Source organism: Electrophorus electricus, chromosome 9 (assembly GCF_041902795.1).
Source record: "Electrophorus electricus isolate QZ-2024a chromosome 9, ASM4190279v1, whole genome shotgun sequence".
NCBI lineage: Eukaryota > Metazoa > Chordata > Actinopteri > Gymnotiformes > Gymnotidae > Electrophorus > Electrophorus electricus.
Window position 1 is genome coordinate 21,963,112 of NC_137505.1, and position 72,089 is coordinate 22,035,200.

General features: G+C 39.3%; 4 protein-coding genes across 44 annotated transcripts in view; 1 reads left to right on the forward strand and 3 right to left on the reverse strand.

Annotated features, from left to right (window-relative positions):
* The window catches only part of plbd2 (phospholipase B domain containing 2), a 10,880-nt gene extending 10,572 nt beyond the window's left edge, over positions 1–308 (forward strand). For both annotated transcript variants that reach the window (XM_027023302.3, XM_027023303.3), the window contains one exon: positions 1–308. This exon is cut by the window's left edge and continues 950 nt beyond it. The gene's annotated coding sequence lies outside the window, so the exon portion shown is untranslated.
* Positions 309–2,587: 2,279 nt separating this feature from the next.
* Positions 2,588–9,825, reverse strand: cldn10l2 (claudin 10-like 2). The gene is made up of 5 exons (XM_027023292.3): positions 9,484–9,825; positions 3,772–3,933; positions 3,610–3,691; positions 3,109–3,216; positions 2,588–2,886 (listed from the first exon to the last, which is right to left on the reverse strand). Exons 1-5 carry the CDS (start codon positions 9,713–9,715, stop codon positions 2,727–2,729), a joined length of 744 nt encoding a protein of 247 aa, XP_026879093.2. The 5' UTR covers positions 9,716–9,825; the 3' UTR covers positions 2,588–2,726.
* Positions 9,826–20,471: 10,646 nt separating this feature from the next.
* On the reverse strand, positions 20,472–58,111 carry LOC113585667 (claudin-10-like). 29 transcript variants are annotated; one of them, XM_081720733.1, is made up of 17 exons: positions 57,998–58,111; positions 57,668–57,874; positions 56,041–56,216; positions 54,215–54,325; positions 53,188–53,330; positions 52,273–52,594; positions 51,106–51,499; positions 50,824–50,893; positions 35,356–35,517; positions 34,967–35,048; positions 34,775–34,879; positions 34,607–34,695; positions 29,664–29,810; positions 27,951–28,112; positions 27,763–27,850; positions 21,220–21,327; positions 20,472–21,054 (listed from the first exon to the last, which is right to left on the reverse strand). In XM_081720733.1, the coding sequence occupies exons 9-17, from the start codon at positions 35,489–35,491 to the stop codon at positions 20,865–20,867; spliced, it is 1,107 nt and encodes a 368-aa protein (XP_081576859.1). In that variant the 5' UTR covers positions 35,492–35,517; positions 50,824–50,893; positions 51,106–51,499; positions 52,273–52,594; positions 53,188–53,330; positions 54,215–54,325; positions 56,041–56,216; positions 57,668–57,874; positions 57,998–58,111; the 3' UTR covers positions 20,472–20,864. The 29 variants fall into 29 exon arrangements, 19 of the variants coding, with proteins under 19 accessions (XP_081576859.1, XP_081576861.1, XP_081576860.1 ...); XM_081720735.1 differs by lacking the exon at positions 51,106–51,499 and having other exon boundaries at positions 56,041–56,145; XM_081720734.1 differs by lacking the exon at positions 51,106–51,499 and having other exon boundaries at positions 54,230–54,325.
* A 4,744-nt stretch (positions 58,112–62,855) lies between these two features.
* ints6 (integrator complex subunit 6) overlaps positions 62,856–72,089 on the reverse strand; it is a 20,019-nt gene continuing 10,785 nt past the window's right edge. For 8 of the 12 annotated variants that reach the window (XM_081720618.1, XM_081720617.1, XM_027023294.3 and 5 more), the window contains 10 exons: positions 69,596–69,728; positions 69,324–69,418; positions 69,129–69,239; positions 68,608–68,826; positions 68,341–68,467; positions 68,032–68,174; positions 67,369–67,543; positions 66,887–67,177; positions 65,422–65,515; positions 62,856–64,365 (listed from right to left, as the gene is read on the reverse strand). In XM_081720618.1, the coding sequence (XP_081576744.1) occupies positions 64,272–64,365; positions 65,422–65,515; positions 66,887–67,177; positions 67,369–67,543; positions 68,032–68,174; positions 68,341–68,467; positions 68,608–68,826; positions 69,129–69,239; positions 69,324–69,418; positions 69,596–69,728 (1,482 nt within the window). In that variant the 3' untranslated portion in view covers positions 62,856–64,271. Of the gene's footprint in view, positions 64,366–65,421; positions 65,516–66,886; positions 67,178–67,368; positions 67,544–68,031; positions 68,175–68,340; positions 68,468–68,607; positions 68,882–69,128; positions 69,240–69,323; positions 69,419–69,595; positions 69,729–72,089 lie in introns of those variants that run through there. The other 4 variants (XR_014125263.1, XM_081720622.1, XM_027023296.3 and 1 more) reach the window with 4 other exon arrangements.

The window sequence follows — 72,089 nt, forward strand, 5'->3', positions numbered from 1 at the left end:
CACACCTGAATTTGGGCAATTCATGGCAAATCTTCTCAAGCTCCTCCAGATTGGCTGGCGAGCACCTGTCAGCTGCAATCATCAGGTCACTCCACAGATGTTCAGTGGAGTTTAAGTCTTTGCTTTGGCCTCGTCACTCTGGCACATCCAGAGACTTGCCCCAAAGTCACTCCAGTGCCGCTTTGGCTGTCCGGTGCTGTTTTTGGGTCATTCGGTTCGTTGTCATGTTGAATGGTAAACCATGCCTAGTCTGTTTGAGTGCGCTGTTATTAATTTAACTGTAAAATAAATAATAATTTAATATTTTATTCTGTTTTTTCAAATTTCCCATTTCACAAATATAATGCTGTCTTTTTTAGTTTAGAAAAAAATAAACATATTCAATGAAATTGGCTTTAAAACATACACTAGAATGTGAACTATTTTCATTGTGGGCCATACCAAAAATATATCTGGGTTTTGAATGAAAACTGTACTGCATCTGGCATCTTTACAGCATGACATTAAACTGCAATTTTTCTACAACAAATTTGTCAGCAACACAATCTGAACATGCAGAATAGACAATTCAGATTTTTAAAGTGTTCTTCCCCCAATTTTACAGATGTAATTCAAACCGGAATTAGCTGGGGATGCAGTTCCTGGCAATCTGCCTGCCATAAAGTGTCCCCTTAACTTTAAATGATGATCCAGTTCAACAGCATTTTGGACATATATACTTATTTTAGTCAAATAGATGCAAATAACCAGTTTATATTTCCTGCACGAGCTTCATGGATGTAACACCATAAATGGTATACGGTAATGTATACACATGCTGGTTATAAAATCCTGGAATAAAATAAACATAAGTTACAGTGTGCACATTGCCAGTACTTATCAGTGCATCTTTTATTCTTTCAATCTGCATTAAAAATGCATTATGATAGGCTGCAGTAGGCACACAAAACTCACAAACCACACACACTTGGAACACAGGACATAACACTGTCCATGCCTAAACTGCAGTATATGTTGCTTGCATAGCTGATGAAGGACCTCTGTCCAAAACATCCTGTTTCTCTGGAAACTCAATTCCTTGCATTGCAGTCAGTTTTGAAAGCTTTTCCAATGCACACGTTTAGCCACACAGCACATTTAAGTCTTATGTTTATGCATTTGAAAACACCTGCACATATTTTATTTCTTTACCTCACATTTTAATTTAAGCCGCATCATTAACTCTGCCATCAACATTATCAGACTCTTCATCCACCAAGTTTTCATGAACTGTATTGAAAAAAAAATAAATCGCCTGAAATTCGATAAAACTCAAATATTTCCACAATATTTTTACACTAGGAGGGGGTAGAAGTGTCAGAATAAAGCCAAAATGTGAAAAGTGATGCTTTCTGAGTAAATGAAAACACATTAAACCGTAAGCCTGAAATAAATCTCATTTTGCTTATTTTAATGCTGCCCCTAATCAGAGCATCCTACAGCATCTAAGGTTTTCCCCAAGCAGTCTAGAACTGGGGCTGTGCTGGCTCTAAATGTATCATATGTATATCCGTTTGAAAATAATCAGTTTGCTTTATTAACGTATTTAATTTATTTCATTTTTCTAATTATAAATTATAGTATACACACATTTTTAAAAATCCAGAGAAATAACAGAAATTGAATCTGGATGCGATGGCCCAGTAATATAAATGAGTAACTTGCTGCTACTACCTTGCTTCTACTTAAGTTATTAATTATATATAACTTGTATACAAATAGTGTAGTACAGAGTTTCCAGAAAAGCAGGAATGTTTCAGTGAGAGGTCCTTCATCAGCTGTTCAAGGAATTTCTAGGAGGACAAACCAGTTTCTATTAGAAAAATGTTTACACATAGCAATACAGTACCGCAATTATCATCAGAATGGTCATTTATATGGTACTGTAGCCTGCAACCACTTTAGATGCGCTACATGTAAATTTAGTCACACAGTCACTAAAATAATTAGATCAGTTGCTATCACCCATTGCTCCTCATTCACTGCATTAATGACTTATCTGCTTGCATTGTCCATTGTTTCTATGGCAACACTGAAGTTAAGAAATTAAGTTAAGAAAAAGAACTGATCTACACTCTCAGAACGTTAGAAGATCATGGGATGAATGAAACAATTTACTATCCACTTTTTCTAATATAAACTGTGGATACAAACTAGACTCCTTCATAAAAAGCTGCCAGGCTTTCTACATCACAGTAACAGTAAGATGACAATCTTACCTCTGACATAGATTTGTTTAAAAAGATCATTGAGCAATTAAACATCACAAAGCACAAGCTTATAAGAAAATACAATAGAAGATAATAGTAAATAATGCGGCTGAACATAAAGTGACAGGTTCTTGAATGAACACAAACATGGAAAATACATTCCACTAGCACGGGGTGGGGGGGTGTGGTTATGTAGGATTATTTCTGGTGCAGCTAATCCAATTATTTAAAGTGTTGTTCAGGTTAAGGCTAAGAGGGTTGAAATGCATAAAAAGATAAAAAATGACTAACAACTGTCATTAGAAATTATGCCTTTATTGTTATTTTTAAATTTACAGTTCAAAAAGGTAAAATCTAATTAAATACAAGTTTGTATGTGCCAACCCACACTTTTTCTATGAGATTTCCATCGGAGATAGAGTGCCCGCCTCCAATTCCAGTCAGAAAATATGAAAAGATAAATAATAAAGGAATAAGTTAAACATATTCATCCTTCTGATAGGCTTGGCTGAAGTGCTTAGACTTTCTTCTTTCCATGTCAGTCAGAAGAGATGGTGGAAGTGTGAGTGCTTGTTTGCTTGGTTCCAGCGTATCAGAAGACGGAACTTCATATGCAGAGGACACTAGTCCCTTTGGGCTGAATAACAAAACAGTCAGAATTTTGTATCTGCCATATATGAACTATATTACTTTATATTAATGTGTTTATTAGGCATAATGTATGTATGTATGGTGTATATATATATATATAAGCTTTGAACTTAGGACTAAAATGTGGTAAACCTAAGACCAGAAATTGATATTGAGATTGATATTGAACCACGCAGCATGCATCTGTATACAGTGTCAAGAGTTATACCTTGACTGGCAGCCCTCCATTCCTGCAAAAATGCTGTATAGGAATCCTCCAACTATGAGAAGTGCAGAGCCACCCCAACCAATAAATAACGCTGATCCTATTTCATACCTGTCAAAACAGAACGCACGTTATAACCGACAGGTTTTTTTTGTTTGTTTTTTTTTAGTTAGGGCTCGTTTTTGGCACTTGTCTCAAATTTTTTAAAAGTTAATTATTATCTGGTTTGTCATATTAAGACCGAAGTGAGCAAGACTTGGTTATGCTCAGGTGAAGTTACATTTCAGTACTCACTTTGATAATGTCACCACAGATACACAGATCAAAGTATATAATAACAGTTGTATGTATACTTGGTTACATTTTTTATTATCACAATAAGCATTTAATAAATGTCTGTTGACTTTCTTAATGCTCTTACCACACTAAACTATATATATATATATATATATATTACATATATATACATACACACACACACACACATTTTTCTTTCTTTCTTACTTTAGTGTTCGATGGTTGGGATCCAGGAACCCTGAAATAACCTTATTTCCATACCAGCTGAAAGCGAACATAGCACAAAAACCTATGGTGCAAAAAAATTACAATCATAAACACTATAAGATTCTCACACAGAATTTCCTAAATCTAAAGTCAGTTATTTACCTGATGCAAAATAAATCATCCCTGCAGTGAAAGTAATTCTTGCATTCATCATTTCAGACCCTCCAAGTTTGGTACACTTCATTCCTACTAAGGCCAGAATGTCTCCAAACAATCCCAGGATTATGGAGGTTATGATTAGAGCTCGACACAAATGGATGTACACTGTTTAAGAGCAGACAACACAAATATGCATGAAAACATATGTAATAAAAAGGTAATCTTGAAGTCACAATCTCTACTTATACTAACAATGGAAATGAGTAACAACATTTTTATTACATGAATGAACCTAAATACAGTTTCTAATGAATCTGGGTTACAGGATGGTTTATGCTGTTTATCTTGTCCACAGACTTGCACAATTAAGCAAAAATTCCCACCACATCACTATATTTTAGATTAGGGAGTGTGAGATGGTTCTCTCTATCTGTAAAACACCGATTTCTTTTTATATATAAGGTTCTTGTCAACAAGAGTATATTATGTTCATGCTGACTGAAGACTCCAGATGAAACTATAGATACAAACTCCAACTCCCAGAACACCAAGGCAAACCATCATATGCCATTGGCCTGTCAGTAAACCTTCCGTGGGTAATCATCGCCTGAATTCTGATTATGTTCACCTTTGGTTCCTTTCCAATACCCTATAAAAACAAACACTCTTGTTATCTTAACCTTTTGCAAAGTGTTGCCCCTGGTTTTTCTGGTACTGAGTGGTCTTCTGTAATGTTTGGATGGGACATGGCAGAGCATGATGAATCCACCAAGTGCTGTAGAGATTACAGGAGAAACATCTGATAATAAAGTGGGAAAGTGTGCCTTCAGGATGTCTGAAAGGGAATGTTCTGTCAAAACGTACTATTGGAGCAGCAGAATTTAAAGTGCAGGTGTAACAAGGAGCAATCACAAGGCAGACGCATTTGCTGAGAAGAGCGAGATTTTTCAAAGGTAAATCCAGAAATGAAGTAATAATAACAGTCCAGGGTCAAAGAGACAACATAGTGAGTATGGGTAAAACAGTAAATAAAAAGGAACCAAAAAAAAAGGGAAGCAGGCTACAACAAAACATGACTAAAATAATCAGAGGCTTGTACCACTCAAAATGAAACAAGAATGATAGATGCTAGGATAACAATGACCAGCCACACAGGATGTTTGTGTGTGTGTGTATATATATATATATATATATACACACACACACACACACACACACACACACACACAGAGAGAGCGAGAGAGAGACTAATGAGGGCTAATGAGAACTAAGGGGAGGCGAAAAAAACTAAAAAACAAACAAAACAAGGAAGTAAAGCAAAATAAAGATACAAGTAACCATGACGACAGGATGGTATGGAAGGGTCAGTTGCGACAGCAGGCAATCAAGAATACACACCAGCCCCAGAAAGCTGCAGAGTTAAGGATCGTCTTGGGCCTCGTCTACTATTGTTCATACTTCACCCTGAGCTTAGGAACAATGCAACATCTCAATAAAAAAAAGCAAGTGAGTGGTATTGGGGATGTGCCTTGTGCAGTTTACAAACAATAGCCTGTTTCCATCAATCAGCACACATCATTGTGGATGCCAGTCCGGTATGCCTGCCATCATGAGACATCAAGAGACATAAGCAGAGTGAGAGGTCATTCAGAACAGTGCATTATGGTAACCGGGTATATGTTGAAAAATTATTTCCAGACAGAAGCACTAGCCATAGCATGGGCATGTGAGGAATTTCACATTTTTCTTAATAATAATAATAATAATAATAATAATTTATTTATATAGTGCCTTTCACAAAGAGTAGAGGTACACTGGCCAAATCAAATAGATATTTGAGGTCATTTGTTCCATCAGCCACTGGGCTTTTAAACAAGTTGTAGATCCATTGGCTAAGGACTTAAGGACTTTTTTTACATCCTCTTCCAATGCTAATATATCTATTGTACAAGTTATATGTATTTAGTTTTATTGATATGTGAGGGTTTTTTGTTGTTGTTGACGGCCAATTGCAAACCAAATTGCCCCTTGGGGATATTAAAGTTAATCTAATCTAAACTAGTAGCAGAGCATGGCATGGCAGAGCTCAGAGGAGAGGCAAGGGTGAGCCAGGTCTGAAAGAAAATTGGCAGCAATTTTGGGGTATGATGTATTAACAACAGTAATTAAGGAGCAGACAACCTTCAAAGCCATATATTCAAATGACGTAACATCATGGAATTTGAGTGTTTTGACTTTGAAAGTAGAGTGATGGACTATTGCCAGACTGCCACCTTTCCTTCTTAAACACATTATAGCAAGAAGGAGTTAACATATTTAAACTGTAGAGTCTCCTCGCTGTTGCAAGGTTTCGATGAGTAGAAGAATTTTTTTACATTTTTTTTTTTTTGACGGTTATGTCAGTAATAAGTGAGCCCTAATTAGTTATGGATTGGGACTTCAGAAGTGCCAGGTTTACGGGTTATGTGGGAACAATTCTCAGGAGCAGTTAATCTTTGGAACAGGCAAAGTAGTACATGTTTAATTCCATGCTCAGAAGTGTCGTTCGACTAATAAACTCCTTTGTATAACCAGAGATAGGGGATTGTAACATCCGAAGTGTAATGAGCCATTGGCCATTGCTTGGATCAGTGCGTATATTGTGGGTGATGAAAAGTATTAGCTGAATGATGCATATTATTGGTGACCATCAGTGACCATCTGTCGCCTGTACTCAATGTGGTGTGTTCTGCATCATTGGCTCTAGTTGCTTCTTGTCAGTGCTTTTTGGCCAATTGCTCATGCTGAATCAGAAAATGGGCATTTGGCTGTGAGTTGGGATTTTTCTGTTTTGCTGTTCAGTCTAAATTTGACTTGAAACAAGATAACACACACATATAGACAACTTTTGAGTTATTTTCTTTTGCACAGGAGCATAACGTACATGTGTATCATTCATCAGCTGTTGTCTGTTTGGTGTGTTTGAGTGTAAACATGCAGCCGACGAGGGCAACGGAAATAACTGCCATCTTGAGGTTGCTCCAGTGGTCACTGTACAATTCCTCTGGCACCCAAAACTTGTGGAATAACTCCTTAATGATCTGCTCTGCTGACCACATTCTGGTCCAGGACCATGTATGCTTTAGGTCACTTGAAATAGTCCATAACCACGAGGACATAGCTGTTTCCAGCATTACTTGAGGGAAAGAGCCCCAGGACATCCGTGGTTATTCTCTCCATTGACGCACCAGGGCAAAGGGACGAGAAAAAAAGAGTGTGCTTCTGCTATGGCAGTCTCAGTACATGTGTAGCTCCACATCTGCATGACAACCTGGCCAATAGAACCTCTGCCTCAAATGCTGAAATGTTTCATGCCACGTGGCAAATGCACTGTGCCCAGCACACTCTTCCTCCAGATGCACAGAACCAGCAGTTGCCATATATGCTGCCCAGTCACCAGCTCATCTCACACATAATATTGCAGCTCATTATGCATGCAGAGGCTGCCCCAGCTAGCACGGCATGCTTTAGCGGTGGGCCCATGCAACATCATGTCTCTTACATCTGTCACATCGGGAGCAATCCTCTCAGCTGTGTCAGCCCACAAGGAAGGGGAAAATGACTACCAATGGTTGGAATGTGTGAAAGACAACCGCACCATCTGCCACTGGGGGTTCTCTCTTAGTCATAACAGCCAACAGCATGAATCAGGAGAAAATCCTTATGTTCTAGGAGCAGGAGCCTGCAGCTGACATGGAGAAAGAACCCGCACAAAGTTCATCAGGCATCTTCAGAGCTGATATGGTATGTTTATTTAACATATTGATTTTTTAAAACCCAAATCTGGTTGATAGATGCCAGTATTGGGGAAGCTACTTTGAAAGCATAGCTTTGCAAGCTACCAATTCACACCAGAAGTAGAACTACAGAAAAGCTACCCTACCCTATTTTGTTTGGTTAAGTAAAACTGCTTAAAGTAGTTCAAACTACTGTTGTAAAAAAAAATAAAAATAAAATAAAACTGACAATGTGATACAAAATCTAATATAAAAAAGCCACATGCCAGAAAAACTGCCACACAATTGAGTTTATCGCAAAAAGTGTCCACTTTTTCAAGGGTCATGGGTGCACTATTAAAAGAAAATTCTTGAAAAATTCTTGAATGGGTACATGTCAATGTGAACATGAATCGTAGAAATAGAATAAAAAAAGTTGCTTACACTACTGAAAAAAATGTTACATGCTTTTTTTGGTATGAATTGTTTTTCTTAAAATACAGTTGTATTCTAGAAAAATGAGAACATTTAAACTTATTAAATGAGAAGATTAAAACTGTGTTAAACTGTTGTTTTCTTGGTGCGATTATATATGGTGTGGGTAGGATTTCTCACAACCAGGTATGTGGGCATTTTACATTATATCTTTAGATACAGTTAGTCTACTATTGAAGAGTAATGCAGGCATAGAACCCTTAATATTTGGTACGGATCCACAGAGCCCCCAACCCACACTCACACCCCCACCTGCACTCACACTACACCCTCACAGTGTTAATAAGCAAACTTACTTGCTTACTTGAACAAAGGCAACCTACACAGACCTTATGCCAGGTTAAAGGCTCTTATTTTTCATTTTCTGAAACCAAATCAATAACCTCTCCCTATACTGCTACAGAAACTTGAATCCAGGCTACCTTAGTTTGCTCACCATACTTTAATTTTACATTTACCTGATGCTTTTATCCAAAGCAACTTACAATTATGACTGAGTACAACTTAAGTAATTGAGCGTTAAGGACCTTGATCAGAGGTCCAACAATGGCAACTTGGCAGTGGTGGGGCTTGAACCAGCAACCTTCCAATTTCAAATCATGTACCTTAACCACTAAGCTTTTAATTCTTCTTTTGATCCTTTCAATTACAAATTTTCATTACAAATTTGTTTGTTAATAAGTGTCCTTTGTTGGTCCTGTTGATCGATAAGTAGATTACCTGGTTGGTTAGTCCCATAGGTTGCTTAAAATAACCTTTTTAAAATTTGTTTCTCTACTCTTTTCTTTAATAGCTTAGCTAGCTACATGTATCCACTGCTAATTGTTTGTGCTAAATTTAGCTTGCTTACATTGTTATTCTTAGGCTTGTTATCCTAGTGATCCTAGTGAACTAGACACTCCTGGTCATTAATAGAATCTTAGTCAGTGATTGTTTTGCATGTTTTTCATGCCTATGCTTATTCAATAAACATACCTTGGTTATTATGTCTGTGAGCCAAGAGTGATATTATAATATTTGGTAGACGAGAAATAATCACATATCGCATTGGCAACTTTCTTGAGTTGAGACTGAAGTTATTAATAAATTAATTCAAATTAATAGAAATTTCCCTGTTAATTAGGGTGGTGCCCCAAAATTTACCAACTGTAACTGACAATTCATTAAAAGTATTAAAATCGCCATATCAGTATTGTTTTTATACAGATTATTTTGTCTGTCCACTGCACTACCGACAACTATTCTATTCGTTGCCTGTTCTGTTTGCCGATTTTGAAAAGTTTCCTTGGATTGTTTAAAAAACATTTTAAAGCCCTGTTTTGGACAACAGTTACCAAAGTTAGCAGTAGTTCATGGGGCACTTTACGCTGTACTGAAATTATCGGGATCCAGTGGTTTATCCATCATCATGTAGAAACGTTTATTTTTTATCAGAATACAATGATTATAAGTTACATGGGCTTACTCTGCAAATCAAGCAATGATGGAAACTCCTTGCAGTCAGTCTTCCCAGTAGAATCAGAGGTGCAGTCTTGCCAGAGGTTGGAAAAGAAGTGGGCAGTGGTGATGACCGTCCTTGCCACTGAAGAGTATGTCCATTGTTCTATTGCTATAGTTGAACAAACCAAGATCCATCCACACACACAGGTGACAAAACAACCTATTTCAGCATACATGATAACAGTCCTGTAATTCATGGCTTTGATGAATCAGACTGCAATTTAATTTTGAGTACCCTAAGCAAATTCTGTTGATGTAATCTGTTGACTGTATGAGGTGAGTGAGTGTGTATGGTTGTCACATAGCCTCACAGTCACAAGGGAGGAGGTGTTATGAAGTTCCACTGTCTCTGGTTTCAAGGTCAATACAACACTCAGTTGTGTTTATAATGGACATGTGTGCTGTGAAATACCAGCATGGCTTGAATTTTGATTTAGTAGCAAAACTCATCCTACTGGTACATTTCCTCCTTTAGGGGTGTCAGTGGGTTCACCACTGGTGAATTTTTCCAGGTTAAATGTTGGATTGAACAGGGTATACAGATTTTGCTATATGCAAATACATGTTTGATTTTTACTGTGCTCCCGAAGACACATTGCCTGCACAGTTTAATTACTCCATCTCTCAACACACCTGAACATGGTCATCAACTGATGCTTAAGCCCTTCAGCAGCTGAAATCAGGCATGATAGGACAGGGAATATTTGAAACTGAACACCTACGAGCCCCCTCACAGCTGTGAGCAGGGTTAAGAAACACTGATACAGGCAAATTCTTGAAGAAATGTCTGCATGCATTCATCCAAGTCATGACTGATAAATTGTGAGTAATAATCCTTTAAATGATTTTAGACTATTTTAGATACATGAATAAATAAAAAATACAAATATAATCTAACATCAACCGCCAGGTCATCACTACTGAGGAAGGTCAAGCCTATAACTGATCCCCATTCACTACTGAAGGAGATCAAGCCTATAGCTGATGCCCATTCCAACATATTGCACCGCCCACAGAGTCCTGCATTTTCAAGCAGCTTTGTGGGAGGAATATTGCTCACAATAAAACTGTTATTTAAAAAAAATATATTATATACTCTTGTGAAAATAGAATGACAAGCCAGTACAAATGTAGCACAAAAGAATGACCCTGGGCCCTTCTGGCAGCATGTTGGTCTGGTGGCCACCCATGTTGGTATATCATATGTTTGTTTTGTGTGTTTTACAGCCGTGAGAATGGTGGCATTCACCTGGGTGACCAGAGCTCCATTGAAGCAAGAGGGGACAAGCTCAGCATCTAGTTGATGAAAGGTGGTTTTATCGACATGGAGGGATGACACCTTCATGTCCTGTCTGATGAAGGTTGACGTAAAAGAGCATCAGCTCTGTGCCCAGTTAATGAGAGGGGTCGTCGTTGGTGAGAGGGGGGTGGTCTTCATGCCCCCTCTAGTGAAAGAGGCCACCAGCTCTGCACTTCATCGATAAGATGGGGCCCCGTGTAGGAAGAGGGTACAACCATGCTCCGAGGAGATGCAATGTTCTCTGTGCTCTGGCCTCTGTGTGGTGTGTGCTACATTCCCTTCCTCCATCCCCTTGCTATGCCAGCATCGTGGTGTTTGGTGGGGGGGTAGTGTAATAGCCTTTACTGATGTTATCCTTTGTTTTGCAAATGCCTCTGTGTTTTGATTTGTTGCCACGCCTTCCTCAGGTGGCGTGTGTTGTGACTCATTCAACACACCACCTGAGGGTTGCGCTGTTATTTTTATCCTTTCCTAGGCCTCTTGTGTTTCCATGACCATCTTTGGTTACTGATGTTACATTGGTATTTCTTTTCAACAGAACCATACAGTGGAGAGTCTATGGCCAAGAAATGACATGTCTTCGCTGATCAACTACTTTTGTGGTAAGAGAAACTTGTGTAATAATCCTCCCGTTTTATATATGAGTATTTATTTTCACTATGGCCAGAAATCAATCAGCAGGTTAATTATTCCATTAAGATTGGACTCATACAGATGACAGACTAGGAGTCTCTAGTTATAGATGAGCTGTCAAGATATCACGTGTCCAGCCTTACTTGTCTGATCAGACAGCTTGAATTACACAGGATTGTGCAGGCATGAAATGCCCAGAGTAGTTCAGGTGTGTAAATTGTCCATGAACATCCTACTGCAACTTGATCATATTGAAGTCTGTGCATCACCACCTCAGAACCAGATTACATTTCTAGAACAGAACACTCTACCAAGTTATCACTACATCATACAGTGACCTTATAATAGTGGTAATGGTACATTCATTGACAAAATGACAATTTAATGTCCACCTTAAATTGTTATTTATTAATTATCATTAATAAAGACATTGCTAATTTGCACTGCTTACAGTTTTGATATTGTGTGGACCGTTGCTTTAGTTATTAAGGAATGATGTTTAATTATTATGCAGAAGTTGAAATTAATGTTAAATCAAGTATGAAGAACATTATGCTTTTTCCAAGATTCAAGATTCACTTTATTGTTTTTCAGCCATACACAAAGGTGCATAGTAGAACCACATTATGTGCACTGAGCTCAACCAAGGATAAAATAAGATCCATTATTATACATTAAAAAAACTAATAGAAAATAAATATATAATAAATGATAAATTAGTAAATGTATAAGTATATAAGATCTAAAACAATTTTCCTGGTTTTCAGCAAGAGGTGTTTTTAGGAACCTCAGTAGATGTGAGTGTGGCCCCAGTGATATTTCCTGCTGCCCTCACCACTCTTACAGAGGAGTTGCAATTCACATACCAGAGTGGGATTTTGTTAATTAAAACACTCTCTATTTTGCCTCTATAGAAAGCAATGAGGATGGGAGGTCTGAGCTGGGTCCTCACCAACCGCCGCAAGACATACATGCACTAGTGAGCTTTTTAGTCAGAGAGGAAGTGTGCAAAGACCAAGTCAGTTGGTCCATAATATAAACCCCTATGAGCTTTGTGTTCTCTACAATCTCAGATGAATTCCCATTGATGTAGCTTGGGGTATGCATAGGCTGATTTCCACCTCAGCATACTCATTGCCATCTGTGATTTGATCTTTGGTGGTAGCAGCATCTTTGAATACAGACTAGTCAGTGCAGTTGGTGCAGCTGACATGGCTCCCTCCACCCAGATCCTTACACTTCTTATGGAAGGTTTAGTTCCTGTGAGAACAGATCTGTATGCTGATGTTAACATCACAGATCTGTGGTCAGAAGAGCCATGGTGGGGGTGAGGGGATACTTTAAGTGCTCCTTTGATGCTTGTGTAAACATAATCCATAGATTGACTCCCCTTGTCACAAAGTCCATGTTAGTAGAAATGAGGCAAAACTTTCTGCATGTTTGCTTGGTTAAAGTCCCCAGCAACAATAAAAACACTGCCTAAGAACAGGTAGACTACCAGTCATTAACAGCGCTGTAGAGAACATTTAGGGCTGCCTTTGTGTCTGCATCAGCAATGATTACTATGATAGAAAATTCCCTTGGAAGGTGAAAGGGACTGCATTTAACTGTCAAAAATTCAATGTCCTGAGAACAATGTGAATAAATGCTGTTTGGCTTTGTACACCATCTATTATTTATACATACGTATACATGTGTGCACATATACATACATGTGTACATTCATATATATATTTGTTAGGGAAAGACATTCCCAATCTTCTGGCACAAGATGGTTGCAGTACAAGGATAACTGGAGGACCTTCTACCAGGAACAGCTGCATAACCATCAGCAAGAAATGGGTGGTGTTTTTTGTTGACATCAGTGTTTGGCACTGTTAAAACAGCTCTGATCCATTCTACTCCCACACAGGAGTAGGACAGAAAGTCACTTTACTTTGACCTACCAGCTATCTATAGCCTTACTGATATCAGACACACTAGTCAGTTCCAACAGTGTTTGACTGATCGTGTTATCTTCACCAGAAGACATTACAGATCTTACATTTCACAAATTGTTCTAACTTTATGTGAAGTGATATGAACACCTCAATTGTTTGACCATCAAAATAGAGAAGAGTAATTACAGCACCACCTAATAAGCATGGAAACTTTATTAATTTAAATTATTATTTAATTCAAGGTTTGGTCAATAAAATCTCAACTCGTAAAAGATTGACAACATGATTATTTCTTGTCTACCCAAAATTAAAATAACACTCAAATCACTAGTGTTGCCACTAAGTATGTTTATTGAATAACCATAGGTAAAGAAAGAATAAAAAATTGCATAAGGGATTTTGAGAACTGTTGATAAATGACCAGAGGTGTAGAATTCACTAATTTGAAGCTGTAGCAAAAACAAAGTAAAAAAAGGAATCCAATAAGTAAAAGATTATTATCACAGTCATGTGGTAGAGGAGCTAACCAGGTCGGAGCAGGCTACTTAGCAGATGGAAAGGAAGGAGTTAACTGATCCAAATTTTGATGCATAAACAGTCAAATTAAAAACTGATACCAACTGGTTACATAAAAGGGAAATGTCTGTCCTTACAAAATGTTGCTTTCAACCATGTCAAACCGTCTGGATGGTACTGGGAGAGTCTGGTTACTGTTACATTGCAGGCTCAGCCTGCAAGAGGAACGTAGGCTGATGGAGAAAGATCTGGCTTTGCTTGGCCTGCTGGAATGGATTTCCAGTGCTGGCTTTGTCCTAGAGCCAGAGGCCTTTGTGAGAAGGACTTTCAGACGCAGCGGTCCTGGTATCATTTGCTCTGTAAGCTGTTCTGACTTTTGCTCATGATTCTGGAATGATTATTTGCTTTCCCCACAATAAAACTTCACCGTCAATCAACAAAAGTAGACGGGTTTGCTTGATCAAAGGCAAAAGGTTGTGCTGAGCAAAATCCGATCACACACTAAAGATAAGAAAACAAAACAAAACTACCCCCCCCCCAGACTTGAGTCTGTTTTAATCACTTAGTAAGAGGCTATTGACGTCTGGTTTCCTCTCAAAGGGATCAAGACCTTCCTTCTCTGCATACCTTCCCCCTTACATCTCCACTCCTCCCTAGACAAAAATATTCCAGTAACACAGACAAATGTATTCTAATACACACTGGTTAAACTGCCCATCATCCTGAAGTGTTTTTGTTTTTTTTACCACTTTGGTGGCCACTGCACTGTTTGCAAACTATGCGGCTTCAACGGCATTTGGCCAACATGGGAGATTCCATGCTAGCTGTCACATCAAATATAGCCTTTTTACAAACTGGTATTTAACATCCCCTTTGACCAATTGATGACTGTTTTTGTGCCTATGAGCTTCTTGATTTCAAATGTACACTGATATGTAAGTGGAACAAAGTTCATTAGGCAGGATGTTTTGCAATGATAATAAAAATACATTTCCCTGCAGCCAAATGGAGAATGCAACCTAAACAACATACTTCAATGTGAATTCAGCGTGATGTGGTAGGAGCTCATTCCTGAACAGAGGGCACATGAATGAGGCTCTCAACACCTCAGTCTCTTTCCTCATGATAGATGCACTGTGCCTGGTTTTCTCTCTAAGTTTTGTGCAACAGCTGGGAAAGTCTATGCTGCCAACAAGAACTGAGTCCTGCCTCATCTTCTTTGTAGCTTGAAGTTGGCCATGTAGAGTAAGAGGGAAGAGAAATGTCTTGGGACTTAAGTAAAACATGTTTGTGTGTGATGAACACGATGCAAATGCTATTTATATTTATCCGTTATTTTTCCCCGTCATATTAATTTATTTTTCCTTCATGGTCCATATCCAGAAAACATGATTCTTAAGATGGGTGTAATCAGGAATTAAATACAATTGTGATAGGTTGCCAACCTATCAACCTAAACATCAACTCATGATATGCTGCAGATGATTTACTGTCATTTGAAGTGCATTATGAAATAATAGCACAAGAATGATCCATTTACCCCATTTTCCTCTTATTTCTCCTCCCAATCTGCTCATGGACGTCTTTAACAGCAAATATCTGCCTTGAACTTTGCTTCAAGTAAGTGGAACTGGCAGAGAACCTGTAAAATTAGTATAATTTCAAAGGCATTAAGAACATAAGTCAGAAGGATTCCGAAACCGGCACCCTCTACTAGACATCAGAGAGTATTCTATCATTAAAAACTTTCCAACACAACCAACGGAAGATAAGTGCCCCCATAGCTTGTATATTCATTTCACCATGGCTTCTGACTCATCTTTTTTTGCTGGTGTCGAGTGTAGCATGTTTGGCTACTTTTCCTCCTCTTCCTCCGTTATTAGTGATGAATTTATCTGTCAGAAGAGCTGCAGGGCTGAGCATCATTCCCTTCAGGTTCTCGTGTCCAACAGTTTTACATCACTCAGCGAAACACCAGCTGACCGGCTTGTTAAGAGAGCTCTGTTTTTAGGAGACTAGCGACCCCTGTATAAACACCAGTAGCCACAGATAAATGTATTCTAGGGGCTAGACCACACAACAACATCAGGGCAAATATCAAGGTGCTGGCTAAACGTACAATTTCCAAGATTATTACGCACGTCGCCACCATTCATGTTGGGTTCAGACAGTCAGAGATTACCAAGAATAATGTTGAAGAGGTGTGAATTAGTGGGGATAAGGTCATATGCTGTAATATGCTCTGGCCCCATACCAAAAACTACAGCAGGTTCTTTGCGCTTAAGTACTGGATGTCTAAATGGTGTTCAGAAAACAATGTGAGAGATATATAGAAAATTGGACCCATTTTAAAGCCAGGCCTTTCCTTTTGAAGCACCTCATGGACCGGTGCTGGTCTCATTTCCACTAGCACAGCTGGTAGTATGACATCACTTTCATGCCAAAACTAAGAGGCACAAAAACAAGGTGAAAAAAAAAACTGCGCATGTTACCATTTTGCATTTGTAAATATCCCACTCGAGTGTAAATGTCAAATTCGCAAACACAGTTTGAGCATGACATTATAATATATCCACCTCACCTACTACACTTAAAATGCAGGATTTCTCTTCGTTCCTAGAATGAGAAAGATTACTGCTGGGGAGAGAGCCTTCTCCTATAAAGCCCCTCAGTTATGGGTGTCTTCAAGCTTTAATCTGAGACTCAGACACACTTCCGATTTTAAATCTAGGCTAAAGGCTGTGCTACTGCAGAGATGATGCCAATACTGGACTAGACCTGCTTATCTGAGACAAAGCATCTAAGAAAATGTTCCGGTCCCAACTGTAGATGTACTGCTGCTGCCATATCAGACCCCCCATGCCCCAACCTACTGGAGTAACTGAGGCTCCCAAATATACATCGAAGTGGCTATTTTTACTTTACTACTAAAAATAATGTAGTAAGTGTGGACTGAAAACTAGCCGAGCTGCCCAATGGAGGATGGGTTCCCTCCTGAGTCTTGGTTTCTTCCTTAATCCCACACAGGGATTATTACCTTGCTGTCACCTTTGGCTTGCTCATCAGGAATCTGGACCAATAAAGCTGCTTTGTGACAACATGTGATGTAAAAAATGCGATGTAAATAAATTTGACTTTGATACACAAGTGTCAAAACATTGCCAAAACCATGCAAACTCAAAACATAAGATAACATTTCCCACAATTGTTGTTCAGGCTATCACAGTGTCTGGAAGGCACAGTTTAGACCATAACCATGCAAAGTTTAAAATGGGTTGTTTATGTAAACAGATTTGTACTGTGCAACCAACCAGTGTCTGCAGTATCGACAAGCACATTTCCTTGACCATCAGCAAGGATGATGCTCTCCTCTGTGTCCAGGCCTACCTCAATCTTGATGAGTGGGACACTGGCTTCAGATTTAGTGAATGGAATGATCAAGGATTTTCCTTGGACCATCTTATCCATCTTCAGGTGTATTTAGTGGTTTCCTGTTTGTAACACTCAACTCAGGAATGCCTTGTTAGCTGATGAGTTGGATCATGTATGTTGGAAGCAGAGAAAACAACAACATGTGCAGGGCTGAGGTACTTCAGGACCTGGGTTAGGAACCTCTATGAATAGCATATAGATACGTCTACAAAACCCAGTAATAGTTGTTGACTGTGGAAATAACCATTAGCTCAATTTGAGATATAAAATGCATGCGCTTATGCTGTGCTTTGACTAGCGCTCATCAGTATTTTTAAAAGCGTGGCCCAGAGGACAAATCTTGAGATCATCTGGCACCCATACTAGATGAGCTAGTTAACTGCTAGTTAATGGTGGTGGCAGGGACAGAGTGAGACTTGAGTATTGTGAAGGGGTTTCTTTCTTTATGTCCTTATAAGGTAAACTTAAGATCGCAGCAGTTTCAAGTGTGCAAAATAAAACAAAAGAAAGCAGAAGCAAAAGTGCTAGCAGTAGTCACTAGAAGCGTGGAATCGGTAGCCGCAAGCTTGAATGAGAACAGACTGCTTGTAGTCGCGTGAAATACGCAGCACTGGAGGTAGGTGCCTGTGGGCTATATAATGTGAAACAAACAAGGAACAGTTGCAAGTGATTAGTGATCAATATTCAGCTGATTGGGAATGAGATGGGTGCGGTGTGTGTGTGAGAGAAAATGGGAGTTTGCCTCTGGCTGGGTGACCAGTGCACTATGACAGACCCCCACCCCCACCAAGGATCATACCACCTCTGGGAATGTGGCCTGCCTGACAGGCGGGGAGCAGGCTGAGAGAGATACGCCATGAGGTCATGGGGGTGAGATCCAGAATGTGTGACACAGGCACCCATCTCCACTCTTTCAATCCATACCCCTCCCAATCCACCAAGAACTGCAGCTGCTGGCCGCTGCTCTGGGAGTGCAGAGCCCCTTTCCAGGGGCCAGTTTGGTTTTTTTTTTTTTTTTTAGTGTTTTTACTGGTGAATGTGGCACAGTCTGTATATGTAGAATAAAGAATAAGACCAGTGTGTGTGTGTTATGGATGTAGTGAATGGTTTTATTTAATTCCTGACTAAAGGTAAGATTTTAAGTTTAATCAGTTGAGACCAATAGAGTAAGTCTCCCTTATCTATATTTTAATGTTTCTGTAAAAAAAAAAAAAAAAAAAAAAAAAAAAAAAAATCGCCATTAATTAAAAGTAACTTAAACCTAATTATAGTTGGATAAAAGAGCTCTAAAAATATACATGATATACAATCAAATAAATACTGGTTTTAGGGAACTTTGAACAAGTTGTGGATAAAGACAATATACTTTAAAAAAATAAGTAGACTCATTTTAAAATAAAAACTGGTAAGCTAAAAGGTTTAAATTTCTCTCTTTTCCAGTTATTGTAAATGCCTTTTCCATTGACTGACAAAGGGGAGTTTATAGATATACAGATGTCTGACCTACCTACCTATGTGATCGGTGTTCCTGATAAAACGGAAAGGGAGTGTTGGAATAGGTAATGTAATGGAAACTTGTGAATATATTTATTGGGGGGGACTGGCTCTAATGAAGCTGTTCAGAGGATCATGAGAGTTGAAGTCTGTAGAAAAATACACTATAATACACTTGGCACAATGCGGTCAGACAAGTACCGTCCTCCTGGCAACCGCCAAACCCAGACTCGTCCATCAGATTGCCAGACGGAGAAGCGTGATTCGTCACTCCAGAGAACATGTCTCCATTGCTCTAGAGTCCATTGGCAGCGTGCTTTACACCACAGCATCCGACGCGTTGCATTGCGCTTGGTGACGCAAGACTTGGATGCAGCTGCTTGGCTATGGAAACCAATTCCATGATGCTCTCTACCCACTGTTCTTGGGCTAATCTGAAGTTTGGAGGTCTGTTGAGATTGACTGCAGAAAATTGGCGACCTCTGCGCACCATGCGCCTCAGCATCCGCTGACCCTGCTCAGTCATTTTACGTGGCCTACCACATCGTGGCTGAATTGCTGTTGTTCCCAATTGGTTCAACTTTGTTATAATACCACTGACAGTTGACTGTGGAATATTTAGTAGTGAGGAAATTTCACGACTGGACTTGTTGCACAGGTGGCATCCTATCATGGTACCATACTGGAATTCACTGAGCTCCTGAGAGTGAGCCATTATTTTACAAATGTTTGTAGAAGCAGTCTGCATGCCCGGGGGCCTGGTTTTATACACCTGTGGCCATAGAAGAAGTGATTGGAACACCTGAATTCAGTTATTTGGATGGGTGAGTGAACACTTTTGGCAATATAGTGTATTTGTGAGGAAATGCAAAACCTCTATGAAAGGGAATGCAAAAGATTGATGCTCTTTTACCCATCCCATCCTTTTAAAGGAACAATATAATTTCAAGGAGCAATATAACAAAGGAGTCATTTTCCAATAGTTCTTCTTCACATTATAAAACAGGTATTATACTGACATCTAGTGTCCTAAATGTTTTAGTGTCTAAACCCAACAATGTTTTTTTTCTTCTTCTTTTGCTTTTATAATAGCCAGCGGAAATATAATTAAATACAAGGGTCCATTGATGAAATCAGGAGTCACAGACGGGGTGGGGAACACAAAGCAGATGAGACAGGAGGCAGGTCTGAAGGCATGGTGGTGTCTGGCGACTAATCCGGTAGGTCCAGAGGCACGGGGGTGTTCAGTGGCAGTGGGTCCAGCTGTTAATTAATTTAAACCTAAATTGCCCTTTTCTTTAAGCTGAATACTCTGTTGTCAGCCAGAGGAGTACGGCCTCCCCTTTATGAGTCTTAGTTACTTTTGAGGTTTATTCCCCTCAGCCTTAGAGAGTTGTTTCTCACCATTGTCGCCTTTGGCTTGCTCTACTGGGGCTTAGGCCCAGTCATATATAAAGCTGCTTTGTGGCAACACTATTGTAGAAAGTGCTATATAAATAAAACGTTGCTTGCTTGCTTGCTTTCTTTCAGGCCTGTGCAACTTATTGCCTGTGTTTAATAAATTGAATCTATTTATATACTTCATCTCGGTCTTTCATTGAAAATCTCTGGTTGCATTAATTAACAATAAGCACAGAATCCAGGACAAAGTTGGATTTTATAGTTGGTTTTGAGTACCTTTGCCTTAAAAATATGAACAACAATTATGAGAACCATATTTTGAAAAGGTGCAATCAGGCAGTACCACTGGGGGGAAAAAACAAAACAAAAAACCCAAAAACCCACACAAAAACACACAGTCATTTCCTGACCATGAAATACCAAAGTTTAACTTCTTGGTCACTGCCAAAACATGTATTTTGTAAGTTGGCTTGTTTGTTGTCTTGTTGCATATGAGTGAATAATGTCTAGTTGTATTTAATAATTACACAAATATATAGTAAAATATGAAGTAGCGTGTTTTTAGGGTTTATTAAAAAGTAGCGGGTGGCAACACTGCACCATTATTTACAGTTGGAAATACTGATAAGTTCAAACAAAAGCATCTCTGTCTGATGTTTCTGTACTTCGAGACGTTCCAGACGCTTGGATGCTTGAGAGACTCGAGGGCCTGGACTGAGTTGCTGCATTGTTTTCTCCTTTGAATAATGTTTCATTTTTCGTCAGTGGAACATAAATCTGAGGGGCCATGTCCTTTCTTGGTCCTGGCACATCCAATTCTCTGCGCACACACACACACACACACACACACACACACACACACACACGTGTTTTATCTTACTTTCTGTATATATTATTAAAATTTAACTTATTTCTAACTTCTGTTGATGTCATAACTAAAATATTTGTAATAGTGGGATTTGTACATAGAATGTATAACATTTACCTGTTTGGTAAAAAGAATCTGTAGACTGACACAGCATAGAAAATAGAGCCCATGATTATGCAAAAACTTCCAACCAAGCCAAGATATATTGGAGAACCTATTTCATATCTGAAATAAAAGACAACACACACACACACACAAAAGAAATGGTCTTTCTTCCCACCATGGTTTGTAGCATAGATATATATTTTTGGTCTTTGCCTTTCTTAATACATATAAGGTATTCTATGTGAACACACAGTGAACTAAATGAAATACCAGCACGGCCAGCTAAATTAATTTAACTATGTATATTTTAAGATATTAGTGCCAGTCATTCATAAATGGTTATAAAAGGTCTTGTAAATATATTTGGTATTAATAATGTTAGGTTTTTAAATCATAATGGTACTAATAAAGTCCTGCATTATCATGCCTCTAGCTCCCAAGAATGACTTGATTGGGCTTGAGTCCCTGCACTTATTTATTGTTCCAAATTCCCTTTACTAAATTATTCATGCTCATTTAGTTATTCACTAGTTACTTTTCCAATGACTTTCTGCACAAATTGCAAGTGATAAAAACTGGTGAAGACATTAGATTTTTCTGCTCAGCAGCAAAAATTCATTATATATGATTTAATTTTCTGCAAAAAACTTGTTACACAAGTTTGTTTTCATTTCTACTTTTGTATGTGTCACAAATTGTGTATATTTGGCTCTTTTAACTTTAAGTAGCTGACAGGCAGAAACTATCAAACATTAAGTGCTGAATAAATTTTACAGTAGCTATTGTATCTATGATACTAGTGTTTTACTGGCAATTGCAAATCTGTTGTGACAAGTCAGATATGGGTTATTATGTCTGATGCATCACTTAATTAAAAATGTTAATGTTTGCATTAAAAATAGCACTTATTTTTCTTTATGAAAATATAACATTAAAATAAAATTAAGTAATTTTATGAGTCAGATTTTTTAAATACTGATGTGGTGTAGAGATGTGGTTAATTTCTTTACTGTATAGAATTTATTGTTCACTATTGCTAAATGAGACAGTAATGTATCTAATTTAGCAAACACAAATTTTAACCATGCTGATGTTGCAAGCAATCCAACTAGGGAAAATGTGTGTCATAAGATACACTTCAAACATTCATATATTAGTATTTCTATTTTTAAAATGAACATACAAATTCCCAAATTAGGTTATTTTTATACAAGATAAAAAGGTTTGTGCAATTTAGAATTATTGCAATGACTCAATTATATACAGTCCAGTATACAAGTTGCAGTTTCATCTTGATTGCAAGGGAAGGGGATTACACATAACTAAGCAGTGTAAATGTCAAATTTTCCTTTATTAAAACATGTGTAGAATTTAAATAAATACCTTCTCAATCAAATGTTTTACCCAGTGAATGAAGCAGTGCAGAGGCAAATCATGTTTTTAGGCTTCAGGATTTACATGTGGGTCAGATGACTATCACCCCTAGACAAAGACAGTTGGCCAAGTTCTCATCGTATGGTAAGCACCATATCAACCATTTGGGAATCTACACTGTCCTGCAGCCGATACAAACCACTGACTGTGTGATATCTTGTTGAAGTGATTAATAGTGCTTTATTGAAACTGCATGATATTGTGGAAAAATGAGTAATATCTCCTTCTTGAACAGGTTGTAAGTTGTACTCTGATCATGTACACTCTTTCCTTGTTCAGTAGTTTCACTCAAGGCACATGTTTGGTAAAAAACCTAGTTGCCTTGATTTTTCTGCCATCAGTCCAACTGTAACATGGGCTCAAACCCAGGTCAGATAGGTGATGACACCAACAGCCTACTGGGTGAGCAACCACACTCTAGTGATGGTGAGCCGTGTGCGAAACAGATATTGGCTAGGAGCTTGGCTCAGAACTTTGCCAGAGCCCCAGCACTGAGTGACTGGGTCACTGGGCTTATATAGGTCTAACCCAGCTGGTGGGCGTTAAGCCTGATTAGTGGTATGCCTGAGTCAACCTCGACCTGGCACAGACCCTTACAGGACCTCCCCCAGAAGAGGCGGCTCTTGACATCCCAAGGCCAGCCACACGATCCTGCCGAATGAGGCCATGGTCCAGGATGTGACAGGAGGGGACCCAGGACTGCTCTTTGGGCCTGTATCCCTCCCAGTCCACCAGATACTGGACTCCACCACGAACCCGGCCGACGTCCAAGAGATGCTTGACCATGCATGCTGGTGCCCCGTCCACTATGTGTGGACCCGGTAGGTTGGAGGGGCCCACCGAACACAATACGGGCAAGACACATGGAAAGCGGGGTGGACCCTTGACGATGGGGGAAGGGCAGGGCAATAAGAGACAGGGTTTATGCAGCGAAGGATCTTGAATGGCCCAATGTAGCGAGGAGCAAGTTTGTGGGGATTCCCACGCTAACGCAGGTCCTTGGCTGATAGCCAAACCCGCTGTCCAGGTCGATAAAAATCGCCGTAGGTCGCCGTCGCTTGTCAGCGTAATGTTTTTGAGCAACAGCGGCAGATTAACAAGCCCTGCGTGCCCTTTGCCAGGCTAAGCGGCAGCGCCTGACTGTCTAAGCAGACTAAACACCCATGTCGGCATCTTGGTTGGGAAACATGGGTGGAGCATACCTGTACTGGCACTCGCAGGAGGACTGCCACAAGGTGTTGTGGGCAAATGCCACCCTTAATAGGTGCTCAGACCAAGAGGATGGACAGGAAGAGGCTAGAGAGCGGAGGGTGTGCACTCCAAGTGGAGACAAGCTGGCTTCTGCCCTCAACAACCGACAGAAGGCCCCCCATGAAGACAGACCACCAGGCTAAACAATAACTTGGCTGTCTCCTTTGCAGATGGCAGTTTTGGCAGTGCAAAGAAGCGGCCTGCCTTGGAGAACCTGTCCACAACCACCAAAAATCACAGGTGTTGCCCCTTGATGGAGGCAGCCCTGTAATAAATTTGAACAACAGGTGAGACCTAGGATGCGAAGGCATAGCCAGTGGGTGCAACAGACCAACGGGCCTTGTCCTGGGGTCCTTGCACTGAACGCAAGTGCAACAGGAGTTCACAAATGCTCGGGTGTTGGGTTCCATGCATGGCCACCAAAACCACCGACAGAGAAACTCAAGCGTCCGTGTGACTCCTGGGTGTGCCGAAAAGGGGGATGCATTTCCCTACTCAAGGACCTGAGCACTAACCACCTTACATGCATACAGCCATCACGGTGGGCCTCCACCTGGGTCCAGTTCTGCCACAAGAGCCTGATGTACTGCCTTCTCAACCCCCCACTGGATTGGTGCCACGATGTGGGCCCTTGGGATAACAGTCGAGGGTGGAGCAGAAGGCAGCCAGGATTCTCACTGGTTGATAGGGTTTAGGGTGCCTGGCCGGTATAATAAAGTAAAATCAATCCGGGTAAAGAACAGTCCCCATCTGGCCTGCTGTGTGCAAGCCAAGTTCTTGTGGTCCATCCAGACCAGGAAGGGGTGTTTTGCCCCTTCTTGCCAGTGTGTCCACTCCTTGAGCGCAAGCTTGAATGCCAGAAATTCACGGTTGCTGATGTCGTAATTGCCTTCTGCCGGGGACAGACGCCGAGAGAAGTAGGAGCAGGGATGCAGTTTTGTCCTCTCCTGATCGCTGGGACAGAACCACACCAACACCCACCTCAGATGCATCCACCTCAATGATAAATGGAAGCTCTGCATCAGGGAGCCAAAGAATAGGAGCTGTGATTGGATGGTGCTTTAGTTCTTCGAACGCCTGCTGGGCTTCGGTGGACCAACAGAACCGACCAGATGCCTTCCTGGTCAACGCGGTCAGTAGGGCTGCAACTGTGCTAAAGGTCTTCATGAACCTGCGGTAAAAGTTCGTGAAGCCCAAGAAGCATTGGACCAGACGCACCGAGGTGGGTCTAGGCCAGTTCTTCACAGCCCGCAACTTGGCTGGATCCATGCATAACGTTGTGGGAGATGACAAATCCCAAAAAGATGGTTTGTGTATGGAATGTGGACTTCTCCAGCTTCACGAAGAGGTGGTTCTCGAGCAGGTGGTTCTTCTACCATTTGACTGTAGATCAACATGTCATCCAAGTAGATGAACACGTACCTGTCAAGAGCTTCCCTTAAGACCTCATTGATGTACCGTTGGAAGATGGCAGGTGCATTCATCAACCCAAACGGCATGACGAGGTATTCGTAGTGCCCAGAGGGGGTGATGAACTCCATCTTCCACTCATCTCCCTCCCAGATTCTCACCAAGTTGTAGGCACTGCACAGGTCCAGTTTAGTAGAAAGGGAGGCCTGCTGCAGTATCTCAAATGCTGATGTCATGAGGGGCAATGGATAGTGGTCCTTGGTTATTTTGTTAAGGCCCTGGTAGTCTATACAGGGACATATTCCACCGTCTTTCTTCCACGCCAGCCTGGGAAGTAGACGGCCAGATGAACAACTAGGGCCAAGGATTCCTGTATATATTCGTCCATTGCCTGAAGTTCGGGCCCCAAAAGGGAGAATAAGCGGCCTCTAGGGGGACTGGAGCCCAGGAGCGCAATCTGTTCAGTGTGTGGGACAACTTGCAATGTGACTGGACGAGTCTGATGACCAACAACCTCTGGCTCAAGGGACCGACCATTGATGGTGGCAATGGGTAGGGGTTCATCCAGTGGGACCAGTGGCAGGGCCAACGAGAAAGTTGCCCGCCGCTCCCAAGTCCACAAATGCCTGGAGATGCGTTTCAGATATTCCCCAAGCAATTGTGGTACTGAGGAACAACCCTTGAGCTCGGGGAGGACTGATTGAGTCCATCAGAGGTCCTCCCTCTCCTGACGGACATTGTCTTTTCCCCAGATCTCAGGTCAAGCTGAGCAAAGATGACCCGAGCTTCCGTAGTACAGACACCTCCCCTCCCGCTCACTTTGGGAAAGGCAGGCATGTCCAAGCTACATTGGTTTGGATCTGGACTCCCCCTGCTCGTCAGGCACGTGGAGCTCCACGAGAGCCTCGACTAATCTCTGGTCCCTGTGCCTCTCCTGTATGCAAATGTCAATTCGCAGTACCAGATCGCTCGAGAGAGGCGGGAATATCTCAGTGGACCAGTTCGTCTAAGCTTCTCACCGAGGCCCTGATGGAAAGCAGCCATCAGCACTGTGGGGTTCTATCCACTCTCGGCCACCAGCATGGAATTCCATAGCGTAGTCAGCCAACACTCTTTTCCCCTGATGGAAAGCTCTGGATGGTCGCTCCAGCGACTGGATGGTAAGAAGTCCGTTTGATGGCAGCAGCAAATCCTGCCACAGCCCACCCAGTCAGAAGGGAGATGTACACCACCTTTGCTCACTCAGTGGGGAACCAAGAGAGCTGCTATTCGAAAGCCAGTGAGCATTGAAGGAGGTACCCCCTACAACCTCACCAACATAGAACTCAGGAGCAGAGAGCAACGGCTCTGAGCACAAGGTAGGCAGGATTTGGGCTGGCTCTGCCACAGCCCCAGCTGCCTCCTGACTAGCGGCAGCTGAAGGCACTGGTGTTCATATCAGGAGGTCCATCAGAGCCTGCAACTGAGAAGTGATCTGTTGCAGGGCCTGCTCATGTCAACCAACAGTCACCCCCTGATTGGCCAGAGCCACCTTTACCTGTTCTAGATCCAACTGTTGAGCTGGGTCCATGGCTCTGTCTTTCTGTAACATGGGCTCAAACCCAGGTCAGATAGGTGATGACACCAACAGTGTACTGGGTGAGCAACCACACTCTAATGATGGTGAGCCGTGTGTGAAACAGTTAGATTGTAGAACTGGTAAAACAAGAAAAGTAAATAACCAAAAGGTGGGGAGTGAACTCCAGCTGCTCTTTTGGAATATAAACAAGATACCCACTAGACTGCAGCAGCTATAAAACTACCTGCACGTATATCGCTCTTCAAAGAAACGGAGGACAAAACTACACACCACGCTGAGCATAGGAAAAGGGAGAACCAAGGATGCCACAGGAAGACTGGCAGTCCCAATGCACTGGGGAAAACCAAACTAAAACTTTCCAAATGAAAACAGGAAGGAACTGTAATGGCTAAGGGGAGTTTTGGGAGAGCGACAGATTTGAGGAGGAAAACTGGAGAGGGGATGCGTAAAAACACAGACTCCAATAACCAAAGTTACCGTCTAGGCACTTTGCTTAGAACTTTGGCAAAGACCCAGCAATGAGCTGTTGGGTCACTGGGCTTATATAAGGTCTAGCCCAGCTGTTGGGCGTTAAGTCTGATTAGTGGTGTGCCTGACTCGAGGCCTCCCTCTGGTGGACGGAGGGGGCCTCGGCCTGGCACCAACTTTTACATCAAGACGTGTATGATATGCTTCATCGGGAAAACTCAGTATATATGTACAGTATATAAGGCTAAGTTTCATGTGCTGACTGCAGCTGGAAATTTGTTCATAAAGGCTTAAATTTATTAAGTGACTGCATACTACTCATTTCATAATAAACACAATAAATATATCAGCTTCTATGTAAACCATATAAAAACAAACAAACAAAACACTATAAACACTTATATACACTATACCTTACGACACCTCTTCCAGCCAGACGCGCAAATGTTGCTTTTCCAAGTCTAGCTGTGAATAAGCAATAACCAGCAGCATCAGCCATACCTTTGGAAGAAAAATACAGCATGATTTTTTTTTTGATTGAAGGCAATCAAAATTATTTAGAAAAGTATCATTTCCATTTTCAAAAGTATAAGTTTCATACCGCCAAGAAAATGAAAAACAGCTCCTGTCAGTAAAATTTTATCATTGGTTCTCTCATTTCCACCGATGTTTGTACAGTCCATCCCAATAAAGCATAGTATGGCAGCAAAAAAGCCAGTGGCCATCCCAAACAGCAACAGACCTCGCACCGCCTGAACATAGCCTATTCAGAAATACAGAAAGCTATTTAGAAGTTATGCCACTTACAGGAATTAGTGGTAAATGTCAAAATAATAGAAATATATGACAAATGAGAAATCCAGGCGTTATAAATGTTGCTTTTTTGAAGTCAGTTAATAATCAAATCAAATCAAAATGTATTCATGTAGTGCTTTTTACAACAGATGTTGTCACAAAGCAGCTTTACAAATGTCCAAGTCCAAGTATCAAGTGATCAAGCCAAGTGCAACAGTGCCAAGGAAAAACTCCCTCTGGAGCATGAGGAAGAAACCTTGAGAGGAACCAAGACTCCCCTGGCTGACAACAGTCACCACAATAACGACGATTTTAAGAGAAAAATAAATAAAAAATGAAAAATATCATATGAAAAGCAATATTTTTAATAATGTACCTTATTATTTCCTATTTCTGTCCTTTAGGAGTTGTCGCTTCTAGAATGACAATGCCCCAACCATTCCACATGGCAGAAGTCACCGCATAATTTGTTCATAATAATGTAAATACCATCTGCATTTGCGCTTACTGCATAAAATCTCAACTCAGAGAGCTTCTTATGGTGATTGTTGGGGCTTTAAGCAGTTTTTGGGTTTGAGGATTTTAGCTGGGTTTTGAGCTCGTTGGGATCATATCTCCATTCAGTGGTTGCCAAGTTATGTGAATTTGATTTAACTGGTATAGATACCATAATTTAATATCTCAGTTTGGTTTATCCTGGTATAATGCCACCTTCAACCTTCCACAGACTATTCTATATACAAATTTATGTTTGCAGTGAATAATGGGACAATTGTAAAGAATAGGCTAATATCCTGAAAAATTGAGGCAATAAAAGTGAGGTAATAAAATGAGGTAATAAAATTATATTCTGCTCTTTAATTCTTATTATTTTGTTTCAAACCAAAGTAACATTTCAAATCAAAGTAACCAAAGTAATTCGTCAGATAACCAAGCAACTTCAGAGAACAGGGTCTCAATTTTCAAGATCTTTTTTTTACAAACTAAGCCCTCTTGGGAAAATGAAATAATCCAAAATCTTATCTCAGCCTGTTTTAATGCTATGCTATTCTAGCATATACTGATTTAAGCATTTGTGTCGTGTACAAAGAAGATTGCTGTTACAGGTTTCTATATGATAAGAAAGTATGTCTTGTTCAATGCCCCATGTTTGTTGTTTAACATTTTCATATTTTCACTCCTGAGCACTGAAAAGGCACTATATCCTCAAAACTAATGAAGTTAATGATAATCTTTGTCTTTCAGCACCATCTGGCTCTTAAGTATAACTTTAGGCAAAACAGCCCCTGGTGACGATTAGTAGTTATATGAGTTTCTTTTTGTAACAAAACTATTTCTTATAAGCAAGAGGACTGCTATGCTTGGCAAAATGTGTTTACTTGCCTTGCTAGGTTGAAGGGGTTTTACTCATGATTACACAGTCTGTAAAATTATAACTAACTTTGCAATCATGTAAAATTCAGGTTGCTTAGTTTTAAAATTAACTGAAGTGATACATATTGTCATCAGGTCAACTTACGCCGTTCAGCTGTATTAGTTGGATTTACAACCCACAGAACATCATAGTCTCTGCAAGTGGAAACATCAGTGGCATCTATATAGCAGTCCTTCCAGAGGGTAGACCAGTACCACGCAGCCTTTATGATCCATGCACCTCCTTGGCCACCTATGTAGGCAGTCCTCCAGTAGTTCATTGCCAGCGTGAAACACACACCAAACCAACCAATGGTGGAGATCAAGAAGCCAAATATCTGTATGGGACTTTTTCTCATTGTAGTCTCTAATTTATGGACTAATCTAGAAACACTCTTCCTTTCACCCGAGATATTATGACAGTAGACTGTGAAGGATTCTCTGTTTTAACTGAGGAGAATAACTGGTTTAAACCTGAGAGGATGTGTGTGCATGTGTGTGTTTACGAAACTCCTCTAAGGAAAGTGACAGCATGAGTACAGTGTTTTGTTGTTATGCTCATCATCGGGCTTGTTTACTATAAATGGTGACGCGCATGTGCCCAACTTAAAATGCGGGTAAGCATTACAAGACCATCTTCAAATGTCTTAGACTGCAGAAAAATGAAGTTTTAAACATTTCATTTTGTGTAAAATATTCTCTTGGATCTCTATAATAAAGAATAGCAAACCTTTGAAACTTCCTATACAGGCAAGAAAAAACATGTATTCAACTCCAATGTTCCCAGGCTACATGTGACTCCAATTAGTAATGAAATAAATGATCTAAAGAGTAGGCAGTGTCAGGGAAAACCAGCCATTTCTGAACACTTGAAAAATTCAACAAGGGGAAAAATTCATCAGCCAACAGGAGTCTTTAAAGAAGAAACAAATTAACTACAAAGCACAGTAACCAAGATACCTGATTTGATGTTTTATGAAACTTTAAAATCAGTTTAAGCACAGATGAGAAGGTTTAGGATGTTGAAGTGAAGGTGAATATAAAGAGGAAAGTGTGGTGACAGTCAGCTGTTCTAAGCACTGTATATAAGCAATAATATATGGATTTTTGAGGCAGCACTAAGATCCAACAAATGAGATGCCTGATATGAGAAATATCAGGTTCAGGCCTGATATGAGAAAATATCTTCTGCCTTTTGTATATTTTGTGCAGCTCTGGTAATGCTATGGAAGCTTCATTACTATCATTTTGTGGTGCTCTGGCAATATAAAAGTGAACAAAGCACTTAATTACTAAAAAATAAATTGCAAGACTATGAAACAACCCAGGACGAATGCCTGAAGACATGAAAAAATTGTTCTGGAAGGCAAGTCAGTTTGCCTAAAGTTATGATTGTCAGGGAACAAATAGCTGAAAATACCTTTAGATATATTTTAAAAATATCTCAAACCTTTACTGAAAGAAATCTGATTTAAAAAAAAAAGAAAATATACAAAATACTAAAGTTATCTTTATATGAATTAAAATTCTTGTGATACAAATCAAAATTTGGAGGCTTTTCTAAAACTTTCAGGGTGAGAGAGAAAAAGAGATCCAAGCGACAGCACTAGGGAGCCTGTGAGATTAACCTACTCTTAAGGAGCACAGGTGTGGCTAACAGATTACCCCAGAGCACTGGTGTTGCTAACTGTTTACTCCAGAGCACAGGTGTGGCTAACTGATTACCCCAGAGCACTGGTGTTGCTAACTGATTACCCCAGAGCACAGGTGTGGCTAACTGTTTACCCCAGAGTACAGGTGTGACTAACTGTTTACCCCAGAGCACAGGTGTGGCTAACTGTTTACCCCAGAGCACAGATGTGGCTAACTGATTACCCCAGAGCACTGGTGTGGCCTGGTGTTCCTAACTGATTACCCCAGAGCACAGGTGTGGCTAACTTATACCCCAGACCACTGGTGTTGCTAACTGATTAACTCAGAGCACTGGTGTTGCTAACTGATTACCCCAGAGCACAGGTGTGGCTAACTGTTTACCCCAGAGTACAGGTGTGACTAACTGTTTACCCCAGAGCACAGGTGTGGCTAACTGTTTACCCCAGAGCACAGGTGTGGATAACTGATTACCCCAGAGCACTGGTGTGGCCTGGTGTTCCTAACTGATTACCCCAGAGCACAGGTGTGGCTAACTGTTTACCCCAGAGCACAGGTGTGGCTAACTGTTTACCCCAGAGCACAGGTGTGGCTAACTGTTTACCCCAGAGCACAGGTGAGGCTAACTGTTTACCCCAGAGCACAGGTGTGGCTAACTGATTACCCCAGAGCACAGGTGTGGCTAACTGTTTACCCCAGAGCACAGGTGTGGCTAACTGTTTACCCCAGAGCACAGGTGTGGCTAACTGATTACCCCAGAGCACTGGTGTGGCTAACTGATTACCCCAGAGCACTGGTGTGGCTAACTGATTACCCCAGAGCACAGGTGTGGCTAACTGATTAGCCCAGAGCACAGGTGTGGCTAACTGTTTACCCCAGAGCACAGGTGTGGCTAACTGATTACCCCAGACCACTGGTGTGGCTAACTGATTACCCCAGAGCACTGGTGTGGCTAACTGATTACCCCAGAGCACAGGTGTGGCTAACTGATTAGCCCAGAGCACAGGTGTGGCTAACTGTTTACCCCAGAGCACAGGTGTGGCTAACTGATTACCCCAGAGCACTGGTGTGGCTAACTGTTTACCCCAGAGCACAGGTGTTGCTAACTGTTTACCACAGAGTACAGGTGTGACTAACTGTTTACCCCAGAGCACAGGTGTGGCTAACTGATTACCCCAGAGCACTGGTGTGGCCTGGTGTGGCTAACTGATTACCCCAGAGTACAGGTGTGGCTAACTGATTACCCCAGAGCACTGGTGTGGCCTGGTGTTGCTAACTGATTACCCCAGAGCACTGGTGTTGCTAACTGATTACCCCAGAGCACAGGAGTGGCTAACTGATTACCCCAGAGCACAGGTGTGGCTAACTGATTACCCCAGAGCACAGGTGTGGCTAACTGATTACCCCAGAGCACAGGTGTGGCTAACCCAGCCTAGCAGATTGCCAGTCCTGGCCTGAACCCTTACACTGTACTTATTAAAAGTGACAAAATTAAAGATTTCTAACAGTGTAGAAAGATGTCTACGTTTGTGGGGCTCAGTTAAAATAACATAAAACATTATCACAGAAACAGTGTTTTAGGCCAATCTGACCAACCTTTACTATTTTTCTATTTAATTCATAACATTTATGCATAATATAACATACTAACAACAGAAAAAAAACTTCAGTCTCAACAGTGTAGGAGTCATTGGGGAGTGTAATCTCAGAACGTTAGAGAAGTCTCTGATACATGGCAGACAGTGTCATTCACATTCCTCCTCAATCCAAACCTTATCATAAAAGAGATAAGCATGGCCTACTGTGTGCTCTTTGGAAAACCAATAAGACTGTCAAGAACACAATGACAGAAGGTGGTTACATTTAAAGTTTCATAATCAACTTTTAGAAGTCAAAGCCCAGACCTGATATGCACAGGAATGCTGTGACAGGACCTTTAGTAGTTCATTTATGTAAGAGACTTCTTTTATAGAGAAGTGGGGTCTTTAGTGGCTGATTTGTAACTAGTCGAGTTTTTTTAATGCTAGATATTTAATTGTGGATAAACTATTTTCATTACTTTCTGCTGATTGTCCTGAACTCTAAATGCAGTGGTTAGGTATAAAAATGGTGAAAGAATTTTTTTTATAACTGAGTTGCATTTGTCTACTTGCAGCGTTTTATTGAGGATGCGAGAGGTTCTTTTGATTAGTAAAATGTCTGTATCCAGGACCCATTCTCAGAAACATTCATATTTTTAAATGATAATATTTATTCCCATGCCACAAAGTTATTTCTGCTAGCTAGTTACTGTAACAGTTTAGTTCTTAACAAAAAGGATAGGACACTCTTCTGCAATGTTTATTGGTGAGTTGCAGTTGTGTCTTGTCAGAGACAAGATAGTATCTATTAAGAATGTATCTAATGGCCATCTGAATTTTGAGCTGTGGTTCAGTAGTGATTAGACACCATTCGATGTCTGTATACCAATGGTGATATATTTTGTTGTTATTGTTGTTGTTGATGATGTATTACGATATGGATAACAAAACCTTTAACAAAATTTAACAAAATCTTTAAATAATTTAGTCATTCATTTTTTATAAAGGGCAAGTGTCAGTTAATTGCACAACAAACTGTCACATTCACATATGGTAATTTCAATATATTATATAAAGAAAGAAAATTGGGGGAAGGCACAAATTAACATATACGTATTATTAAATATAAAAAGCACAGAAAAACAGTCCATCCAAATGACTCAAAAGAGTATTCCAAAAGCATTAGTGAAAATAGAATCTTAATAATGCCAAGGATAAAGCAGGCACCCAGAGACTGGCTTTCCCCAGTGCCGAAAAAATTGCAGCTACTAATCATCTTCAGCGATGGCAGTCAGGTGGAATAAATGCCAGATGCATCTCAGTTTAGACAAAGAGTACTAGAGGGCAAGTGAGATGGATCAACACTGCCATCTAGTAATAGTATACATTTGTTTTAAGAAAGATTCTAGATTCTTGAGATAACTGCAGTGTGCTTAGTAAAATGCAGAAGTACTAAACATTTGAGTGAAGTACACAATGTTTCCAGAGAAATAGGAAGCACATTGCTTGCACAGCTGATGAACGACTTCTGTATGTATAAATTTATACATGAGTGGGTGTGTGTGTGTGTGTGTGTGTGTGTGTGTGTGTGTGTGTGTGTGTGGAGACAGAGAGCTTGACTATTTTTGCACATTGGAGGCTTTGGAAGTCATGTCTCTGTGTCTGTGTCCCACTACATCCATTATTTGAGTGCTATATAAAACTGAGTTGTTCTCACAGTGAATGTGGCTAACATTTCATCCTCTTTTTGTCCATCATACATAAGCATTTTTATCAAACTGTTGTGATGTGCTGCTGAACTCAGCAGGGAGTCTTCTACCATTGGCTGATTGGTTGTGCATCTTGCCAGGAGAAGAGACATAAGAGGCTGCACTATAAAGATACCGTCTCTTGTCAGCTTGGCTTGAGCTACAGGAAGGAAGAAGAGGGGTTATGATGAGATTCAGACTTTCCTCTGTATTTCCTCTGTGTTTGTTGTCTGTATTACCTTTTGCTGATGCCATCAGACAGTGACAAGAAGAATACAATTCCTCCCAGAATGCAGAGTGCAGATCCCCCCCACCCAATGAACAAGGCTGCCCCAAGTTCATACCTGAGGAGAACCATAGTAGTAATAACATAATAATAACCTCAGGTGACAACACATTAGTGTTCTTTGTTTGTATTATTGTGAACCTACTTCTGTGCCATAAACATAGGGTCGAAGAACTCAGAAGTGATCCTGTGGGCATACAGGGAGCAGGCAGTCAAAGAGCACAGACCTGTCACAACATAAACCGGGTTAAAATGAGAAGAGTTTAAAGTTGTATACCATCTTCATTTGGATAATTACAGCTCATAGCAACCATATAGTCTGGTTCTAATAAAGAGCCTGAGAAATTATTATATATCATCATTATACCATGGCTAAAATAACCAAATTTTAGCCATGGTATAATTGCTAAAATGAGAAGAGTTCAATGTTGTATACCATCTTCATTTGGACAATTACAGCTCAAAGCTACAACACAAGTATATTTCAGGAGTCTTCCTTACATTACATTGGCGAGGTAATGAAAAATTACTCACCACTGACAAAAAATTGGAATCCAGCAAAGCATGCAATCCTGGCCTTGACTTGATCACTTCCTCCAATTTTAGTACATTTCATTCCAACCAGCGCACAGCCAGTTGCAAAGAAACCAAGACAAACAGCTGAAATCATCAGGCCTCGGCATACCTGGATATAACCTATGGCAAAAAGAGAGGATTTTTCATCTCCCAAATTTATTTCCAAATTCATTTTCATTATAGTATGGTACAGAAGCAGAAATGTAAAAAAAAAATTCTACCAAATTATATAAATGCAGATACAATTGTATAAAAATAAACAGCAGAACAACAAAAGGATAATAGGTCCTTAAAAGTATAAAATTGAAACCACAATTTATTTAGTAGTGAAGGATGGCAAATTAAATCATTTTATTGAAGAATTTGCCCATTGCACCATAATAACATTTTAACAAACTGTACATATTTCAAATAAAAGTATCAGATGATTTTTTAAAGTTGTACAGCAATTATATCATCAAGAATAATTTTACTTTTGTAATATGTATGTGGAACATACATGTTATGTTTGACAATAAATATTGAGCTTGAACTTGGATGTTGTATTAGTAATTGCAGCAGAAAAAAATCATAAGAACCCAGAACATATCAGGATATTGTCATGGGCATAGAACGTGCAAAAAGGAAGAATGCAATTGCAAGTCTCCAACTGAAGGATGCCTCATGCCTCCTGGTGTGTTCCAGGGCTTCCATGTCTATATGGAGAGCTCCGTGGCAAAATGAGCCCCTCACAAGCTCCAGAGAGCACTCCAATACCAGTCAGGCAAAAGAATCCACTTAGGGGGAAGAAGAGCCAACACAAGTTGCAGGTGATCAAAGACAAAAACTGCTGCTTCCGAAACAGCCAGTCATTCTGTCATGGGTGTAGAATGTGAAAAAAAGGTAAGAAGCAAATGCAAGTTACCAACTGAAGAGTTTAATGAAACGTAACAGTACATAAACATGCACAAAAAGGAACTAAAGAAAGTTAACGTAAAATGAATGACTGACAGTCATATAAACACAAATAGTGACATAATGATACACAAGTGACATAGCAAATGAGGCTCAACACCTGTGGCATAAAAACAACATCCAACACATGCAACAGAAAAGCACAATATAAAAGTTGAACATAAACAAAAGGCCATGTGTACGCTAGTGCCGCCAGATGGAGGATGCTGGCAGCTAGGCACCATAACATTATCTAGTAGTTTTGTATTAATTTATGATGACCAACGGCAGTCTTTTGCCATTCACCTTGAACCTTGCTAAGTATAAACTTAGCAGCACAATGATTTGCTGTTTGGGTAAACAGTTTAGTTAATGATGGTGTTCAGTGAGCTGTACATTTTCAGTGACTCATTCTTCTGCTTGTAATATACAGACTGCAATTATTTAGCCATATAGCTGTTCCTATTGTGCCCCAATATATAGTCTCTGATGCTGTCCATGTATCATACGTGCTTTTATTACTGTAGTTTCTTTGTGTACATACAGAGCAGTACTGAATATAAATATCAGCAGGCCTGTTATGTGCCAACAAAGAATCTTGATTTGCATGTCTTAAATCATCATGCCCTTTCTCAGCATGGCTGCCTCATTTACCAATATACTTCTCAGTACAACTTGAAGATTTTTAAAGTCTTGCAATATTAAGCTACATTATATTGCAAATAATGCACATAATGAAACACCAATCTTATACTGTGATACTTCCAAACCATGCTTACTCCCATCCATGTATGGATTTGTGAAGGTATATTTAATACTGTCTGATATAACTGTATAGACATAAATTCTTCCCAGACCCTGGGATTGATCATAGGTAACCTCAGTTTTAAACCAGAAATTGTATCTAGTTGTCTTTATTGTGTGTGTGTGTGTTTGTGTGTATGCGTGTGTAGTGTGATGATAAATACACACCAATTTGCTATAACATTACAACCATTGACAGCTGAAGTGAAAAACATTGATTATTTTGTTACAATGACACCTGTCAATGGGTGGGATATATTAGGCAGCAAGCGAACAGTCCTTGAAGTTGATCTGGTCTAATCCCAAAGAGCTCAAGTTGCTGACAAAGCTAATGCTGCCTCTGATAGAAAGGAATTGCAACAGTTGCTGCACATGGGGCTACCTAGGTCAGAGTGCCCATGCCAACACCTGTCCATCATCACAACCGCTACAATGGACACGTGAGCATCAGAACTGGACCAATGGCAGAAAGTATCTTGGTATGATGAATCGCATTTTCTTTTGAATAATGTGGACAGCTGGGTATGCTTGCATTGTTTATCTCAGGAAAAGATACCACAAGGATGCACGTTGGGTTAAAGGCAAGCTGTCCAGGACAGAGTGATGCAACGTTATGCTGGGAAACCACAGGTCCTGGCTGTTCAAGTAAATGTTACTCAGACACAACCTACCTAAAGATCGTTGCAGACCAAGTATACCCCTTCATGACTACAGTATTCCCTAATGGCAGTGGCCTCTTTCAGGAGCATAATGTGCCATGACACACAGCAAAAATTGTTCAGGAATGGTTTAAAAAAAAAAAAGAGTTCAGTATGTAGTAATATACACAATATTAGGCAGGTGGTTATGACTTAAGTGTGTGTGTGTGTGTGTGTGTGTGTGTATATATATATATATATATACACACACACACACACACACACACACACACACACACACACACTTAAGTGAGAGAGAGAGAGAGAGAGAAAGAAAAAGAGAGAGATACGCAGATTTTTTAATTCCCTACTTGCCCTCTGGGCAGTCATTTTCCTTCAAATTTGGGTCCTCTACCAGAGGCCTGGGAGCATGAGAGTCCTGCGTAGTATCTTGGCTCACTAACGTACTCACTAAGCACTTTGTTACTACGTGGCATTATCCTGGTATATTCCTGGATCTTGGCTGTTTCTTCCTGAATAATGGCACTGATGCTCACTTATCCTCCTTCTTAGTGTACAGTCTCAGAGTGCTGGATTTGGGAGGAAACCCTCCATGCATTCTATCTCTTCCTTAGGCCAGCTTATTATGCCAGTGGTGTATCTGATGACTGGCAGGGCACAGGTGTTGATAGGTGTTGATAGGTGTTGACAGCTCGGATCTTGTTTCTCCCATTCATCTGACTTCGCAGGACTTGCCTCACTCTTTGTAAGTATTTGGCTCTAGCTGCTTTCCTTGTGGCCTGTTCATGATTCACATTTACCTGTGAGATTCCAAGGTACTTGTAGCTGCCCTCAAACTCTGTTATATTACCTTCTCATAGTGCTATCCCCTCTGCTCTAGCCACCTTCCATCTTCTTAACAATACAACCACACTTAGCTAGTCTGAATGACATTCCAATGTCATTGCTGTGTATCCTGGTGAAATGGATTAGCGAGTCTATGTCTCATTCACTTCTGGCATACAGCTTGATGTCATCCATGAACAGGAGGTGGCTGGTGGTTACTCCATTCCATAGCCATTGTCTGTAGCCTCTCTTGGTGATTATCTCAATGAAGGGGTTCAGGCCTATGCAGAATAGCAGTGGGGACAGGGTAGCTCCTTGGTAAATCCCGCACTCGATGGTGACTCATGCTATTGGTCTGAAGTTGGCCTCTAGTGTTGTTTTTCATAGCCCCACTGAATTCTTGATGGAGGCTCTTAGAGTCCTGTTGATGTTATACAGCCTCAATCATTCCAGGATTCATGTGTGGGGCATTGAATCACACACTTTCTTGTAATCAATCCAGGCAGTGCACAAGTTGGTCTGTCTGGTCTTATAGTCTCGAGTGACTGTTTTATCCACCAGCAACTGGTGCTTGGCTCCTCTGGTGTTCTTGCCAATGCCTTTCTGAGCCCTACTTATGCAATGAGCCATGTGCTTACTTATCTTAGCTGTAATAATGCCTGACAGGAGCTTCCATGTTGTACAGAGGCATGTTATCGGCCAGTAGTTGGATGGGTAGTTGGATACCTTCAGGATCAGGACTCTTCAGCCTTTAGATAACCATTCAAGGTGTGTTCCATCTGTTAGCATCTGGTCATTTGTGCTGCCAGGAATTAATGAAGTGCAGTTAGCTTCTTCAGCCAGTAGGTGTGGACCATGTCATGTCCTGGTGCTCTCCAGCTCTTCATACTTGAGACCCTTTCTTGCATGTCTGCTAGCATGATGGTTACTGGATCCTATTCAGGGAGATTGCTGATAAAGATCTGGCTGCCTACCTAAGGAGGTACGCAAGAGAAAGAGAAGCCAGGAAAATCAAAAGGATGTGCTCCCATGAGCCATCCAAAGTGTACTCTTCATGGTAGGGTAACAGCATGAGAACAGACCCACCAAAACCAGAGATTGAAGACTACTGGAAAAGCATATGCGAGAAGGAGGCATCACACAACAACAATGCTCAGTGGTTGTTGAACCTGAGAGCAGACCACAGCATCACAACATGGTGAGTAACTGCAGTGTACTGCAGAGGTGTTGAGATAGTAATGAAGTACACAAGGTTTTCAGAGAAACAGGATGCTTCGGACAGACGTCCGTCATCAGTGGTGTAAGTAAAGTGCTTGTCAATTAGTAGGAGGTTTATATATGAAAGGAACCAGTTTATATATGAAAATGTACATGCTTAAATCATAACATTCCTTCCTAGATCAGTTATTTTTATTTGAGTTTCCTAATTTCATTGTTGTCATAACAACAATTGCAATGCAAACAGATATGTCATTAATGGAATGTCCATTAGTATTAAAATGCCTTGCCACTGAAAATGACAAATTTTTCATTCTGATGGTCTGCAGGTGTTCTACAAACCGATCAACAAGCTTTCTCTTGGTTTCTCCAATATAAAGATGACTATATCATGAGTGAGTTATACAGTAGACAATTCAGGCAATAATGCATGAGGAGGAATGGATGATGACAATTGATCCTTTTATGCCAGTTATTTTATTGGCTGTGTTAATAAATTTACTTGTAGCACATCTAGAGTGGCTGCAGGCTGCAATACCACAGTTATTATCTGAGTGGTTATTTATGTCACTCTTGATGAGCATGACATTGATGTCTCATCTGTAGGATATTAGTGGAGGAGGATCTTTAAAAAATGATGTGGTCTCTGCATTGTCCTGGAGGATTCTGAAGTGTTTAATATCAGCTATGGTTTATTTTTAGGATGATAAGTAAGCACCAAAGGAATTCTTGTCTTAACAGCTGATTGTTTATAGGTCAGTGTGTCCACTCTCTGAACAGGTAAAACACGAACAAAGGCATGCTGCCTTCCCCAGGAAACCCACAGTTTTGAAGATTTGAACATTTCCATACTTTACAGAAGGAAGTCTTCATTTTCACTGCAAATGCATTGTGAGGAAAGTCTAAGTAGCTATGAGGAAAGGATATAATTTTTGCAGGTCTAGGAATGTGAAACATTGTATTGTAAATAGGAAAGAGAGTCTGTAGGTTTATAATAGATGGTGGTATTTAAACAAGAAATTGCAAACTTCACTGAAACATCCAAAAAGGTTACTTTCATGCCAGGATGTGCTCTAGTCCATCTATACTCAAGAGCTGGGTAGAACTTGGAGAAAGAAGAAATGAACAGTTGGAGCTCTTCTAATGTGCATGTAGCAATACCAAAAATCTCACCAGTGTATCTAAGAAAGTGTGAGGGTTCAAGTTCAGTATATTGCTCAGAAAAGGTTTCTCAACGAATTCAACAGAGGTTAACATCGGATGGTCCCATTTTAACAAAGCAAGTAAGTGAAGCTTGGCATGGCTAAATGTTCACAGTTGTGTTTTTAACTGATATTTGAGACCTGATTTATGGGCAAATAAAAGCTCGTTAGTTAATAATCTCAAACAGGTATGAGCAAAATTACTTGGAGCTTGTGGAAAAATTATGTCCACGGAGTCCATTTCTGAGAACTGCAGCTAAATATTAACAGGTTGGGGTCAATTTGTTTCCTCAACCAAACTTGTGAATTATACTAATCTATCAGGGGCCTTGAGAGCACATAACAGTTCCCAGACATAATAACCTTAAAATTAGATAGTTGCAAGATAGGACAAAAGATGGCAAAACCAGTGACAGCAAACCAAGGTAAAATTGTAAACCATTGTTAGGATACTATTCACTGTGAAAATTTCAAAGGTAAAGACTTTCACTAATGATGAAATGTTAAATCAAACAAAGGAAGTCAAATATATTGCCATTTAAAAAATTATTTCTCTCTCTCTCTCTTTCACAAACACACACACACACACACACACACACACACACACACACAAACACAACACATATATTCATACCCATTCTCTACTGCCTTCCCTTCCTGTCTGTTTATGCACTATCCTTTTCTGTCACTTTTAGCTTTTCTTTGTCTCTTCTATGTCTCTTTCTGACTCTGTCTCTCTTTCTCAGACACACATGCATACATACATACAGGCTTTGACGGGGGGTGGGGGGTGGGTGAGGGGGAGCTGTCTGACCGTCCAGAGCGAGCATGGAAGGAAAGTCTTTGCAGTTGGAAACTCCAGTTGAATCAGTCACACATGTCTTCCAGAGGTTGGACCAGTAGGTAGCTGTGGTAATAACTGTGCCATCAATTGAAGATACTTTCCAGTAGTCTGTTGGTATAGTGGAGGATACCAGCACCCAGCCTGCTGTGGCCACAATAAAGGCTATTATCTCTGTTCCTATTGTATTCATTGTACCTCTAAAGTTGCCAAAGCTAGAGAAGACCTACAGAGGGTCACCAAGCTAGTAGTCCAGGGAAGTCCAGGGAAGTCCAGGGTAGTCCAGGGTAGTCCAGGCTAAATGTGTATGGATGGATGGTTATATCTTCTTGGGTGACATTCTGTGGGGAGGGTTTTGGAGTCGTCACAATCTTCCAGAAGTGTCCACTCCTGCCCCCTTATGACATTATGATGCCATAATGTATACATTAGTGGAGCCATAACTCATGCAAGAGTAATATTTTTAGACTGGGAAAATGAATATGGTAGTTTTGTATGATACTTTTATAATTTCATATGGGAAGATTTAAATGGGAAGATAAAATGTAAACCTTCTTAAATGCAAAAACTGACCAGCAATTGTGCCATTATGGGCTAAAAATAACACAGAATAAGTTGCTCATTAACTGTTTTTAACAGGAACTTCAGTTTCTAAAACCTGGGAGGGAGGTGATGGGGAAAAGCTCAGTAAAGCAAGAGTGGAAACAGGTTTTTTTCAAACAAAGAAGTCATATTTAATTGTCGAGTATGAATGAGAAACTATTTATAAAGTGGTTTCAAATGACCCACTTATAATGTAAAATTGTTTAAATTGTATAATAATAATGTTATTACTAATAATGAACATCTTGTGGCTACACATGAGTAAAGAAATATTAATAATAATAATAATAATAATAATAACGTTAGGTTTTATGTTTTAAAGCCCACTTTTATAGTGTGATATTTTGCTGCTTATGCTCCGTGAAAGAGGAATGACTTTGCAGCATTGACCTGAGCATTTACGATTAACTTGAAAAGACATAAATGTCTGTTAGGTATAAATTATAGAGTTTGGATTGTTTAGGGATGTTGGTCCCAGCTGTCTTGATAACATCCCACAGTTTCTTTTTATATTTTTGCTCCATGTTCATGGTGTGATTCCCCCCATTCTATGTCATTGCAAAGGTACACAGCAAAATCACCTGTGCTGAATTAAAACCTACAGAGTAAATATAAGCCCAGCTGTGCAACAATGTAAATAGATACCAGTTTTGGACTGGCATAGTGCTGATACCAAAATCTTGAATGGTTTTGTTTTTTCCATTGCTAAAAGTATACAATGTATTTTCTACAGCAAATGGGTTTTGTGCAGTAAGATGATACCATTTCTGCTACTAAGTGCTGATTGTTTGGTGTGCATATGCTGGAGTAGCAGAAATGCTAGCTACTACCCAAAACCTGTTTGCTGTAGAAAAAAGGAAATATACAGGTTAGGGTTAGTTTTCTATGCTATTTTCAGTGTAATGCATATTTCTGCTATGCAAAATTAAAAGAATATGCTGGCCAAGTAGTGACAAATGATTTTAATTTCTTGTCTTTCACTGTTTAGCGCCACTCACCCCCATTCATTGAGGAATCTCTCACAGACACCCTCTGGCATTTTTGCAGCCATTATATATATAGGAGGAATAGGTAATAGACAGCCATAGCAAACCTAATTGTTTCAGACCATAACAAATGCAATTCAAAATAACAAATAGGCAGAACTTAACTTTAGAAAATTATGCACATTCTCAGTATGTTTTATGTGCACTACATTAATTGTAGCCTATTCTAATTGTGGCTTTGCTGTTGATTTTAAATCAAACCTTTCTATATGGTTTTGGTTTCTTGGAAAACTACCTGCAAGTGAACTATTCTATAATGCTGTATCTTCTTTATGCATTTACTTAGCTAGGTAGCAAAGAGTTGTGCTGGCAAACTACCATTAAATGCTAAGAATGGCTTGAGAGCTTGCTGGCAGTCTTAATGTTGTGCTATATCTGAGACAGGGCATGTTTTTATTGTTTCTGGGTTTTTTTTTTAAATAAGACTCCATTTTTACTTGTTGGCATTGCAAAAAAAAGTGTAATTTTTTGCCTCATGGTAGAATTGCAACCAATGCATGCTACCTTGTAAATGTTGCCATGACGTGACAGCAGTCTCAGTATGTGCGCAGGGAGGGAAGAAGATAAGATGCAAGTGCAGATTTGGAGTGTCTTTATTCTCCATAGTGAACAAAACAAAAGAGCACAGCAGAAAGCTGGCCAAAGCAAAAGAAAGAAAGCACCAGTGAAGTCTGCCTTCAGCATAATGAAAGCCTCAGTCAGTGACGGGGTCCACTTAAAACAGAGCCCCTGTCCATGCAGTATGTCACTCATTGCTGGGGACCACCTCAGATGGAGCCCCTGTCCATGCAGTATGTCACTCATTGCTGGGGACCACCTCAGATGGAGCCCCTGTCCATGCAGTATGTCACTCATTGCTGGGGACCACCTCAGATGGAGCCCCTGTCCATGCAGTATGTCACTCATTGCTGGGGACCACCTCAGATGGAGCCCCTGTCCATGCAGTATGTCAGTCATTGCAGACATTTATGTATGCCTGAAACACAAAAGGTGCTGTGGCAAAGCCGTATAGCAGAACTAGGTACACAGTCTCCTGAGGCTGTGCTAAAGGTGGTCTTCCATCCATCACCTTCCTTAAACAAGGCTGGCAGTAGATCTCGAGGCACCAGTAACAGTCTGGCAGCAACACTCCTGGCGTCTGAAGGCAGTAGCAAAGAATAACACACAGCACTGGACAAGCATTCTTTTGCTCTTAAATAATAGGACGTAACAAAGAGGCAAACAAAGCGCAGGTGCAGGTAATTAGTAATCGGGAGTTTGAGAGCAGGGAAGGTGCAAAGTATGTGTGTGTGAGAGTGTATGTGTAACAGTGAGAGTGTCCCTCAGGCTGGGTGTCTGGAATACCGTGATAACTGGTATTTCTGTTCATATATGATGTTAGCCACCATTTTATACTAAAAAGTGTTTTGACACCAATTATTCTAATAGTGTGCCCTAATAACTTTAGCTGTGAGCGCAACTGATTGCTGTAGTATGCTGACATTGCATTGATTGATAACCAATTATGTTCATTCTGCCTCCAAGGCAGAACTGCCTTCAGAATAGCTTGGATTAATGATTTTGTCAGGAAGGAGGCATGCAGCTCAACAAGGATAGTGTAACGTTGAGTGGATAGGAAGTGGACACGTGCAGAGCAGAGCGAGATTTATTCAGGGCAAATCCAAGATCAGAGTCGCTAGGGCAGTCCAAGGGCATAGAGCCAACACAGAGAGTATGTGGATACATGAGTAAAACAAAAATACAGAGAGGCAAACAGGGGAATCAGACTATAACAAAAGACGCTAGGAAAATTCAGGGCTAAGAAACACAAAGGCATGGAGTACGAACTTAACAAACATAATGATTCAAATATACATGTACACACAGTGTCAATAAGCAATCACAATGAACAGCAAAAAGTAAGGGAACAAGGCAGGTCTTAAATACAATCAACTATACGAGGGACAGGTGTAGAAAATCAAACGAGGGACGGAGAAAACTAAACTAGGGAATGGAACTAAAAAAACAAGACAGGGAAAATACTGAACATGGAAGCTGGGAGGGACTAATCATGACAGATACTAGTAAATTAATTTGAATGAAATTATTTATATTTATTATTATTATATTTGAAAACATATTATATAATATTATATATATATATATATATTATATTTTATTACATTACATTATTTTAATATTATCATATTTGAAAGCATGACATTGTATTTGTATAGCATATATTTTACAACCTTACTACCTCAGACTTGTGAATCAAGTTCATGACAACACCCTCACATGAAAGCACTTGCTTCATAATAGCCAAATAAGATAAAGTACCTTTAAACAACTTTCAAGTGTCAATGGACCTAGCTGTCTCGTCTGAGGTAAATTTATTTGACATGAAGACAACAATGGCAGCAAAAGAAGCTTGTGCAGGTAAGCATTGTTCAGAACATCAAAAAACATTTTTCATTTTTATTCATTTTTCATAAATTACTTTGTGAAACTGTAACCCCTGTGCCTGGAATAATGTGATTGTTACAGTGGGGGTTGTCAAAAAGGCAGCTTGAAGGGCAATTGTGTCTGGGTGATCTGGTGTGTCAAATTGCTGACATCTGAATTTACCCTACAGCTCTAATGTTTTCATGAACTTCCACAACTTTGTAGTCTACAAGCATCAACAACATATTTTTTGAGATAGACTGACATGTCACGCAAGAGAAACCTAGAACTTGCTACCTAGAACTTTGCATTAGCACGTCATCATTTGGTTAGGAAGATCACAGCTAACATTTTCAAAGCTATTGGTGAAAAGCTAGACCAATCATCACAACTCCTACAAATGCACTGTGAGGAACTCAACAGTAATGAAAAGCAGATCACAGATTCTGAGTCAAGAATTTTGGCATTGAAAGACCTAATGAATGCCACTGAGGGCAAACTGAGAGAACTGGAGAGGCACGTGTTTGATCTGAATAAACATGCTGATGATTTACAGAACAGAGGGAGAATTAAGAATATATGAACTGTTGTAGTCCCAGAGAGGGGTAAGGATAATGATCTGAAGCTATGAGCGCTGAAACAATGACAGTCCAATTAAAAGCAAAGAGAGTGTACTCAGGGACCATGATCTGTGTTTATGAGATTTCACATTTATCAGATTTCACAATTACGCAGCATGTGATGAATGTATCATAGGAGTTGGGTTAGAAGAATCAAGCGCTGAAATGTGGAAATGCTATTGTGATAATCTTTCAGAATTTCTCAACAGTTATTCACAAACACAAACAGTTTGATGGGGTGGAAGAAATATCTGAGTGTAGTCAGCATGAACCAGAGGCAAATGTCTACTACCTCATTCATAGTCACTTACTCCATCAAGATGTTCCATAACCCAACAAGCACTGTGTTGCATGAGTTGATGTGCTGATAACGTGCAAGTCGGAGGGATTTAGGTTTAGGGCTTTGTAACTGTATAGCTGTAATGTCAGGCTTGCAATGTCAGGCTCAATGTTACAAGTACACTTTATTGATGTGGACTACACTTTAAGATGAACCTTAAAAAAAAAAGGCTATGTGGGTTATAATAATCCCAGTGCCTCTTTGTTTTAGGGGTACAGAACCCTTAGAGAGCTCTGTCACTATAATTCTCTTTGGGTTGGGAGAAGGACAAACTTTTATTCGATTTCAACAATTATTTTCTTCATTTACTTCAAGGAGTAGGGGAATGAAAAATCTGCTGTTTAAGCTCCTACATTGTATGCAAGATATAGGCAGTGGCAGTGAAAAACAACATACAAATGCATAGGGCCGCAGAGACCAGGGGGCCCCCTGCTCACCACAAGTGGTTGGATGAAAAAAATGTTTAAATGACTAAACAGATTAATTCTTTCATTGCTCAAATTGAAAGAGATACTGCAATATGCAAGTTAGCTAATCAGGACTCTTGAATGCAAACATGAAACACTAGCCTCCCAGCGATGCCCAAAAAAGAAATTAAGTAAAATAAACCTGGATGGTTCAGTTCTGACTGTTAAAAAATAAAAATGTCTTTGATTCGCGCCCCCAGACCTAATTTTGCTAGGGGCCTGAGAAATGACAAATCCTTCACTGGATATTGGAGGAAGTTACTTAATTGTGAGAGGTGTACTGTAGAAATCACTATTATGAATATTTATTGTCTTCCTGTTGACTTTATAACTACTGCATTCTCTAAATTAGAGAATCTCAACATTGTGAATAATTTAATTGAAGGAGAATTTAATTTAAACCCAATTATGGACAAATCTCCTCTAGGCAAACGGTCAAACTGTCGCCCTTGGTTTACTCACTGGGGGCGTGGACTTGGACATAAAGATTCAACGCAAAGCTGCCTTGTGGCAACAGCTATTGTAAGAAGCACAATATAAATTTACATTTATGGTATTTAGCTGACACTTTTATCCAAAGCAACTTACAATTATGATTGAATACAACTTGAGCAACTAAGGGTTAAGGGTCTTGCTCAGAGACCCAACAGTGGAACTTGGCTGTAGGCTACCATTCCCCACAAATAAATACCACTGCCCAAAAATAAATTTGACTTGACTTTGACTCTCTTTCAACCCCAGGTAAAAATCTTATACACAGGAGCCATCCCTGCTATGGGAAACATGAAAAGCCTTTTCAAGAGGTCTTATCATGTGTTATTTGTCTAGTGAGAGGCAGAGGAAGGTTGACCTAAAGGGAGCTCCTAGGCTCCAAATTTAAGCAGGCTGAAAAAGATTGTTTAAAGAAATTTCTGCTCTCCACTCTTAACTTTCGCTTAACTTTCTCTTAACACAGCATGCAGAGGGGAAAACCTGGGGGATAAAGACAGGAAATACTTACATATCCTAACAAGAACAAAGGCAGTCTCTCAAACTATCTCTTTCTCAGCTTGGAGACTTGTTCCAGCGTACAGCACAGGTTAATTTTTTTTGTGAAGGCTCATAGTGCATGGAATTTATTAGAAACTCGTGTTTCTGCCTTTTCAGGCAACTTTAGAGTTTGATCAGTTATGGGTTGTATGCTTGGTACAGTGATCTTTCAAAAAACCTTTTCATTTGACTGATGAAAATAATCGGAGATCATATAATAAATGGGAACCAGTTCATAGGGGACACAGAAACAAAATAGCAAAAGTGAAAGACTAAGACACAAACAAGGGAGGGGAGTATTTTTGAAAGACAAATACAGAATATGAGATCAAGTAGGATGAGGAAGAATAAGAAATAACATCAGGAAAAACACTATTTTCTGGATGACAGTGAGAAAAATGACAGCAAACGTGGTGAGTAACACCATATATCATGAAAACACTATCACACAAGTTTGGATATTAATTGAAATAAAGAAAATAGAATCAGATGATGAACTTGTATGTGAAGGATACTAATTCCAGAAGTTGTAATAATAAAACAAGTGGATAATGATGCTGCACAAGCATAAAGAACAAGATGAGAGGAGGAATACAAGATGGAGAAAAAAAATCAATGGGATCCAGAATTCCTTATTGGGGGCTGGAGAGGACCTCCTCTGTGCTGCAAAGGACCTGCAATGAGACAGCAGACTTGCTGCAGAGAGTAGGAATACAGCTCCAGAGAGGAAACTGTGACCCCAGAATGTAGGGATGGGATGGAATGTAAGGATGGGATGGAATGTAGGGATGGGATGGAAGACAGTCCACTCCTTGAGAGCCCTTCTGTGTTACCAGGCACAACTATGAAAAAGCTCAATCAATCCTGACCTGTCCTTTAATGAACATATAGGTAATATTACTAGATAGTCTTCTTTCACCTTTAAAATATTGCACAACTAAAAACTAAATTATCCACATATGATGCCAAACATTGGACTACTGTAATAATTTGTTAACTGAAAGTTCAAGTAAGTCTAAACAAGATTCAGTTAGTCAAGAATGTGGAAGTTAGAGTTCTTACAAGAACCAGAAATTTTGACCATATTAATCCAGTATTTTCAATACTATATTGACTACCCATCAAATTTCGTATTGATTACAAAATTTTGCTACTGACATATAAAGCTATAAATAGCTTTACTTAAGAGAAGTAATGCCTACTTACATTCCAAGGTGCTAGCTATCTATTCGTACCTAGAATTGTGAAAGTTACAGCAGGTGAAACAGAGTTTTCATTAAAATCCCTTTAGAATAACCTTTTAGAATGTTTTCGGGACTTCTACAGTAAAATTATTATTTTTTATACAGGAAAACAATTTTAGAATTAAATAAATGGTGCAGATCTTGTAGTTCATTGAAATTGAGAATTAAGGTACATGTTGATGCTTAGATGTTGGTGCTGTAATGCTGCTGCTCTAACTTACAAAGGTTTGTGGGCCGCAGAGCCGAGTGTCGCTGATGTCTCAGGGAGCCATTATGCAGTGATCCCCATACATTAATCTATTTGTGGTGGCCCACCAAAATATCAGTACGTTTCTATATTACTTGACATATTGCTTTTCTATATTTAAGATGGGTAAACCTAATTTTATTGTAGAGCTCTGCACAGCGCATTGATTCACTCAGACCTTCATTGTCCTGCTCTAATGCATTCAAATAATGCATTCTGAGAAGTTAGTCTATCTTAATATTGAGTTGTCAATTGGAGAGACCAATCTCTTCAAAAAGGTTATTAGCAAGCATGTAAGCAACCTAGCTAGCTAATTAGGATACCCAAGGTAATGTTAGACTACAGCAGTGTTGTCAAGTTTAGCATGCTGTATATAGCTGCTAATTAATACTGGCTGCTTGTCCAAATGGATAATGTTAATGTCAATTAACTGTGAATGCTCCCTCAATCCAGATGTCCATATATTTTCCAAGAATCAAAAAGGTGTGTCCTGAGGAGGCACATCAGTCTGGACTAGCATTGTGTCTCTCCCTTCCGCAATAACCAGTCCTTCTCCTTTCCGCTTGGCTTTGTCAAATAAGTATCAAGGTGATCCCACGCGCTGCAGGGGATTTTTGCTCCAATGTTTGCTGTATTTTGCCCATCAGCTTCCATGTTCTGACACTGCTTGTATCTCACTCATCATTCCCCTGTTTAAGTGGGAGAGCTATCAAATGGACCAATGCAGTATGGAAGGAGGAGATCACCAGTCAATTCACCCTTAGAAGGGAAAGCTAGTGGAGAAATATTATACAGTTTAAAACAGGGTTCGCTATCAGATGCGGATTACGCTTTGGAATTTCTTACTATAGTGGCGAGTAGTGGGTGGAGCAAGGCGGCTTTAACCACCACCTATCGATATGGACTTAGGGCTGAGCTACTCACAGAATTATCCTTTTGGGATGAGGTTAAATCTCTGGAGGAAATTATCACACTTTCCATTTGTCTTGATCACCTATTGAAGGAGAGAGAAACAGCTAAAAGACAACATGATCTCACTCCTCCTCCACAATACAGAGCAGAGGAGATGCAGATTGACAGTTTGCATATCAGCATCCAAGAGAGGAGGCAGAGATACCATCTCGGATTATGTTTATATTGTGGGGAGTTGGGGCACATTCTACATGATTGCACTATTTGCTCCATAGAAACAGAGGGGACACTCACAGAAGACATGCCGTAGAGACCCCTCAATAAAACAGCAGCTCAGTTCTTTCATCCTGCAAACTTCTAGATAATTAAGACAGAAGTACTCCAAGAAGACTTTGACTGTCGTTACAGCCTTGATAGATTCTGGAGCTGCTGGATCTAGTAAGAGATCTGGGGATCAATAGTCATCTTGTCACCAGTGTTAAGTGAGCTCCCTGGATGGCAGACCCATTGGAACTGGATTTGTCACATCACATAACTCTGGTTAAGAAGTAGTGCTCTTCAAGAGGAATTCCTCTCGTTTTTTATCGTATCCAAGGCTAATCATGCAAATGTATTTGGCCGTCCCTGGATTAAGGTCATCCCTATGTTTGTCTGCCCTAGTGGACTCATCTGCCCATGGACCCACAACCTAGGAGGAGAGGGGGAGAAGATGAAAGAGGGGCACTGGAGAGAGAGGGGAGAAAGAAGAAAGACAGGGAAGTGTGCAGAGAATGGGAAGAAAGAAGAGTGAGGGAAACAGGAAGGAAAAGATGGAACAGGAGATGAGGGAGTGGCAGGAGACAAGGAAAAATGAGTGTCAGGCAAGGGGGTCAAGTTGAGGAGATTGTTCTTTGCGGCAAAAAAATCCGTTTATCTCATGTCTGTCAGTAATACTATAACATTAAAATTATTTAACTTTACATAAATGTATTGACATTACTTCATGGAAGTTACTGAAATATGAGTATAATGCAATATTCATTAGGTTAGGCAATTTTGGCAAAGTGCCAAATACTGGTTTTTACAGCAGTATGTCTTTGGGGATTATTTCCTACTGACTTCTGAAGCAAATTGCTGGACTGATGTCCTAAGAAGTAATCAGTCAATCCCATTCAGTTCAAAATTATTTTACTGATATAGTGTTATTTAAAAAAAAAAACAAAAAAACTTCCCATCATAGAAGCCAAGCTTCAATCCCCTCCAAGCATGCCTAAGGCAGCAGTGGCAGGGAAAACTCCCCTTTTAGCAGGAAGAAACCTTGAGCAGAACCCGACCCATATAGGGGGAGACCATCTGCTTGAGGCCAGCCTGGTGGAAAAGAATGAAGAGGAGGCAGGTAGGAGTGTGAGGCAGAGAGGAGAGAAACAACACAGAAGGGATGGGAAAGCGGAGTGCAGGTACAGGTAACACACACACACACACCTGTATATACAGCAATGTTCACTCGTATGGCCATAATTCCTTCAGTAATGCAATGTACAGTACATGACGCTGTTGTTCAGGAAACATCAAAGGCATCTGAAAGCAGGCGGTCGGATGTGGCACTGGCAAGCCAGGAAGGAAAATGCTGACCTCCAGGGCCTTTCCCCAGCCATGATGCTGCACCACCTTGAGTGCATGAACAATGGAGCTCAAAGTAGCTTGTGACAGGTGAACTTCTCAGCGACTGAAGTAGATGAAGGACAGGTGTGCTGAGATTAAGTTGACAGTAATGCCCACTGCTGTCAACCTGTATGGGGTTAAACTATAGAAAATTGCAATATATGTTTCTCAAATGTTTATAATATTTTTATTTCAATTAATTACAGTGTGAAAGTAATTTGTCTTTCATTCGTTACTGTTTATGCCAACCTAAAAATATACTCCCTCCCATTTTTGTCCAAATCTCAAAACTTGAATTTCGTGTGTGTGTGTGTGTGTGTGTGTGTGTGTGTGTGTGTGTGTGTATTTGTACACACAAATATAGTGGTCAATATATTTTCATGTCAAACTGACAACCCCATATGTAAAGTTTTTTTTTTAATACTGTAAAATGTGCATAATGATTATGATGTAACCTTTCTGATATGAACAATCTAAATGTATATACAGCTAAAATGTATATTTACTTAAAACGTTTTATACATAACCTTAACGTATGTGGTAAATGATAACTGTGTTTATTTACTAGTAGTTACTAGTTACTAGTAATATACTAGTTACTTGCTATAATTACGAGCATATTTTAGTGGCTTGAGCTATGCGTGTATGGGTTTAGTGTATTTGCATGTCCAAACAAAACCCTGTGTAGCGTTTGCATGGTTTGAAATAGTCCATCATGATGCAAATAGATCCTACCTGATGGTCAGATGGAATTAAACAGCAGCTCCAAGTGGTCCTGGCTGAAGTGATATGTGCAGATATATTGGTGCAGCTGAAGCAGTTCTGGAATCATCAGGGTCAAGGTGTCATTGTTTATGACAATGCCAGTCACAGGGTACCTTTTATCAATACAAACATTTAAAAAGAACATAACTCATTAATACACACATAAACACAAATATACTACACTAATTGGGAAAAGTCTAAACTACCAAGCATGATAGATGCTGACTGGTACATATTATGTAAACACTCTGACTTATCTCTGTTATCATATAACTAATCTGAGACCTGGAAAGCGTAACAACAAAGCTGAAGAGCAGAAAAACATTGGGAACAACAACAAGGACAAAACACCATTGAACATGGAACTGAACATTGGAGTCACCGGAGAGTAAACACTTTGGCCAGTGATTAGTGAACTTTGGCCAGTGATTAGTGAACTTTGGCCAGTGCCCGAGGGCAAAATGCTTCAGTTAGTTTAAAACATTTACAACATTCCTGCTGTAAATTGTTATTTATAAATGTTATATGTTAGTAGTATTGGTTTGTAGCATGAAGATCCTCTTTCTCTTATACATCATTTAGAAAGCAAATATAACACTGGTCTACTTTTCCTGCAAGACTTCCAATAGGACTATAAGCCTGCAGCATGTTTGGGTCACATTTAGCATATGGCAAGTCCATAATCAGAAATCTTCACTAAAAAGTACATGGCAAGCAAGCATGGCACCCAAGTTTGGTATGCATACTGATATTAAACACATGTCCATCTATTGTCACAAATTAGGTTGGTGACTCTTTCATGCACTGCATCCAAGGCATGCTCCAGTAAGCTTTTTTGGAAGTCTGGTGTCAGTGTGCTTGTAAAAAAGTAGACAGTTGGAGACTTCTATTGACCCCAATACCATGAACACAAAGTTCTCAGCTGCAACACTGGTCTCATCATTGTAACCTCCAAGATCTATAAAGCCAGACATATTTTGTGTTTGATAGCACTTGCCGTCTACAGACACACCAGGCCATATTTTGTTGGGTCTTCATTTCTTTTCTTTGAAGCATATATAAGAGTGCAGTTTTGATTCCTGGCTTGGCATACACAGACTGCTTTCACCTGAGGACATACAAGGAATTTGCCTTGGTTGAGGTATCAACATAAAATCCATTAAAATAACTAAAACAAATAAAAGTTGCCCACACATATAGCAAATAAAGGTAAGCAATGGACTTCATGTACACTTACATTACATTTGTACAATTGAGAATATGAGCAATGTAAATTATGCATAGTTCAGGGTTGTTTTAAATTTTAATTAGTTCATTTTTATTTAGTTTTGTTTATTTCAGTTTTGTTTTAATTCATTTTTAGAGTATGTAGTTTTAATTTTGTTTTTGCTTTCTGTAGAACATTACTTTTAGTTTTTATTAGTTAATTGTTTTTTATTTTAATATTTATTATGAAAGATGTGACGAGGTAACAAGAGGTACCTGTTATTGTGAAATGAAAAATAACTCAGTTATGAGTTATAATAAAACAATAAAATGATTTAGAGTGTCCTTCCAACATGTTTTACCATTTTGGCATGGCACAGCTGTGTTATGAATGCAATACACCTGCTATTATATACATAGTTTTCAAACCTGTCCACATAAAACTAAAATATCCATTGGGGTCCTTGTCACTTTAATATCATTAATAATCCTGCTTTATAGTATTACCAAGCATCAAGGCTTCAAGACTTTTCTTGGCTTACCTTAATGCACTTCTATAGCAATTAAAGTCAACATCAGGTAACTAACATTACAAATAAAGGTTGGGAAATCTGACTCCAGGCCCCATGTCGAGGTCCATAAAATTATTTTAAATTCGGATTCTATGTAATTCTATTTTTTTTTTTATGTAAGTCTAATTTCATTTTTGTTTGTGAACAGTAGTTTTGATTTCATTTTTTTTATTGTTTCAGATTAAAAATGTATTTCAGTTAATGAATACATTAACTGCTCGTTTTTGTTGTCATAATAGTTTTCATTAATGTTAACCCTGGTGTGTTTACAGTGACAATGACTATTAATAGCATAAACAAGTGCAAGTGAAGAAGTGCTGGTCATCAGTGAGGAAGGGTGTAGGAAGGGTTTTTGTTTAGGTGGGAAATGATTTATACATTTACACAAATTAAAAATATCAATACATATATATAGACATCAAAAACATATATATCAATATCTAAGCAATTATTTAAACAACAAATAATATTTAATATATATAATCATAAATACATCTACACAAATTAAAATATATTGCTGTCTATATGTTTATTTGACATGTTATCTGGCTAGCTTTCTAAGGTTAGCTCACATTTCATTACCTATCTAGCTAGTGAAGTATGAGCTAAGTGTAAACATTTTCTCTGTCCTGTCTCCCTGATGGTGGAATGAATTTCCACTGGCTGTCTAAGCAGCAGAATCCCTCGTCTTCAAACACTGACTGTAGACACATCTATTAGCGGAGTATAATGTCCACTAACGCTGCACTTATGGAAACTGATTAATTGAATGCTTCTAGCACTTATTGTTTGGTAATTGCAATTATTGTTTTTTGATATTGTACTTGTGCTCATTTTACATTTCTTTCTAGGTATCAGCATTGACTCCTGTATCTAGCAATATTCTAATTCAATGGTTCGATTTGACTCTAACCTGAAATGGCTAGGATACATACTATGAGAAGATGAAATAGCCTTTTCTAAGTTGCTCTGGACAAGAGCATCTGCTAAATGCTGTAAATGTAAATTAAATAAAATGTAAATTAAATTAAATAAACCATCTTACCCATGAAAAGTGATTCCATTCTCTCTTGGTAGTATACTTCTCCTTGTAGTGCAGCCACACTGCATAGTATTGTGGCATTTTAAAATCAAAAGACTGTGCTTCGTTCTGTTCAGTGTTGAAAGTCAAGTTGATCGTTCCAAGATGGTGGTACCCCGACATTGAATTAAATGTATCATCTATGCATGTATATCTATGTTAGTATCAACAGGACTGTTATATATGTTTACACCTCAAGCTAGCTAAATTGTTATACTGTATGTACTTGTGTATATGTATGATGACGTGCACAAAAAATTGAGAAGAATGAAAAACTTCATAGTACACAACCCACTGGAGACCACAGGGTTCTAACCCTGTCAAAAATACTAGTACTTTTGCATGAAAATTAAACATGCACATGATATTAAGGTACAGGAAAGAAAAGCCAAAAAAATTGTATTAACTTGAAATAAGGCCTGGGCATGATATATTAAAAAACAACTTCAGAATGAGAACCAGGATTTCCTTTTGCTGGCAGCAGGCCACCACCCCATAACTTATAAATTTACTTAAATGTTGCAGTTTTTCAGAATTGAATTGAATTGAGCAACACAGGAGATTAGTAAGGAAAGAAAAAAAAAAAAGTGATTTGTACAAATACAAATTTGACCTTTAATTGAATAGTATTTAATCTACAATCTGCAAAATTGAATCTAAACTGCAATCTATTGCCTATGAAACACACAGAGTTAAGAAAGATGGTGGTTAAGGAGAAGTTGTTTGTGTATGTGAGTTTGTATTTGCTACAACACTTGGATCTTACCCTAATTTTTTACAAGACATTTCTGAACAGTATGGTGAACAATTAGTATAGTGAACAATTAATGGACTGCCAAGCAAATCTCTTGTATGTGAAGATTGCAAAAGTAAGTTGGAGGTCATCTAAGTATCATGAAGAGAAGAGAAACAATGTATTTTTCAAACTTCATAGCAAGTAAGAAGAATATAATAAATTCTTATTTAAAGCAGTAACAAGTGATCAAGCCACTAATGATTTTTCAGATTCCTTCAGCTTCTGATAAATTCTCAGACTACATAAAAGAAACAATACAGAGTTGGAAGTCATAATATTAAAAGTAGGTTTCCAGCAATCTTCATATTTCAGTTCCCTATATGAAACTGTATTCAGACCTCTCTGCTATATAAGATTTGTTTCAATTTTACCAATGACAGTTTCAAATAAACCTACATTTATGAATTTCAATCTCAATTCATAAAAACAAAATCATGTCTATAATTAAATGAGCCATATCAACTACAAAAAAAAAAAAAGTAGAATATGGTGAAATAACTCTAATATTTAATGATCTTGTGTCACTATCATGCAGTAATTGTCTGAGTTTCAAGTTTATTTCTATTTTTGGAGTGAGAAACGTGCCAATGTATGTTGATTAAATAAAATACCCTTTAAGCAGGTATTCTGGGTAATCACTGAGAAAATGTTTAACATTTAGGTAGCCAAATTTACAGGGTAAGAAATCAACAAAGATATTCCCTATATTTGGAGAATGCACAGTGTGTACTGTGAAACTCTTTATAACAACAAGGTTTATACTGATAAAATGTATAATGACTGTGTCAGTCTTACCCTCCAGTTTGAAAATGGTGTGGTGCTGCCTGCAGTGCACAGCTCCGAGGGCATTCCCAGCACAGTTCATCCAGAGTCCCTGGAATATCCAGGTAGCCGTAATGACTGAAGAAGCCCTGCTTGTGTTCTTCCACTCATTAGATACTGTGGCTCCGAATGTAGCACCTAAACCAACTAATCCAGCCAGCAGTGCCGCAATTTGCCTCACTGACATTGTTTGGAGGAAGAAAAGAAACTAAAATCTTGAAAATCCTAAATAGGCCATGGAGGTTATAATGCATGAAGCAAAGAAATTACAATATAGACATGTGTTCCAGTGTGATAATTTACCTGGTTGACATCTGGTTTAATCTTACTGTACAAAGAAAAAGAAAGAGCAGGGCCTGACTAAAAATGCACAAGGCAAACTGTTAGTTATTGATTTAAGAGAATGAAACCATGTTGAGAAACATATTTATCTTTTCATTGTAGCTTTGTCAAGGCAGGACATGTCAAGTGCAACATTAACAATTTCAAAAACAAATTGGTAAGCCTTAACATTTTGATGTGTGACAAAGTTCATTACTAGTCAAGCTGCTCTTGGTAATAATTTTCAAATATTTGACCAACATTCTGACCATCCAACGAATAAAAAATAACACTTTTAGATTTTCTTTTAGATTTCTATTTTAAAAAATAAATCTAATTTTCTTTTAGATTTCAGTCTATTGCGGAGTTTTTAAACTCTGGGGTGTGTAAAAGAATTCCAGATGATGTGGAAAATAGCCAATAAATAATATAACAAATAGAAATAAAATAGGAATGTAATAATACATATTTAAATTAGCATATAAAGTTAGATTGTGACCTGAAACTTTATTTTTCACAATCTCATTTAGCAATATGATTTTGTTTTCTACCAATAAAATTACTGTCAAAATTCAAAATTACTATCACATGAGATTCAGATTTTTATTGTTGTTGAGTGTTTCTCTCATATTCACCAAAAACTAAAGATCCTTGAAGGCATAAGGTTTGAATATGCCTATTCTAATGTAAGATAAGTGGATTTCCATGCTGTCAACCTCCAGATTTTTTTTTTTAAAGAATGCAAAGAAAAGGAAAATTGCTGAGAGAGGAAAGATGGTATGAATCACGGTACGGCCCCTCCTCACGAACGTCTCCTGGTGTGCGTGTGTGTTCGTCGGTGTGGCCACGCCCCCAGTTCCACACCTGCTCCTCGTTGTTTCATTAGTCTGCTTGTGTAAAGGTCTAGTCTACATGTCACCGGTGTCGGTGTTTGAACATGGTATCCTGCGAGCTACGTCTTCGTCCTGTCGTGCCAGACTAAACATATGTTTCACTTTTACGTGACTCGTCCCCGCATCCTGCTTTAACTCCTCAACTTTACAGACACAACCATGTTTTATATGATACAGGCAAAATGTTTTGTTGTGTATACACTACGTAAACTAAATATTTTGTAGGGTGTTATACTGCAAGCGTATCTCTGTACAAGTTCCTGAAATATCTTTTCTGTAATTTTCCTGTCATGATTAACAATGAACTTAGAGAACAAATACAATATAACACTAACAAGTTCACAGGCTTGGGTTAAGCATTTACACATCATGTTAGCACATGTACATTCAGCAAATACACTTTATTTAGTACACAGCTACAGCCTACTTTTTTGTTTTGCACATATTTAAGAATTCACCACCAGAATTATAAGATTTTAAAATATTTATAAACCATCTTTTTCTTTCTTTTCTTATATTCTTGAAAACAAATTTTAAATAGTATCTTTTGTGATATATCTCTGTGACCGGTATACTGCTTTTTGGTTATGGATATAATATGTAGCCAGATAAATATGAGGACGTCACTAAAACTTGTTTTAACCCTGCATCCTCACCTCTTCAAACACTGTATTTCAGTCAGTTCATTCACTAAACAGTGAAACGGACAGTAATAATGGATAGCCACATTTTTATAAAGAGAGAGAAATGAGAGCCACTGAGTGAGTCAGGTTATATTAGTGCAGTGCAAGTACAAGTGAAGATCCTGTTCTTCGTGTGAACGGTTAAATATGTTGGCAAATTATGAGCTACCATTTCTCAATTCGAAATGTTTCAAATTCAACCATTTTTGTCTGGATCAGTCTGAATATTGCTTGAATGAAGTTTGGTTTTGAAGTTTTGAATGAAGATGGTACAAGATTTGACAAACAAGCAGTGAATGTTTTTATAAAAGTCCATAATTATACAAATGATTGAAAACGTCCTTACAACAGACATCAAAATTTCTTTGCATTCAGCATCACCAGGAATCATAAAGAATTACAGCTTTGTGACAAGCGTTTCAAAACCCAGTAGCGATTTTTGTCATTTGTTTATTATAGTTCCCCTAGTGACTGATTACTGTGAGTTTATATATGGTTTTATGACATTTTTCCATTTGGCATAAGGCTTGGAACTGTTTCAAATCCGTGATCGCACGTTTGGTTGCTTTTTCCAAGAGGCAGACCTGTAAGGTACCCGTGCTGAGGTGAGGTTACCTGGTGCTGGGGTAGCGTGGCGAGCCGGAGCAGGTGGGTGGAGCTAGAAGCAGTGCCAATCATTGTGCAAAATTGTGCCATGTGCAAAAACCCACTAACTACAATAGTTAGATATTTAACGTTACTCTTTAACAGGTAGAGTCGTTTAACTATTTACCGCAAAACCACAACTATAAAGGTTAACTTTAACAGCTGATTAACCAAATATCTGTGCTACCTGCTTTGCGGGCCAACAAAATCTAAGTTTGTTGATCTTTATGATTGTTTGCCAGTTTCTCTGCATGCCATACCGGAGATTTTCTTATACAGGTTAGCTAATATTTCTATCGACAATGAGGTTCCTAAATATTTGGAAGCGTGATTTCACGTCGTCAGAATGTATAGGGTCTCAGACAGGGTGCTGTGTCATACTGCATGGGGAAAACAACATTAGAGAGTCCATAACTATATACCAGGAGTGGGTGATAATTGATCTTTTCACGCTAGTTATTTTAGTGGCTGTGTTAATAAATGTATAATGTGAACAGTTTTAATTCGATTGTTCACTCCTGACAAGCTTGATTTTGTCTCATCTCAGGCTCTTTAAAAAGGGATACAGTCTGCATCATCCACAAGGATTTTGAAGTGTAATAGTTTTTTTTTTTTTTTTTGGGGGGGGGGGGGGGGGATTATTAGTGAGCACTTGTCTTAGTATAGTAGATTGTTTAAAGGGACCTGGATCCATCCTTCTTCTCTTTCTCAAAAAGAGAGAGCAAAGGCTTCAAGCCAAGTCAAATTTGTTTAGTTAGCAAAACTAAAAGGATAGAGCCTGAAGGTAACACCAGTATGAGGGCTCCCTGTAACAGCACATCCTGTCTCTCCCGGCCAACAAACTTGAGTGACAAAAAAGGTGAAGTGATAGCATCATACATCCCAGTTTACCATAGCTTTGAATGCCCCAGATCTACACATTTACTTAAAATAAGAGGTATTTGACAAAAGGATAGACTTTAATAGATAAATATTCAATATAGGCTTAATATTGAGACTGTCTCTGAGTCCTGAACACTGATAGGAAGATTATCTTGGGAGCTTTATAGGCTCTGGCCCCTATGGTAGATTTGCTTATTATAGCTGCTAATAAAGTACCTACATCTTTTGATTGATGCAGAGGTTGTGGATCATAATAGACAGAGTGTGTAAAGGTACTGTGGGGCAAAAGCATTCGGTGCGTTGTGCAAGTTCATCAGTATTTTATAATCAATATGAAATATTACTTGGAGCCAATGCAATGTAGTTAAGATAGGAGTAAAATTATGACTTTCTAGTTTTCTAGTAACAACTGCTGAATTTTGTACTAAATGGAGCTTGATTATGCACTAAATGGTACAACCAGATAGTACGGCATTACAGTAGGCAGGTCTAGTTGTGATAAATGTATGGACCAGCTTTTCTGCATTTTAGGTTGATCTATAAGTATTATTTACATGAGTTTCAAATGACAGACAGGGATTGATAATTGCACCAAGAGCTCTGTTACACATGATGTAATTGAAAAACTATGGTTTGTTACATGATCAGAAAGCTTACTCCTGGCTACCCATGGGTCTAATAAAAGCACTTCTGATTTGTAAGTATTAAGGGAGAGAAAGCTTCCTCAACACCCATTGTCTGAAGTCCTATGTTTCCTCAATAATATTAGGCTGATATTTGTCATCTGGGTTAGCTGAGACATGTATTTCATTAGCATAGCATTGGAAACTAGCAATGTTAGGAATAATTTCATCCCGAGTTAGTATATATAAAGAAAAGGCAGGAGCCCTTGAACAGAGCCTTGGACATTAAAACTAACCTAGGTTTATGCTGAAAACTCACTATTTCTGTTTACGAACTGATAAAAGTCTGTTTATTTAAAATCTACACCAAGATTCTTAACTGCTTGTATATAGGTACATTGTCAATGTTTTTGGGAATTTAAAAATTTTTTTTAATGTAAGTGTGATTTACATCAGGTGGTCTTTCTAAAGGAAAATGTATGGGCAATGAATCTGGTAAGAGAGTCAAAAGATTTGATGGAGGGTTCTTTACCATTGTGGACAGGGCTCATTCATTAGCTGAGCAAGCAAATGGCTTCTGAAACTTTTCATACAGTTGATGGAGGACCTCTGAAACATCCTTTTGTATTATAGTGAAATCCTTACTCCCTCTAGAACATATGCACGAATTCTTGAACTAGCTCCAAGTTCTACCCCCGCATCTCTAGAACAAAGGAATAGGAGGCTCTGCTGCAGCTTCATTTGTATATATATATATATATATATCTGTAAATAAGCTTTTTGTGTGCAGTGTGTCTACAGTAATTTTTCCTCTTTATAAGCTTTAAGACAACTTTTTGTGTACAGTGTGTCTACAGTAATTTTTCCTCTTTAATCAACTTTTACACTCATGAGACAATTAAGCTATTCATATAACTTCTAAGTTGATGCAAAACTCTAAAGCTGCTTCCTAGCTAAAGTTAACTGACTGACTAGATTCTAGCCAGAATGGGATGGGGTTTCAAAAGCTATTTGGAAGGCCTTTTCTGCAGGCTTCGCCCCTGCACAAGGTAACAGCATAAGCAGAACATAATAGCACATCAGTTGAAAATGTGAAACATATCAATGATTGCTTTCAGCAAAAATGTTTATTTGAAATGTGTAAAATAGAAACTTTATTCATTGAAATACTTACAAAAAAACTTGCAAGAAACATCCTTTAAATAATACTTTCAATTTAATTATTTACATTTATACAATGTAAATGTATACAATGTACTCAAAATATTACTTCAAGGGAGTCAGAAGATTAGTACGGAAAACATTTGGTCCTTGTAAAGGGTTGAGGCAGGGGATTGTTTTATGTGAAGAGGATGGCTAGGGAGAGTAAGACTGGGGAGTGTAAGACTGGAATGGTCAAATTTGCAAGAATCTCTCAATGTAGTTTGATGCTAATTTAGTGGTCATAAGCTTTCAATTTCTTGGCCTAATCAATTCTGTAGATCCACTATAAAATTAAACAAGCAAAATCTGATCAATTATATTTAAGATGGGAGGACAATCTGTATTAATTTGAATCCCCTAAATCCAATTCCTTTAACCAGAGTATCTTATCGTTCTATTGCACAAAAGTTTCCAAAGCATAACCTTACGGAAGCTTTGGCCTTCTGTGACCGAATGTAGACCATTATACTTTGTCCTACCCTGGTCTAGTTTTAGAGTATAAAAGTGTAATAAATCTTACCCACACTAGAATTGGAAGCCAAATACCTCAAACCAACAGTACAGAGAGCAAACAATTCTTGATATCAGTGTCATTACATTTTGTTAAAGGTAAAATTAAAGAATAACTTTAGGGTACATCTCTTGTCCTGGAAGATTCCAGCACTGCAAAGTCCTGTGAGCCAATTTGAATAAACTCCATTCAGGCCATCAGCTTATACCCACCCAGGTGTGCTGGAGTGGGAAAGACAGTTAAACTCATGTAGCCTTTTATAAATACCATCACATCTTACATAGAGGGGGAAAATGTTTTGCAAAAACTCCTTTCAAAGAAATCAAACTTTGAAGACAAAACAAATTTGGATGGTGGAATCTGTGATTACTATCCTTTATGTAATCATGTGAGTTTGATTTTGTGTTCTGAATTCTTATCCAGGCAAGTAAGCCATCATTAACAAGAGGAGTAATATCATTCAAATGAATAGCATTCTGCCCTCCTCAGTACCAGTTCTGCATTGCACTCGTCTGCAGATTTTTCTGTGATAGATGCCAACTATTTTGGCAAATACTGGGCCAAATGTTCTGTGGAATATATGAAGAAAACCAATTTCTCTTTGGATTCAAAAAGGGGAGCGAGAGAGAAAACTACAGTGTGAAGGGGGGTGGAGACATGGGGGATGAAAAAGTAGAGAAGTGCAAGAAAGGAAAATGAGAAATAAGTTCAGAATAATATTCCACTGCCCGTGCCTTGAGGTTGACCAACACAGTGTGTTGGTGTCATTCCACTATGTCTGCATGCCACTGCATCATTCCGGGGGGTGGGGTGTGTTCAGAAGCCGTCCACATGGTTCATGTTGTTGGCTCTTATGTGGATCTCTTCTAGAAAACTCTCCAACTGCTCAATCAGGACTCTCTTTTTAAACCTGCACATAAAGAAAGCGGTTTATTATTCGGACCACAGCCTCACTGACCATGCAAAGCACTGAACTGCAAAGGAAATCACCGTTAGCCATTTTTACCAAAATAACCCTTGAACTGGTTCTGTCTAGGCCTCTTAGTACCTTAATGCTATTCAGAGAACTGGCCTGCGTTTGCGCCAGTTTTTGTTGCACCAGACAGATGTTTGTTTTTATCCAAAAAGCAAGCATGGATCAACACTTGGTGATAATCAATTAAATTTAATAAATTCTAATATATATTAAAATATATAATAATGTTAATAAACCAAATAATAAACAATGTCATGGAATTATAACACTACAGGGATAATGGGCTAAGGGATAATAATGCAGTCGACCTACCGTCACAATTTGCACTGGAAAACCTACTACTCTTTGGTTCTAGCTCGGAACGGATAAAGTAGGCAACAAGGGGTCTGAATACTTTCTGAACCCACCCTATGTTCAGCACATCATTGACATATGTAATGGATAGGTAATGACCTATATAATGGATTTTGTCCTGCTTTTTTCCTAGTTTTGTAAATTTCACACCAAATTTTCATCTGTCAACCTTTCTTTGCAATGTTGTCATCAACTTGCTTATTAGGAGTTTTTTGTAAAAATAATCTTAGTTTAGAAAGTACTCAAGAAATAAAAATGGTGCTCTCCCTCTCTTGCTCCCTCTCTCACTTGCTTGCTTCTCTCACTAAAAGATGCTACTTTACTTCTATATTCATGGATGGAACAGTTGCTACCAGGTTTAGGAACTCCGCTAGGTCACAATGAGCTGCCTGTGGTCTCATTCATACAAAGCTTATAAGCAATATAATGGGCAAGATCACACTGCCTTAAGCTCCATCAGCCCACACACTAAGATCTAAGGCACAATTAGATGCAAGGCAGATCCAGTACATCTGACTAGAGTGAATGGCTACCAGTATGTAAATAAGAATTTTTCACTCTACCATTAGTGTTGAAATCACATGAATTTATTTTTTAAAACTAAAGCAAACCTGACGTACTACATTTCCCATTTACCTGGCTGCCTCTTTGATGACGTTCTGTAGGAAGATGAGCCGTGTTTCTAGACTGCCCTGGATCTGCTTCAGGAGACAGAAGATTCTCTCATAACCTGCAATAAAGGAAAAGATTAAACAACAAACAAAAATCTAAAACAATTTATACATATACATCGGTGATGTGCAGTTAGGCCCTTCAAAAAACAAAAAAGCAGACTGGAAAAAAAATTTGATAAAGTAAAAAAAATACCTTAACTATTTAACACAATGAAATTCCCCATGGGCGCTGGCTTTGAGCAACCTGGTGCTTCTCAACACCCTAAAGAAGGCTTAGTAGTAAAACATCACCACCTATGTGCATGCTTCCTTAGCCAGCTAATGTAGAATTGCAACTACAAGTGAGACCGACATTGTGAAATACCTAATTGAAGACTGCCTTCAAGGCTACCCTTAAAAAAAGTGTAGGAATAATAAGTCATCATACAAATTGAGGGTGGTACAACAGAAAAGCTTTTGCTCCATCATCAGGAGACTACAAGTTTGATCTCCAATGTTGCCTCAGCCACCTGTGGCCAGCAGCCTGACAGAACAAAAATGGCGTGTGCTCTCAGAGAGGGAGGCGCAACAGTTTCTGTTCCCTGTCAATTACAGCGACACTTGATGAGTCATGGTCGTCCTCAAGAGTGTGGTACACTGCCCTCTGGTGCTGCATAACCTAGAACTTGAGAAGATGATGGTCGGCTGCATGTGTCTCGAAGGAAGTAAGTGATAGCCCTTGCCCTGCCTGGTAAACAGCAGAAAGGTGACGTGAAATTGACCTGATAGCTGGGAAGTGGCTACAGCTAAAATAGAAAAATCTGAAGATGAAAAAGAAAGTCTCACAGTAATCCAGTTCCATCTATAAATGTTTGCCATAAAGGAAAAAGCGCTTGGTTACCAACTAGCCTGCAGCATACACAGCACTTTTGTTTCCACTGTATTTTGGAATCCCATTTGGCATGCAGAAGGGGTATTTGCTTTATACATTATACTACACAAAACTGCAATAAGTGCACCACCCCTGCCAAATCCAGCTTTTCTTAAATCAGCGTCTCTACATTCCAAAACATTCTACATATTGAGGTAATGATTGTGATCATCTGAACCAAGTCTTACTTAAAGAGCTATGTGAAAGACAGGTGGAGAGCAGGCCAGGCTGTTACTGAAACAGGGGTTATTCCACTAAATTTTGATTTCTGAACTCTTCCTGAGTTTTGAATTGTGTTTAAAAATTTCTATGAAGGAGTTTAGTTTGTATTATTTGAAATCTGTAAATACTGCATCTTTAGTGTTTTGATCAGTTCTTTTCTGCAAATAAATACAGAATAAAACTAAAATGTTTATTTTACTCAAAACACATACCTATAAAATGCAAGCCCTGAGAAAGCATAACATGTACATATAGTGTTCTGTACTTAATACTTTGTGACGCATCATCCACTCACGTCTTCCTGGTTTCCTGATCTCCTTGGTAATGAGGGCACGGAGCTCCGTGTTCAGCTCTTGGCCTTCGTCTTTCCTCCTTTGCTTCAGCTGGTTGGGTGACGGGTAGCGCAGAGTGACCAGCTCATGTTCTTCTGGCTCCTGTTCACCCGGCTGGCCGTTCTCCTGCTGGGCTTCCTCTTCATCCACCTCAAGAGAGACTCCCTGCGGAGAGTCCAGAGCCTGCTCTGGTTTGGGAGAGGGCTCCATATCTGGGATACAGTCTAGCTCGAGCTGGCTAGACTGGTGGTTTTCTGGACATGAAAGTGAATTTACAGATGTTAAGCATATGCAGAATTTTGTCTTAGACAAACTAGTGTGTGTATGCCCATACAGGTTTGGTCAGGGGGGTATGCGACTAGTTAAAATGCATGTGCGTACACACGTTCCCTTATAGGACAATAAAATGCATTTGCGCACCCCCCCCCATGTGCAATGGGCTCACCTCTGGATGCCTTATTATTGGGTGGTGTATATGCTCGTCCAGGTCGCAGTAGGGGGGACATGCATCTCCTGCGTTTGGGGGCACTCCCTCCTGTAGGAGTAGTGGGCTCTCCAGGGCGCTTGCCTTTCCCCTGAGTGCCCGTCACAAACTCATCTGCTTCATCAACCATCATTGCCTAAAAGGAAGCGGTAGGAAGGGTTTAAAAATGTAAAAACCCTAACTCTGAAACAAAGATAAAAAGGCATTGTGTGCAAATGAGAGGGCAAAGTTCAAATTCATTTTAATTAAACAGAAGTTTATTTATATATATACACACACACACACACACACACACCAGTATATTCAGTTACTGAATATACTGAATATATGATAATGTTGATCTTGCAGTTATAAGAAGAGTTAGGAAGAAGCCAAATGAAACCAGATCGCAAACTTTTCACAGTAGACTATGCAAGGCAAGAGTGATCAGAAGTTGGCTTTTCCTTAAAACAGTTATTTGATAGTGATGCAGAAAGACAAAAGGACAAAAGTATGAAAGTAATTATTCTTAGACACACCAGTCTTAGATTTAGAGGGATGTGATTATACGGCTATAATCACATGTCAATCTTAGGGAGGACTGGCAGGTCAATTATGCACATGAGCAAATAGTAAAGATTGTACCTTCTTATCCAGCTTAAAGGGGTTGCCAAAAGTGTGCAGCCTTTTGGGCTGGTCCGGGTCCACTTCCCGCAAGGGGGCGGGGCACTGTTTCAGAAAGTCCTGATAGTTGCCCATCTGTGCAATAGGCACACTGTGAAGTTGATCTAAATCAAACAGCCGAAAGAACATGAACTCAGACAATGCTCATTTCCACATTTCATTTAAGCTTTAAAAATCTCAAATTTGTTAGTGTATAAATAAATTAATAAATTACAAATGTGAAATTAGAAGAATGATCATGAGTTAATGCCCCATGGCTCTGGGTATTACCTTGATCCTGACCCCTCAGGACACAAACACAAGCATTCAGAAGGTTCCGCCTCATGCGGCTTAGCTGGTCTAGCAGGTGCACTCTGGGTACATCATAAGGGTTACGCAACCCCTGTGGCTTCAGGGCCTGTCAGCCAAGGGGAAATTAAGTGAACAGGTCAAAATCCAAACATTATGATTTGCTTTAAGACATAGCGGGTTCTGTTGAGTACACATGGCCACAGAATGAACATTAAGTGGGCAATGTACGATATCCATGTAGCTGACCTTATTGAGAACAGTGAGTTGAAACCCTGAGAACTCTTTGGGGTTGGACTCCAGGGGCAAAGCTGGTCCGTCTCCCATGATGCTCTGGAGCAGCTGCGTGAAGTCTTTCCTGTGAGCCATTGAAAGGGCAGAGCCTCTACAGCGTAGCTTAATTCCACCTCCCTCCAGCCCTGCCTTCTTCCCAACCAGTGAGCATACACGGTCTGCTTCCACCTTTGCCTGTATGTGTGTAACACACACCTCATTCTCTTTCATAACACACACACTGCATTCTCTTTCATAACACACACGCGTGTAACACACACTTCATTGCCTTTCACTACAGACATGCGAATAACTCCCTGTTCAGTCATTTTACTCCAGTAAAACAAAACTTCCAGTTCAGTGTTCAGTCATTAGAATGGTTTAATGATTGTTAAATTATGCAGTTCTAATAACCAAATATGAAATGGCTAACATTCAATGCTCAAAAGAGAAGCACAACCTGAGGGAAATGCATGACTTTGCATAATACCACGTACCTGTTGGCTGAGTTTCTTCAAATAGGACACCACACTGTAGCTTAATCCATACTCCATGCTGTCAGCCAATAAATTTGGAGCTCCCATCATCCTCAATGCTTTCCTTAGGGGCTTAAAACATTGACAAGCAATTCACAATCATAACCTTCAAGAGCTCCATCTGTGTATGTTTAGGTGAGTCTTTAAGGTACTCACTGTGATGTAGTATGGAGGCATGGTCTTCAGGTAGTTTTCAAAGGACTGGCGCCATTTCACGGTAGGCTTGAATTTGTGCACTTTAATCAAGTCATCTAGAAGTACAGAGGTAAAAAACCACTGAGTCATGTTGCATCTAATTCTAACATAAGTTTAAATAGCATAAACAGAGTATGAACCCATCCCTGTTACCCTTTTCATGATCCACACTTGATACCTCACAGAGAGGGAAGGGGTGTGTAAGGGATACATGGAATAACCAGCAGACTTACCGAGGAGGGGGAGCACGACGGGGTAGTTGTAGGGCATAACAAACAGGTTGACACAGTTGAGAGCAGTGCTTGCCTTCAGATAGCCAAATGGCTGCCCCAGGTCACCATATTTAGCACTGTTACTTACAAACACCTGATGGTTCAAAAAGAATATTGAAAACATTTCAACACAATTTTGTTTACTACCTAGGAACTGAACCTGTGATCTCAGTATTGCATGCACCTTATGCTATCAGTTTAGTCAACTGATGTTTATGATGCATCAGAAACTGAAAAATAAGTTTATAAAGAAGTAAGAGAAGTGAAGCGGAGATGCACTGATGTCTTGGTGAGTCCTAATGTCAGTGCTCCCTTCTTGCTCTCCCCTTTCAGCTGTTACATTCATTTTCTTTGTTTATGGCATTTAGCTGATGCTTTTATTCAAAGGGACTTACAATTATGAAAGGTCCTGACCATCTGCTCTTTGAACCAGCCATAGACTCTCAAGTTGTACCTTGTACAAATGCTTATCCTCATTTTCCAACTACACTAAGATCAGAAACTGTTCCTGTGTACCATGAAGAGGCCATCAGAACCACCATGGGCTCTCCTGTGTTCAGCTGTTTACTGTGTGGACTATGAATAAAAGTAGTTATTAGTTAACACTGAATAATTATTAGTGGTCGCACACACACACACACACACACACACACACACACACACACACACACACACACACACACACACACACACACACACACACACACACACACACACACACACACACATCTATATATGTCTGGCCTAAATAAATAAATAAATAAATAAATAAAAGGTCACCACCTGGATATAACTAAGCAAATAAGTAAGAACCTCCCATTGGATAATTACTGCATGGGTGATCATGTTTCACATGGCAAGTTATTTAACCCTAACTGATGCAGTGAATAGCTTCTCATTTGTTAAACAACCATGTCAAAAGACACATCCTGTGGTCATTGAAAAGATGTTAATCTGTTTCACAAGGGGCAAATTATTGGCATGCATCAAGCAGAGAAAACATCTAAGGAGATTGCTGAAACTACCAAAATCAGGTTAAGAACTGTCCAACGCATTATTAAAAAGTGGAAAGATAGTGGGAAAACATCATCTTCGAGGAAGGAATGCGGTCAGAAAAAAATCTTGAATGATCGTGACCGGTGATCACTTACATGTGTGGTGAAATCAAATCATAGAAAAACAACAGCAGAACTCAGGGATATGTTTAATAGTGAAAGTAAGAGTATTTCCACACACACAATGCGAAGGGAACTCAAGGGATTGGGACTAAACAGCTGTGTAGCCTTAAGAAAACCACTTGTCAGTGAGGCTAACCGGCAAAAACGGCTTCAATTTGCTAGGGAGCATAAAAGATTGGACTCTGGAGCAATGGAAGAAGGTCATGTGGTCTGATAAGTCCAGATTTACCCTGTTCCAGAGTGATGGGTGCATCAGGGTAAGAAGAGAGGTGGCTGAAATGATGCACCCATCATGCCTAGTACCTACTATACAAGCCTGTGGGGGCAGTGCAATGATCCACTGCAGTTGGTCAGGTCTAGGTTCAGCAACGTTATGTGCCCAAAGAATGAGGTCAGCTGACTACCTGAATAAACTGAATGACCAGGTGATTCCATCAATGGATTTTTTCTTCCCTAATGGCACGGGCATGTTCCAAGATGACAATGCCAGGATTTGTTGGGCTCAAATTGTGAAAGAGTGGTTCAGGGAGCATGAGACATCATTTTCACACATGGATTGGCAATCACAGAGTCCAAACTTGAACCCCATTGAGAATCTTTGGGATGTGCTGGAGAAGACTTTGTGCAGTGGTCCAAATCTCCCATCATCAAAACAAGATCTTGGGGGGGAAATTAATGCCATTCTGGACAAAAATAAATGTTGTGACATTGCAGATGCTTGTGGAAACGATGCCACAGCGAACACGTGCCATAATCATAGCTAAAGGCGTAATATTTCACACAAAATATTAGTGTGACCTTTTTTTTTTTTTTTGGGCCAGGCATTCTCTCTCTCAGAACCAAATGCTCTTACTTTCACTATTAAACATATCCCTCTCTCTAGAGAGAGAGAGAGAGAGAGAGAGAGAGAGAGAGAGAGAGAGAGAGAGAGAGAGAGAGAGAGAGAGAGAGAGAGAGGAGTAGTAGTTTCCAGAACGTTTCGGATAGAGCTGTGCAAAGTGCTTCACTGAAGAGATCCAAAAGTTCCCTCTGTAAAAAAAAAAACTTTGATTCTAAAATGTCAACAAAAAGAAAAGAATAATTTTGAACCCGACCATCCACTGTTCAGATTTCTATTCTTGACATTTATGCAAATTAGCACATTTAAATAGATAATGCATCATTTACATATTTAAACAATTTCAGAAAACTTGTAATAAATTAAGACAATTGCTTTCTGTAACTAATAAACAGGAAGTTTCAATAGATGGTGACATCTATTGGCTAAAAATTTTACC

Excerpts from the sequence above, each read along its gene's own strand:
- cldn10l2 (XM_027023292.3), bottom strand. The coding sequence starts at position 9,715 with ATGAATTACAGGACTGTTATCATGTATGCTGAAATAGGTTGTTTTGTC. Across the intron at positions 3,217-3,609 it reads CCCAACCATCGAACACTAAA|GTATGAAATAGGATCAGCGT; the intron begins GTAAGAAAGAAA and ends CTGTTTTGACAG. Across the intron at positions 2,887-3,108 it reads ATGGAGGGCTGCCAGTCAAG|CCCAAAGGGACTAGTGTCCT; the intron begins GTATAACTCTTG and ends TTTGTTATTCAG.
- LOC113585667 (XM_081720727.1), bottom strand. The coding sequence starts at position 42,072 with ATGAATACAATAGGAACAGAGATAATAGCCTTTATTGTGGCCACAGCA. Across the intron at positions 35,049-35,355 it reads ATTCCAATTTTTTGTCAGTG|GTCTGTGCTCTTTGACTGCC; the intron begins GTGAGTAATTTT and ends ATGTTGTGACAG. Across the intron at positions 34,696-34,774 it reads TCTGATGGCATCAGCAAAAG|CTCAAGCCAAGCTGACAAGA; the intron begins GTAATACAGACA and ends TCCTTCCTGTAG.